The sequence below is a fragment of the Telopea speciosissima genome, chromosome 7 (genome assembly GCF_018873765.1).
Source record: "Telopea speciosissima isolate NSW1024214 ecotype Mountain lineage chromosome 7, Tspe_v1, whole genome shotgun sequence".
NCBI lineage: Eukaryota > Viridiplantae > Streptophyta > Magnoliopsida > Proteales > Proteaceae > Telopea > Telopea speciosissima.
This window is the reverse complement of record NC_057922.1, coordinates 14,292,011-14,345,789: the sequence shown is the minus strand read 5'-3', so window position 1 is coordinate 14,345,789 and position 53,779 is coordinate 14,292,011. Positions and strand designations below refer to the sequence as shown.

The window sequence follows — 53,779 nt, the reverse complement described above, 5'->3', positions numbered from 1 at the left end:
TGGCAGAAAGTTTTGGCGATAACAGCCATAGTGGGAGTAAGGCGAAAGGGGGGCAGGCACAAAGGACGGAGTACCAAAGCTGCCATGGAGGGAAGTGGAGCAGGGCGGAAGGGATGTGGGTGTAGAAGGCAGTGGAGTAAGGCAGAATGGAAGGACGGGAAGTGAAAATTTTCAATCCTTTAAAAAAAAAACTTCTGTAATAATTACCCCATGTGATTGTATAAACTACTTAAATTTCATATCATATTTAGTAATGATATATTTTACATGTAATTTTTATTTTATTTTATTTTTTAAACCAAAGGGAATTGGATGCACAGTAAAGTGAAATTTAATATGTCACGCCCCCATCCCAACAAAGGATAAAATACATTATAAGGGGTGACTAGGACGACGCTTGTCATCCTACTAAGCTGCCAGGATCACTGACACAGTGTCCCAACGCACAGTCATAACTAATATTAAAACAATATAATATCAGAGTGCCGAAAGGGAAATATTACATTCCAAATGATCACTAGTTTTGCGGAAGCGTATAAAATTAATAGTTACAAGATGATCAAAGCCTAGATGATAAATACTGTAGTTAATCCATTTTTCATTACCATCTAATAATGATCAACAAGGGTATAACAGTAAATGTTTATACATGGGCCTACGCCCTAAAATAAACAAAAGGGGAACAAGTCCCTAGAATTCTCACGGCCCGTAGGCACAATTGTCACAAGGACACCCGTTGCCATGTTCCTCTAACACGCTTCCGGCTCCTCCGTACACTGCATCATAATCTAAAAATTGTGTACACGAGGGGGTTAGCTCTCCACCGAGCCGTGAGGGGATGGGGATGCACAAACACACAATTCACATAGTCCAATGATGCATGCATATGTTAAGTAAATTTTCCACCTAACATCACAACTAAGTCAATGGCATATGCTACGTGACAACTCTGGAGACACGTGGGTCACTTAACTTATCGCCACAATGAAACCTCAATTGTCACCTGGGACCTACGCCGATCGAAGCCTCCAAGACCACTCGGTGGCGCACTCGATAACCAATACTACCATGGTGGCCTCTCCCACCTCCACGTAATCCGTGTCGATTACCCAACACCTAAACCCCTGTTGGTAAGGGTCGTAGCATAAGGGTGTAAAATCCTAGCCACAGCCTACATGCAAGTCCTATCGTCCCGAGAGGTAATCCGGCGCATCAACTTTTCATCCGGTTTAGTGCCCTACACAGACGGCACGGCGCATACGCTTCAACATGACATTCAACATAATTTCTTCATAAATGTATATAGTGTTCGGGGTTCCGGCACCGGCACCCACCGGCACCGAGACCCATCAAAGTAAAGCATCTCCAATTAACATCATAACATTCATATATAAAAGTATGCAATATGCGTAAGCATGCTTAATAATTTATAATGATGACATATATACAATGCCATAATAATATCAAGCCCAAACAACCAAACCCACTCACAATATGTGTTATGCCCCGATGTTATGAGTTGTCGCCGAAATCAAGTAACACGTCACAAGATGAAAACTTTAAACCTAAATAAAGAGTGAAAATAGGGTTAATTAAGTAAAGGGACGGATCCCCAAAAGGTCTCCCATAAATCATTTAAGTATAAGGTTTCAGAAGTAGAGTGGTTGCAGGAGTGGTTTCATGCCCAAATTCTGCAACCACATGTAAATCCTAGGAAACCAGGGCTCAGAAGGCGCTTCATCAAGGTCGGTTGCGAGATGTGGTTTCGTAAAACCGAAACGAGTGTAAATCCTAGGAAACCAGGGGTTCGTGACAGCTTCACCAAGGTCGGTTAGAGATGTGGTTTGAAAACTGAAACCGAGTGTAAATCCGACCTTCACAGGGGCTCAGGACAATTTTAGTCAAGGTCGGATGCAGATGTGGTTTCAGAAAACTGAAACCGAGTGTAAATCCGACCTTCACAGGGGCCTTCTCGGGAAGGTAATTTCAGGGTGGTTTCTTGCAGGTCTAAAACCACATGTAAGTCCTAGCTAACCAGGGGCTTAGGAAGGTCTCTGCCAAGGGTGGTTGCAGGTGTGGTTTCTCAGGTCTGAAACCACATGTAAAACCACATACCTGCAGAATCGAAAATTGAAGGGTTTCTTGCTAGGGATTCATTTTCCAAGGGGTTTAAAGGTAGGGAGGCTTCAAGAAAGCTTCCTCCTAGGTACATTAGGGTTCTAAGACCTCATTAGGTCCATGTAATCCCATGGATTTAAGAGGGAAAACAAAGAGAACCTAAATTAAGACATAATAGGGTAGAAACCTTAAATTTCTTAAATGGAAAGAGATTACTTAGGCTTAGGGCTTGTAATGGAGTGAAATAACTCCACTATAGTCTAGGTTTAGAGGTTCCATCGATTCCTTGGTCGAATCTCTCCCATTTCCCAAACCTCAAAACTCAAAATAGATGAAGAGATGTGGGTTTCAATGGCTTACCTTCCCCAATGTAGAAAAGCTCCACGTAGAGGGCTCCACAAGGTGAGATTCCAAGCCTTCAACCAAGCTTTTCCATTCCTCTTTCTCCTTTTCTCCTTCCTTCTTTCTTCTTTCCTTCTTTCTTCTTTCTTCTTTCTCCTTTCTCTCCTCTTTCTCTCCTCCACGATTTAGGTTAGATGGGAGAAGAAATGAAAATGAATGCTTCTCCCCCCCCCCCCTTTGTCTTATTTATAGAAAATGGGCTTGGGTCCTTTAAGTTAAATGGGTCAAGTAGTTAAATGGGTGGATCCAAGATAAATGGGTCATTAGGCCAAATGGGTAGTTTAAGTTAAATGGGTCAAGAGGGCTTAATGGGTTGACCCATGGTCTTATTTAGGGTACAGGAATGGGTTAACCCATCTTTGGGTCAAATAGAGTCAAATGGGCCCTCAAGTTGAATTGCCACTTAAGCCCAATGGGCCTCTTAAGCTAATGGGCCTGCCCACTAGTTATAATTAGGAAAGAACCTAATTAAAAGATGAGCCCACATGATATGGGTATAATTGCTCTTCACGTGTTTCCCCAGGGCAAGTGGGACCCACAAATAGAATATTCTCAACTCAACTAAAATAGCCCGGGCGGTCCAAATCTTGACCCGCACTTCGAGGACATCGAGGGAAAGGGTAAATAAATAAACTTAAGGGCTAGAACTTACTATTTCCTTGTCATGGTTTGTCCCCCATGACCCCGAATAGTTTCCTCCACAGGTAAACCCGCACTGTGGTCAATAATTTTGTAGCTGGGTTTGACCACTAGTGAGAACACCTCACTAGCACGTGGCAGTGATAACCACACGTCACGGGGAAGAAATAATAATTAATTATGATCCGGGGTGCGGGTATAACATAATAACCAAATATGAAATGATTTAGAACAAGTGATATACTCAGATGGAATAATGATTACAAAAACTTCCTATTTAAGTTTAAAATTTTCACTTCTCATCCCTTTAATTCTCCTTGCAACCAAACAGAGCCGCAGAAAAACCAAATCAATGCTATTGAAAGAGTTGGGTGTTATTGAAGTGAGGAATATTGTAGTCTCCGCAATTGCAATTTATAGTCTCATCGATTGCAATTTAGGCATTGAAACAGATACATTTGATGCAAAAAGTCGTTAAGAATAAGAACAAATTAGGGTCTCTACTCTCATATTAATTACTCTACGTCTTAATTATACCGTGAAAACAACTGTCAATCACTGTATGAAATACGACTACTTGCCCCTCTGAGCATCTTATGCAGATTGAAGTCCTCGAGAATTGAAAACGATCGTCACTGTATGAAGAAATATGACTAATTTCAAGGATCTGTATCACCTCACGTTTTCTGCTCCTTAATTTTCTCAATTCCAAGGGATGGAAATGATCATTCTATCCTCTGCCCAAACACACTGCTTGGAGTGAGACTCACCTCACTTCCCTTTGTTAGAGGGAATTGAGAAAATTGACGAGCAGACAAATTGAGGTGATATTTTTCCCTAATGTGACAGGCAACTTATGAGTCAATTGATAGAGAAACTCTAACATGAAAATCATTGGCTTCCCGTCACAACAACAGTCAATCCTGCTACTACTAGGTGAACCCACTTCTATTAATCTACGAAGAGGAAAACAAATTGACGCTAGAGGGTCATCACCGTATGAAATGGGATTACTTTTTATCAAAAGTTGAATCAATTGGATCTCATGTGGACCCCACTTAGGTAGGAATGCTCGGACAGTGGGTATGACGGTCATTTCACCCTTGCTTGTGTGAGATACCTTGTTTCTAAGTACTTTGGACCTGTAGTTTTATGTACTGCACCCATTATTTTAAAAAATTAGACTCAGTTCAGTCGAATCAAGCTATTTGGGTTGGAATTGACTGTGATAAATCAGGATTTAGATGTTTCACCACGACCAATTCTAGGGTTTTTGGGATTAATATCAATTCTTTGTTGATCCCTTATCGGTGAATTGATATGAACAAGGGTAAAAATATAATAAATTAAAATTTTTTTTTTTAGAGAAAACAAGGGTATAAGCCTGACCGATACGAACCGCTCAAGATCGATATCGAATCATTATTGATAAGACCGATAATGAGATCGATACCAATATTGATAAAGACAAGGTCTCTCTACTCTCGTCTTTACTCTTTTAATCAAAGAGAACAATGGTCAATCCTGCTACTTGGTAATCCACTTCCATTAAAGCCAAAAAAAAGTCCTTAAAGAAGAGAGTCGACTACTTTCTTTGCTAGGCAATTGAGTCAATTGATAGGGGAAATGTGACATAAAAATCTTAAGTCTCTGTTTGATTGATTGGATTTGGAATTTTCTTTTGATTCAATGAACCCATCATGTCCCATCTTTTTCTTTTTCTGTAACTAGGGAAGCACCCTTTAATTTCTTTCCCAAATTTTAGTTATGTACCATTACCAAAAAAAAAAATTTTAGTTATGTACCACCCACTGTTTCAAAATCTTGGAATTGATCCAAGTGCAACATTGTAAATGGATCCATAACTGTTTACAATTTTATCAAAAAAATTATTTTGATAAAAGTAATTATTTATTTACTTATTAGTGTGCTTAATTAATTTAGAAGATTTTGAAATAGCTTTTCAATTCTTAGATTCCCTTTGTGGGACATATGACCATGGTTCCTAATCTCGGATCGGATTGATCGATTTTAGTCAGATCGGATCAATATTGATCGAGACTTGTAAGGACAAGGATAAAAAAATAAAAATAAAAAATAGTTTTTTATAATTAACAAACAACGACAAATGTGTCATATTTGGCACAGGTATCAATAGCTGGCGATGCCAATAAATATCATCCGTATCAGACTGATACGGGATTAAAACATCATTTTTTTTCTCACAAAAACATGGATATTTGTATTGGATTGACCGATTCGTATCAGTCAAGTATCACTATCAATCAATGCCAATACCAATACAAATCGGCATGGTATGGCCGATCCAATAGTGATACCTAAGACCGTGAACAGGAATTCAGGCATACACATATGCACGAGTAAACAGACTGTGGTACTCTTGTGTCCTCCTTTGCGTGAGAAGTGGAATGCGATTTTCATTGAGGTGACATCGACTACTTTCAATGAGGTTCCATTCGGTGGTAAGAGAAATAAAGAGAATACAAGTTAAATCAAATCAACAATAAACTAGAAAATTTTTGTAATCATTATTTTACATAATGGTATAATTAAATTCAAATTATTCTAAATAAAGTTAGGAAAAAAAATCTCTACTGTAATTTGAAATTCAATTCTTTTGATTTGAAAAATAATATAAATTTTGAGAAATGTTGCAGAGATAGAGGGGTAGATTTTGGGTACATTTGGGAGGATTTCGTTTATAATCTTTAAAGACTTTTTAACTCGTTTATGATAAATTGTCGGATTTTGTTGAAAATAAATTCAAGCTGGTATGTAAAATGTAATGTGCTTCAAGAATGTACAACAATGCAATTCATTAGATTGGAGTATTTTACCAAATTTGAATGGTTTTTGTGATCCTGATTAAGAGTCTTACTCTTCTATTCAACAAAAAAAACAAATCCTAAATGGTGGGATTTTTATTTTTTTTTTGGAAAATTTGACAGGGATTACGTTAGAAGGGTCTTTGGTCCCAAATCTTTTTGCTAGAAACTAAAAATCTTCCACTTTAAATGAGTTTTGAGTACTACTATGAAGTACTAATTTTTATCCTCTCAATTACACTGTCCGTACTTGACCTCAAGTACATCTAATAGAGGGAGGTGGATTCCACGTGGACCCCACCTCGAGCAATGTGTTCAGGCAAGGGGTAGGGTAGTAATTTCTGCCTCCTCTGTTAGATGTACTTGAGGTCAAGTACGGACAGAGTAATTGAGAGGATAAAGATCCACGAAGTACTAATCAAGGGAAAGCTTACGGAGCCCTAACTGTTGGCAATACTATTACATACTTGGTTCTTCACCTGAATGAAGAGTGATCTATACAATCATCTTGTATGTCTATCCTTAAATAGGGGAGTCTTCCTCTTTTCCCTTTAGTTTTTTTCTTTATTCTTGCTTTTTTTCTTTGTTTTTTTTTTGGATTAAGAGCTTGTATAATAAAGGGAGGGGGGGGAGGAGAATTAGGGGATGGGGATAGGCCCCACGGTGGTTTGAACTCATGACCTCTTATTTGAGGAGTTGGTCTTGTGCCTTCTTGCTTTTGTCTTTCACATTTCTCTTCTGAGGGTGCATAAGCAAGGTGTGTGCGATCCTACCGTTCTAGGTAGTAGTTATACACACGTACACCTTTAATGGCGTGCAATCCTATCTCCATAGATAGAGGTTTTGTGCTTATACTGTGTGTGATCCTACTTCTCTAGGTAGCGGTCACATCCTATTGTTACTATTTTATATCAAATATGCTTGTGCATAAGATTATTTTTTTATTTTTTTTAATTTTTTGGTATTCTCTACAGGATAGTCATCTTTTCCTTAGTGATTTTTTTATGTGTGTGTGTTTGCTTTCCTTTTCCATCTCTCCATGAAAATGGTGGGATGCTAATATTTTCTTTTAAACTTTCCATTGTGATATACATGCCATGATATTTTATAGAATGGATACTGATCTCTATTGACGAGATGGTCATTGCTTAGTATAGGCTCTATGTTTTATGTTGACATCCTAGTTAATACATTGATTCAATTCCTTGGATCACGATGACTCTTATTCCGATGTCTCCTTTGATGTTTGCGGTGGTAGTTCATGTTTCATATTCCGTCAATTTAGCAAAGTAATAGGAAGATTAATTTGACCGGATAGACTGGGGTGCTTAACACCTTCTCCGTATTATAAAATAACTCGTATTCAAACCAATGGTTCGACCCTGTTACAAAAAACAATGCCCAGAATGGCGGTTTATAGAAGAAAAACGAAAATAGAGAGAGCATACAACACACAACACAGAGATTTATGTGGTTCAGCTCCAAGATGGAAGCTACGTCCACAGCCGAGCAGTAGAACAGGTTTCACTATTTTCTCTGAAATATTACAAAACCCTCATCTTCTATCTCAAAGAGATAAGAACAATATATAGGAAAACCCTAACCCTAGAAAGTACACAAATGCTCCTAGCCCAAAAATACCCAAAACACCTGAGCAGGACCAAAATACAACACATGGCTCAAAATCAAGCTTCACCAACAACAGACCCATTTTTCGACGTTCTAAGATCGTTTCGAGGCCAAAACGGCCCTCCGAAGGTCTCAACCGCACTTTCTGGACCAAATCAAGCTTCACCAACAACAGACCCATCGTGTGTGTGTGTTATATATATAGCACATGTCAAAGGTAAAAAGTTAAAAAAAAAAAAAATGATTGAAGCATAAATGTCCGGAAAATGCAGCCACAAATATGTGTGTTTGTGTGGCATGAATCCTAGTAGAGCAATGGGTCAACCCATGAGAGCATCCATAAATTGGGAATGGACCACCATTACCCAACGGCGCGCACATGCAGGATCCATGCATGCCTTGAGCATATTGGGAAATCGTCAGTATATATAGAGAGAGACAATTAGAGTTTGTGGAGATGGTAATCGCTCTGTTTTCTCCAAGAACAAGCTTCTTCATTGCCTTCTGAAAACAGACACACAGAGAGAGAGAGAGATCATGGGCAGGGAAGAGAGCAAGAGCTGCAAGATACTAGTGATTGGGGCAACTGGGTATCTGGGTAAATACATGGTTAAGGCTAGTGTATCCATGGGTCATCCAACCTTTGTGTATGTACGGCCATTATCACCCACTTCAAGCCGTTCCAAGCAAGAGATGCACCAAGAGTTTCAATCCATGGGAGTTACCATCTTCCAAGTATTCCTCTCTCTCTCTCTCATGCGCAATGTGTTGTCTATTGCTAAGGGGGGTAAGTTTGGTCATGTCGGCCTGAGCCCATCCTGGCCCACCCTGAGTCCGAATAAGGCCTGGGCAAGATTTTTCAACCTTGAAGGCGGGTTAGGGTTGAAATTTTCAAGCCCGGGTTCAGAGTCGGGTTGGACCAGGGTTGAGGCCTTGGGCTAAGCCCAGCCTGGCCCGGCCCTGTCTTAGGTTATGCTTTTCAATTTATTGATTATATTTTACAATTTTTGTTTAGTATATTATCTATTGGTTTATCAAAAATTGAAAAAAAAAAAAAGAAAAAAAAAGACTAATTATCTATTGAACAAAAGTATTTAAAATTTTAAGATGTTAGGCTAAGTTTTTTAACCCAAAGAAAAATCTAATGGTCAATTGAGAATGAAACAAACTAATATCCAATCATATGAGACCGGTCATTCAGGGCCAACCCGGCCCTAACAAAAATCAGGGTTAATCAGGGCCGGCCTGGGCTGGGTTGGGCTGAGATATCTCAGCCTGATCTAGGACCGGGTTGGGCTTGGGTTGAGCTAAAGGACTCAAGGTTGGGCTAGGGTTTTAAAAAACCCGGCCCTGTTTCACCCCTATCTATTGCTAAATATGCTTTTCCAATTATTTTAGAGGATTACTAGTAAATATGTGTATGAACTTGCTTAAACCTCTTACAGTTTCGGTGCTAAACGAGTTTAGTAGTAAATCATCAGTCAATTTGAGAATGTTGGTGGATGCAATGGTTTTAAAAATCCGATCCAGACACCGAACTGTTTGGGGATCCACTTCTGGGTTTTGTAGAGTAATTACATGTTTTTATTATGGGAGTATCTGAAATTGACACCTTCATCGTCTTATTCTCAAAAGAATTAAATATAGCTTTTTTAATAAGGGTAAATTTGTTATTTTACATAAGAACGGCATTAAATGACTTTCAACTTATTCAAAGAAGTTGAATAATGTAGGGTGAATTGGATGATCATGAGAAGCTGGTATCCATTTTTAAGCAAGTAGATGTCGTGATCTCTACACTTGCAGTTCCTCAACACCTTGACCAACTCAAACTCATCAACGCCATGAAGGAAGCTGGTAACATAAAGGTAGTGATATTTATTCTTTACTTGTTTTTTACACTCAATTCAATATAAAAACTGATCGTATGTTATGTACAATAGTCCCACATCGGTCCTGTAAGGATTTGGATGTGGGAATATATTATATTGGATTCTCTTCCCTTGAAGATTGGTTTTTTAGGGTGAGTTCTTCTAATCGTAACCTTTGTGCTTTCATTAACCCGTCCTTCCAGTTGACTACTTGGGAGGGGCGACCTAGCCCTAGATAGGGTTGCAACAGGGTCAGGTTGGGTCGGGCCTTTTAAAACCCCAGCCCAACTTTTTGAACCCCTTTAGCCGGGCCCAAGCCCGACTCGGCCCTGACTCAAGACCAGAAAAATCCAACCCTAACCCACCATTAGGGTCGGGCCAGGCTGACCCTGATTGGCCCTAGCCATGGGGAGAAATGGAGATGAATGGGCTGGTTAGGCTGGGAAAGGAAGATCCATGGGCTTGCTAGGCTGGGAAGAAGAAGAAAGAACAAGAACAAAAACCCAGGCCCTATTCGGGCTCAGGGTGGGTTCTGGCGTCAAGGCCAAACTTGCACCCCTAGTGCCAGAGTGCGAGCCCCTAGGAATCCTGGAGCAAGGTGGAGCCACCTAGAAAGGGCTACCTGATCCGGAGTGTGCCTCCTCGTCCATTAAAGGGTGGGGTAATGTTATGTACAATAGTCCCACATCAGTCCCGTCCAATTTATGAGGGTGAGTTCTTCCAATCATAACATCGTTTATCTATTTTAATTTGTCCATTCAGAGGTTTCTTCCCTCAGAATTTGGCAATGAAGCAGACAGGGTGGGAACAACACTTCCACCATTCCAAAAGCTCTTGGATAACAAGAAGAAGATAAGAAGAGCCACAGAAGAAGCTGGGATTCCATACACCTATGTGGCAGCAAACTCACTTGCTGCATACTTCATAGATTTGATAGTCCATCCTCATGATGAGCTCAAAGAGGAAGTTACTGTATTTGGCAATGGTGAAGCTAAGGGTACTTCTTCAAAAACATTAAATCTTATATAGATATATATATTTTGATGCTTTAATTTCCCTTCAATTTACTTGATCTAATCTAGTACTGCAATGCACAGTGGTACTGAATTTCGAAGAAGATGTTTCGAATTACACAATCAAAGCCTCAATCGACCCAAGAACATTAAATAAAGTCATCATTCTTAGGCCACCAGGGAATATCATATCTCAATTGGATTTAATTTCCTTGTGGGAGATTAAATCAACAAGAAAGGTGATAAAGGTTCATTTCCCTGAGGAAGAAATTGTGAAGCTCTCTCAAAGTAAGAAATGTTCGATCCCTCACAAACAATAGCAATTAAAAGCTAATTAATTGTAAATTATACCAATTCTTACATTAATTTCTAATCTTTTCTACTTAATTATAATGTTATTGCTATTGCAGTTCTACCTCATCCAGACAATGTACGCTTATCCATTGTTCATAATATCTTCGTAAAGGGTGAGCAGATGAGATATGACCTTGGGGAGGATGATTTGGAAGCTTCCAAGTTATACCCAGATTATGAATACATGTCGATTGATCGTCTTCTTGATATATGTGTGGTTGATGCCCTTATTCCCAAGCTCTCTGTATTTTGAATATCTGATGGATCACCCCACCCCAGCATCTTGATTCTTCTTCAGATTCTACTGAATTGAATCAAAATAATAAGCAATATGTAATCATTAATGTAACTTCATTTTATAATCAAACATAAATTTGGAATTTCATTTATGTCTGAAAATCATTATGGGTCTAGATTTCTATCCAGTCATACACATACATTCTCTTTCCTTGATATTCCTCAATAGCGTAGTGGATTTTGTATTGAGCGACTCTCTCGTTTACGATAAGAGACCATGAATCTTAGTCCACTAATATATATTCCAAGATATATCACCCATTGGTGCGCCAAAGTCCATGATATGTAATCGTAACGACAAAGACCTCTCAGATCAAAGGACCAATAGAATTCTATTAACGAGAATCTTGTTCAATGCACACACCGTATGTGCACTCATACTTGCATCTTGGAATCGTCATTCCTAAGAATATATATTTGATGACCGTATGAACGTACAAGATGTCTAGTTCTATCCCTAATCATGAACGATTTTAGGTGAAAATCTACGGACAATCATAACTCACTCAATTATCTATCATGCATAATTAATAAATTTAATATTAAATATATAAAAAAAAAATTAAAAATAAAAATTTGATATGAACACACTTCAAACAATATATCTAATGTATTTTGGACTCCAATATGCCTGGACTATTGGTTTTGTCACAAGAGGTTCAAGCTGGATGATTGGTATTTGGTGCTGCTTGGCTTCCAAACAGATTTTTAAAAAAATATTAACTCGGCAAAATGGATGTGGGTCATGTTTGAGGATATCACTTCCACCTCCTCCATTTCTTGCTCTGATCGTGGATAATGTCGTACCAAAAAAAAATAAAAATATGTGTGGAATATGCTTCATCTTTTTCACATGTGAGACGACAAGAAATCACTTTTCATATCTTTTTGATACAATTTTTGAGGACGGTAATGGCTCTTGTTTTCTATAAGAACAAAGCCTCGCTGCTGTTGAGAAAGAAGAAAAAGAAAAATCACTCAGATACGAGAGAGAGAGAGAGAGAGATGATGGACAAGATACTAGTGATTGGAGCAACTGGGTATGTGGGTAAATACATGGTTAAGGCTAGTGTTTCCATGGGTCATCCAACCTTTGTTTATGTACGCTCATCATTATCGCCCACTTCAACCCCCTCCAAGCAAGAGGCGCACCGAGAGTTCCAATCCATGGGAGTTACCATCTTCCAGGTTCTCTCTCTCTCTCTCTCTCTCTCTCTCTCTCTCTCTCTTATATCAATGGCTCTAAGGCCTAATTGCAATGTGTTTTCTAATGCTAAATATTGGGAGAATGTTCTCTCTGCCGCAAGCACATGGGCCTGCCACTCAGGGAGCAAGGTGATCATTGCGCCCACCCCCATGTGCCTGGGCGCAGTGCTGCGGCACAGAGAACAGCGCCTCATATGTTTTTCCACTTATTTTTAAAGATATATGTGTATGAATTTTCTTAGAGAATTAGTACTTACAAGTCTACACATGGGCTACTCAAATCTTAATTAAAAGCTAGTTGTTAAAAGAGGGTGTCCAAGTACCGATAAGTCTTCACATCGGACTATTCACATCGAGTTTAGATTTGCTACCCACATGGGAACGGGTGGGGATAGATCTAACTGAACCCTCCATGGGGGTGTGGGACCCATGCCCCATGAAGGGGTCAGATCTGTCCCCACCCGTCCCCATGTGCGTAGCTGATCCGGACTCATTCACATCCAATGTGTAATTATTACTTCTACCTTTTGCGTGGAACCCCAGCCATTTCAATCCAGATCCTCTACTGCCAAGCTGCCCGGTAGGACTGTGCTGCCCAGACACTCTAAGGCACGCAATGATCGCCTTACCCCCACTCTAACAAGGCGTTTGGGCAGGGTTAAGCCAGGCGGATTACACGCCTTGCCGTGTCTAAGCAGCACAGTACTGCTGGGCAGCTTGGCAGTAGAGGATCCAAATTGAAACACGTATCGAAAAGAAAAAGGTCAAACCTGATTCTTGCGGGTCCAATCAAAGAGGTGGTTGAACCAAAATCTAGTATTGGTAAGTGGATCAGCCAATTTCTGAATGAATTGACTCACTGAGATTTGACGAAGTTAAGTTTTGTTTCATGGGTGGTACAAATTAATCTCTCATCTCTCTTAGATTCTTATTAATAGAGCCTATATATTGATTTCTGGCATTAATTAATGCATAGCTTGGATAATTAATAGGGTGAATTGGATGAGCATGAGAAGCTTGTATCCATTTTTAAGCAAGTAGATGTCGTGATCTCTACACTTGCAGTTCCTCAACACCTTGACCAACTCAAACTCATCAATGCCATGAAGGAATCTGGTAACATTAAGGTAGTGCTGCGCTATATATATATATTTCTTTATTACTACTTGCACTTGCTTGCCTATTTGTTCTCTTTCAGTTCAGCATCTATGAACTTGTTATAATCTAGTACTACACACAAAAACTGATCATTTAGTCTTTATATTATTAATTTGTCCATTCAGAGGTTTCTTCCCTCAAAATTTGGCAATGAAGTGGACAGGGAGGGAACAGCACTTCCACCATTCCAAAACCTCTTGGATAACAAGAAGAAGATAAGAAGAGCCACAGAAGAAGCTGGGATTCGCTACACCTATGTGGCAGCAAACTCACTTGCTGCATATTTCATAGATTTTTTACTCCATCCTCATGATCTGCTCCAAGAGGAAGTTACAGTCTTTGGCAATGGTGAAGCAAAGGGTACCTATTGGAAACATTCTTATATACATATATTTATTGATGCTTTCCCTTCAATTTTCAATTTGTTTGGTCTAATCTATTACTGCAATGCACAGTGGTACTGAATTTTGAGGAAGATGTCTGTACCTACACAATCAAAGCCTCAGTCGATCCAAGAACCTTAAATAAAGTCATCATCCTTAGGCCACCCTGGAATATCATATCTCAGTTGGATTTGATTTCCTTGTGGGAGAATAAGTCCACAAGGAAGCTGAAAAAGGTTCATATCCTTGAGGAAGAAATTGTCAAGCACTCTGAGAGTAAGAAAAAGGGAAAGCTTGTAAATTATACCAATTCTTTCTCCAGCTACCTCAAAATATATGTGAAACTAACCATTCAATATTTCTAATCTTTTTCTACTTATAATGTTATTGCAGTTCTACTCCATCCAGAAAACGTACGCCTATCCATAGTTCACAACATCTTCGTAAAGGGTGAGCAAGTGAGATATGAACTGAGGAAGGATGATTTGGAAGCTTCCAAGTTATACCCAGATTATCAATACATGTCGGTTGATCGTCTTCTTGATATATGTGTGGTCGATGCACCCGTTCCCAAGCTCTCTGTATTCTGAATAGTAGAGATCTCCCGATTCTTCTTCAAATTCTACCCAATTAAATCAAAATAAGCAATATGTAATCAGTGTAACATCATTGTATAATCAAACATATAATGATGCAAAGTCGAATTGTCTCTCTGTTTCTCTCGATTCTATTCCCCAATTTTATTTTATTTTCACTCAAGAACTAATCAAGTACTAGAACCACTTTCTGTTACAATCAAGGGTGAAGCTTTCGGAGCATTCTCAGAACAACGAAGCTCCTCAATCGATCGGAGGAACGGAGAAATCTTTTCTCTTTTCTTTTCTTTTTTTTTGGTAAAAGGGAACGGAGAAATCCGATAAAAAACCATTGCAAAGAACCCCCCCCCCCCCCCCCCCAATTCTTCTTCAGATTCTACTGAATTTAATCAAATCAGAGCATGAGTAGATAGATATTCTAGCTAAGTTAAGAAGACGCAAGGCCATTTCAGGCGAAATCATATTCTATTTCACTCTCTTTGTGCTTCTTCATTTGGATTGGGTCTTCTTCTTATAAGCTTAGGTCAGCACTCTTCTCTACCTTACTCTGTTCCTCCTTTCCTTCTCATGGCATCCCCATCAAATGGCTCCTCTCAAGTGGCATCTCTAATTCTTCTGCTTCTACTTCTAATCCCCCCCCCCCTCCAACCCCCACCCCCCAAAAAAAATTGATCTACCTCTGAATGATTATCTCCACCAACTCAAACCTCCATACTCTCTTCTTCTGCTGGTCGTTCAGAATCTAAGCAATTTAGGGTATATAGTCAAATCTGCAATAAGCATTAGCACTCTGCAATTTATTAACAAAGTTTGGTTTGTACTAGAGATATGTGTCACGGGGCATGGTCCAACAACCCTAAAAGATGCATCTGTTAGGGAGAGGAATCATCCTACTATATATGCCTAAGATCTTCTCCATAAAAGGCCGATGTGGAATTACTGGGAGGGGAGTTGAGGCCGTGATTTATGGCACAAGTTAAAAATGATGTCGGCAACCTTTATTCAATTCAACGTTATTATGAAAATGACAATTATTTATGGCATTGGGGATTCATTATCCATATCACATATTAGAAATATGTAGACACCTTATTTTCTTATCTCTATCACTTCCAAGTGCCCAAGGGAAATGAAAAATTACCAAAATATCCTTTGTATGTTTGGCTAGTCAAACTACCTTGAAATCAGTCCAAGTTGCTTGATTAGGTGGTTTTTATTTATATTAAAAATATTGTATTTAAAATTACTTCAAAAATGACTTCATTTGATTATCATTTTAAGAAAGATTCCATTTTGGCTTACAGGCTGTAGACATATCATTGTGTTACTCTCGAGCAGGCTAGGCAATGATGATCAAGGTGTTCTGAAATGTTATTGAAACCCATTATTTAAAGCTCTGGAGGTTCCTCAGGCCACCACCGGTGTTCCAAATCCTTCGAATGATCTTAGGATTCAAATGGCTAAAATGAGATTTTAGAAATTATGGTAAACATGGCTTTTCCCAAAAAACCAGGCCCTACATTGGTTTAGGGTCATACTTGAACCAAGCCCACAGACATTGCAACAGCCATAGGGCTTTTTCCAAAGCAAATCGTGGTCCTCTCCGGTCCTCTTTCTTATTAAATAATGAAGTAAGTATTATAATAATAGAAACTTTTATGTAAAGTTTTTTTGTTTTTGGTAAAGAACTTTTATGTAAAGTAACAGCAACACACTTTAAGGCAAAAATAAAAGACTTCACTTCCTACGCAAGATTAAATTAAAAAGCTTTTAATGGGCCCAAAACTGGCCTATAAATGGGCCTAAACATAAACTGCAACAAACTTTTAAAAGCTGTACTCGATGGGCCTCTTAAAGCTGGATCTTGATGAGTCCTTTTAATGCTGGGCTGGACTGGGGCTTTGCTGGCTGTCTTCTCCCCACGGGTTTACTATATCGGATCCAGCTCCTCTCCAGGGAGTTTACCACCCAGGGAGTGCCCAGGGGCATCCAAGGGTTGGGCTGTGCCGCACACATCTTGACGCATGCCTAGGAATGTGTGTGGCACAGCCCAACAGCTGGATGCTCCCTGGGCGTGTTGGGCTCCTGGATAGGAGCTCAATCCTATTATATCAGAGTGATAGGAGGAGAGAGATAGAGAGAGGATGCTGGCATAGCCTCCACCATCAGTTCATAGTTACTTTTTCTTATAATTTATAAGGGGAAGTGTTTCATGTTGGGGAGCGCACGCACAAGTATCGTCCTGGATAGGATTTTCGTCTTTTCATGGAGCAACACGGTACTTTCCCACGCTTTTATATCTAGGCGCAGGAGCCATGGGGGCACGCAACCAGACCTAGTGTTGTTTAACCCAAGGTTGTTTGTGACTGCAGAAAATTTTGTGGAGGACACTATTTTATTATAGCTTTTTCTTTCATTCTCTCTTGACAGTTGCCAGATGATGAGATGCCAATAGTGTATGGATTGCAAGCTTCATTCTGTCTTGGCTTTTTGACGGGAAAGGGAATAGAAATAAGAAACTGAGAGAAACAAGTAGATAAAAAATGGCAGGAAAAGCAGACAGATGGGGACGAAGTGAGCAGTGCTTTCTGGGGCATGTGTTAAAAGTGAAGTCACCTCTGTAGCTCAGGGAGGTTAGAAAGGCAAGATGGGCTCCAAGTGATTGATGGTAGTGCTTTTTTGGGTTCAGGATTGAAATGGTTTGTATTATAATTCCCCCCCCCCCCCCCCAATCCTTTTTTTCCATTTCTTCATTTGTATGTTGTAATGTATTATTCACTTGTAATGGTGTTCATATCAATGAATCAAAAGCAATTGGAATCCATCTTCCTCCATTAGCTGGATTGGACTGGTTTAAGTGCTGAGTGAATCATCAGTTGTCAGGAATGAATCACAGGATCATGATATCAAGGAAACACAGACCCTTGAACCTGCAAATCCAAGCTAAATTGATTAGGTGGTCACCCAATTCAAATGTAGATGAGTGCCACATGCATTGTTCCACAGCAGGTGCTGACCCACTAAGTGGCCCAATGAAATATAGGGTTTAGGGGTTTGGGGCTTTGGGGCTTTGGGCCCTCTTTAATTCACATTAGTTGGAAGCCTCAGTTTTTTTCAGGAGGGGATCATTGCAAGGCTGCGTGGCCCCTGCACCAGCATTGGGGGCATCCAGTATGAGAGGGATTTTTCATTTCACGGGGTGTGAGGTGGTCATTTTGCCCTTACTGTATTTGGGCACAGGCGCCAGGCAGCCTGGCAGCTTTTTTTCCTTCATTTTTTTCCATTTTTCCATTGAAACAAATGAAGGCAAAAGAAATGTAGTAGAAGGAACCTGGGTGAGTGTCTGTTATAGTTGTATGTGGGCAGGATTTTTCTTCCCAACCTGGTTACTGAATGGGTCCAATTTGGGTTGATTGCTTAATTCCCATTCCTTTCCCAACACACCAGTTTTCCATTCTCTGTGTGGGTTTCTTCCACAAATTCCTCATTAAATCAAGCTCTGTCATTCTCAACATAGAGATCTAATAAAAGATTTAGCAACACAATGGAATTGGAGCTTCTGTTTTGTTTGCAAGATGATTTGATTAGTTTGTGAATGTGAGGCCTCTTTAGTCGGATTTCGGTTCCAATCAGATCTTTATAGGTCTGATAGCCTACAATTTTGCAGATTCCATGATTTTACAACTAAATACATTGTTATCAATTTTCACATTTTATTTGGTTCAGGTGCAGATACGGAGTTTGCAATACTCATTGATGAATATAATTTGGTAGGAGTTTAGACTTTATTATAAATGTGTGAAACACTTCATAGTTCACACTCTTAGCATTTGTTGACTAAGCCTTTTTGTTTGTCTACTTTCAATGCTATCATGATTACTGCTGCTAATTTTCAACAATTATGTAGGTTGGGTTAAACCCATGTACTCAATTTGATCACATTCATCATCAAAGCCAAACAATGCTGAGGTCAAGGAATTAGCTTTATAGTTAACACTTATTAACTAGATAGATAGGTATAATCTTCATATTAACTATGGAAAATATTCTTCTTTCATAGCCCAATTTTATTAGGCACATTCTGTTGTCTAGAAACATAAAAAAATTTCTGATGTATAACACTAAAAATGTGAATCTGTTATGGAAAACTGATTGCAAATCTCATTTTTCCATACTCTAAATTTGCTGGCAAACAAACATGGACATGGACCGAGTTTTTCTCCCACGATTGATTCTGATGTTTGGATGGGGCTCCTGGAATAGTGGAAAGAACATTGCAGACCTTCATCAGTAGGGGGTGGGAGTCACAATCTCTTGTTTATGTTGGGGTCTTTCATTGTTTAATTGAGTTTTACATCAGCTTAGCAATTGCAGTAATATGCACATTAGTGGAGATTCTGAGAGTTAGATAAAGAGATTATTATTCTCCAATTCCAAACCAAGCAAAGTACTTACTAAGAGACCCTTTGATGTACTTTGCATTAAACGTTATGATAGTTATATTGCTGATGTAGGGATCCTGAGGGATGCCCTGATTATGATTTTGGATACTGTGGTACAAAATGCCATGATCTGGTGGAAAAATAATGCGGAGGTGGGGCTATTCCCAATACTCCCCTCACGTGTAGCCGGAATGAGAGGACTGAGAGATGGCTTTGATGCTCTATTAAATTCCAATCCAATAGCTTTAACTTGTAAGTTGATGGTATATGAAGACACCCAAGGTCCCAAACTTAACAGATGTGGGATTTTTTTTCCAACAAACCCAGCTCTAGTAACCTTAACATCAACACAAGGACAGTTCATTCTGCAAACATCCTGAGAAGTGGTGAGGCAAGATATAACGATGAGAAGCTTGATGAACTAAGTGAAACTTGTGGAGATAGAGGCTACAAATGCTTTAGGTCCATAATAACAATAATACTATGGAATGACCAGAATCCAAAACAGAAAGAAGGGGAGGGGAGACTGGTAATATATGGTTCCCCAAATGAGAACAAAAACCAACCTGAAACCTGTTGGTGCTCTGTTCAATCAGGATATCTTCAGGTTCAGACAAGTCAATACTGTAGAGGCCTGTGCAAAGGCTCCAAAAAAAAATAAAAAAAGATAAAGGGTCTAATATAAACATAGATAAAACAATGAGCAAGAAGTCAATAACTTGGATGAGGATTTAGACTACATCCAACCAGAATGATGGTTTCATGTAATTACAGAAGCAGCTATGGTGGAACAAAACCTTGATCATGAGGAGGCCAGTGTATCTCCTCCCTTGGGCAAGGGAGAGGTGTTGGTTTGGCAATGAAGGTGGGACATTGTTGGCCAGGCATCAACACCGAGAAGTCTGATGAATAAGACGCTGACATCTGTAACCAAACCAAACCATACTAGTTAAGATAATCAGTTCAGAATATCAGGGAATGATATCAGAAAGAAATCAATAAATGGAACTTCAGGAAACAAATAAACTGGTGGATGAGATGGGAAAGAAGAAATACATACCGATTGTGAAGTTCCGAGTTTCTCAGTTACATGCATTGGATCCTGCATGGAACCTGATTCCAAGGACCCATCAGCCATATCTTGAGATGATGAGAAAGGGGGTTTTGGCCTCAACAAATGTTCGAAGATGGCCATGATAAGAAACATTGAGATTAAGATCGCTGTAGCAACAAAACCGAAAGAGATGGCATTTAATGTACTCCCATAGTTCTTCAATGAGTTATCCTTATCTGCTCCTCTCTGAGATTGGCTTGGATCAGAGCTAGCATAGATGTTCCATTCTTTCGATCTCACCGGACTAAATTCATTCATGGTTTTGAGGACAAACTTGTCTTGTGAAGTCTTTGTTTTTAAAAGAAAACAGCTACAGAGTTAACAGAAGCCTCGAAAAATGAGAGACATTGCACAGGAACAATGCTATAAACTGAAATGGAATCTTGATGGATAGCTTCTTAATTTTGTAATGTCTGAAAGTTCTGGTTCATCTGCAGATTCCTGGTTAGCCACTACCTACAACCCAATCAAGAAAGCAAGAAAGTTAACAATAAATTCACATTTTAGTATCATTAATTCAGAAATGTTGCATTTTCATCAGTCATGACAAACCTTTTATGAACATTGTCAGACTATAGGGATAGAGAAACTGAAACTGAATCCTAATGCAATTCCTTAAAAACCTAAACATAATTCTGCAATATTTAAAGAAGTGCAGTGCAGTGAAAAAGAAGGGAAGATGGAGATGACAATGAAGTCAGTGAGGTTCCAATATAAATTCCAACCGTAAGAATGCAGGATACAATCCAAGGACAGGGTATAAGAATAACAATCTCATAGTTCAAGAAAGGGAAAACATTATACAAAGGATAACTTAAAAGGAACCAATTACGGCTGCAATATTGCATTATATTCCAAGATGAGTTTAAACTAGTAATTCAGCTGGATAGTTTTCTTTTTCAACCTCAGAAAAAAAAAAAAAAAAAAATTTGTTTTTTTTTTTTTTTTGATAGATCTTCAAAGCTGCTGTATAGACAAATTTTCCTGATTTGCAACTATGGAACTTCTACCTTCTGTTTTAGTCTTTTCTTCAGTATCTAGGAGTTACTGAAGGAACAAGACAAAAATTGAGTTACTGATGAAAATAGAAAATCAAGACTCTCAGTTCACTACCAAGTTGAAGGAAGTGGTGTACCTGTAACTTAATAACTTTATAGCATCTAGTCCTTGAAAACTAAGATGCTAAGGAGTAAAATTCCACTGTCCTAAAATGCTTCAAAGGATGATTGATATGTAACATCACAGTCAAAAACTCGATCTCCACTTAGAATTTTGAGGCAATAGCATCATCAGATTTGAGTGCTCATATAAATCTGGACCTCCAAGTCAGCCATCATTGGAAAGCATCCCAAGTTTACCACAACAATAGACATTCTAACAAACCCAGAAACCCAAGAAAGTAAAATCAAGGACTCCATAATGTCCTTTCCTGTTTGTTAAATTTTCAGACTAACTCTTAAGCCAAAACTCTCTGCTTCATTTGTTAAATAAACAATCGAAACAAGACCGAAAATCTCGTAAATTAAAAAAACATGAATTAACCTGTCCTTGAAGAGAGACAATTAAGTTGTTTGGTTTTTGGTCTCTGATGTTGGGAAGCATGGACCCAGTTTTGATTCAGTGCTTCTTTCTTTTTAACTTAACCACCACGGAAGGAATAGACACTACTCTCATCATCCACATTTCCCCAAGTAATACTTTATATAGTAGCCTTACTACTACCTAACATTACTCTAATGTTTGTTATGTTGATCTTGTATAAGACAAGGCCACATTTGGTGAAAGCTGAAAAGAAAGATATTTGGAAATCTCAATGTAAACTCTTTTTTTTTGGGTTAACTTGTTTGTAATCTTTGTCTAACTTAAAGAATCACATTCCTTGTCTGAAGTAGAAAAAAGAGAAAGGAACCCAAAAGAACAGGACATCTTGGTAATCTCAACTATCCATTTCAAATTCTATTCAAAGTAAGATCTTCAAGACCATCTAGGTATTGTGGAAAAGATAGTACTATCCTACATGATCTCCCACTACATGAAAAAGGGAAGAAAGTTTCCAAAGAAGTATTAAAATAAAGCTGCAGCAAGTTGATATGTACATTTCTAAATATAGTTCAAATGGGGTGAGAATTTAACTAATATTCAACCAAAAAACACAACTGGATGACATAACAAGTTAAAAAAAGATAATGAAGGTGAGTATCTTACAGATATGCATTGCCAGAGCTATCATGATTCATGTAAACAAAGCAGTGGGGTAGAGGAGAAGAACCACCAGAGGAGCACAGAAGGGGGTTAAGAGGACCAACCAGAACATGAACTCATTAAAAATTGCTAGCTCAGAATTTTTCCATGATTAAACTGTCTATTTAATAAAACCCACATTTCTTTATGTGATATTGACTAGTACTAGTGTGATAATACCTATGCTATGAAATGCAAGAATAATCAAAATCTAATTTGGCAAAAGTTCTCTCTCTCTCTCTCTCTCTCTCTCTCTCTCTCTCTCTCTCTCTCTACAACCCCCAACCATTAAGTAAAAACCCATTGCTTCAAAGATCCAATCATGGAAGAAGCAATTATTGCAAGATAAAATGACAAAAAGTTTGATGATAAAAGAGGAAAAGGGGAAAAGAAAGGTAAGAAGAAGCTTTTTTTTTCCTTGCATGCCTTGAGGAGTTTTGTCAACTTGACAATCACTTTGTCTGAGAAAGAAAAGAGATTCCTACCTAGACCTAATCAATAATATTGTGAGCTTGATCAATTACAAATAAGTACCTTGCCTAAGAAAAAAATAATTTTGAAATCTTTCAATTAGGTTACCATGTATAACAGGAACCCCCTTTGTCACTGAATTAACTACTGAAGTCCATTATGATGAATTAACTTTTGTAAAGCTAAGACATTAGATCTCTGTAAAAACCAATTCTTTTTGTTAACAAGAAGTACATATCGATTGTCTATCTCGAGTTTCATTAGAAGGACAAAAAAAAGTTAACAATTGATGTCAAATTTGAATTATAGGGCCTAAACACAAAAAACCGCCTTGCCCCCATGGGATTTCCGCTTTTTCATGGGGGCAAGGCGGTCATTTCTAAGTGGCAGGGTGGTTTCTGTGCCTAAGCATGGGAGATGTACTTGGCACGCAACCGATTAACATTCTCTCATCCATAATAATAATAGGTTCCTTTTAGGGTTGATATGCATAGTGAAATATAACGATTCACTATTTGTCACTTGGCACTATATGGGTTGGTCCATGTGATCGAGGACCCCACATACATCTCAATGGCCAAATTTTAGTCCAAAATAAGCAAGAAAAGCTGCTCAATCTATTATTCAAAGTTTTAGTAAAATTACCAAAATGCCATCAAATGAATATAAATATAAAATTTTGATATATTTTGTAATTTTAGTTATTTCCTCTACTTAGTTTAAACTGAAATTGTACCAATGAGATGTTTGTTTGGTCCTCTATCAAATGGACCAACCCATAAACAACCAGTTAGTGTTCTTCTACCCGACGGGATATCTAAATTTTGATACATAGATGATGAATTATTATCATTATCACAAACGTCTTTTGTTTTTTGTAAAATTTAAAAAAAAAACATAAGGTTATATTTTATTTGAACATGGAGTGTCCATCAAAATGTTTTCTTATGGCGCATTAAAAATGTTTCCTTGATCAACTACAACGAAACGAAACGTAAAACAAAAAGAACCCAAGTTGTTTTTAAAAAAAAATCTTAATTAATAAATTTAAAAATAATTTAAAAAAGAAACCTTCATCTTTTTTTTTTTGGTGGGAAAAGAAACCTTCATCACATTTATAGGCTCATAGCTTTCTCTTTTGCCTTCTTTTGTTTTTTCTTTTTGCCCTTTCTCCTTTTTCGTCTCTCTCTCTAAGTGTCTACCATGCCTGTCTGCAGCCAAATATAGAAATGAAAATTAAATATTTCTCATAAACAATTATAAAACAAAAAGTAAAAGTAATAGGAAAAAATAAAAGAATTGGTTTGCTCTATTCCTAAGGCCACGTGACCGGAATAGTCCAATGTCGGAAATTTAACTATGCACACCGGATTCCACCAAGTGAGACCCACCACCACGGCACCACCCAACACTTTCTGGTTAAGGGAGGGGTGTGGTAGGGCTGGTTAGACCGGGTTTGAAAACCCAGACTAGTTCGGCTGGTCTGACCTAAGGGTGTTAAATGGTTCGATTTCATTAAATGGTTCGGTTCGGTTCAGTTTTGATTGCTTAAGGGTAGAAACGGATTTTTATCCACTGTTGTACTCATCATGCGGCGCTGCAGGTGCCATGTGTGCCATGTGGGGTCCGTTGTGCATACATGGCACCTGCAGTGCCGCACGATGAGTACAGTAGCACTGCAGTTACAGCAGTGGATAATGATCCGGGTAGAAACCGTAATCAGACCATTTAGTACTCATAATCAAAACCTTGGCCGTTTGGTAAACGGCTTTAAAACGGTTTCAATTAAATAGTTTTTCAACGGTTTTACACGGTTTTAGTTAGACGGTTACTAGATGGTTTCATAAACCATTTACTAAGTCTAATTTACACCAGTTACCTGTTGCATTTTTTAATAGAAAATAGGGGCCTTTGGCAGTGTATATAACTATTAAGACACATAAAAAAATTAAGAATGAAATAAGAACAACGGAAACCATGGTTAGAGCTTCAAAATGCAAAGACCCATAAGCACATTACAGTACGAATCAATAGCTCCCCTGAAACTAAGGTTTTTAAACGGTTAGACGATTTGGTTATAATCGGTTTTAATTGGATTACACAGTTTGAAACCGTTGGATTAATCGGTCTAAATCGAATCGAATCGATTAAATAAATGGTGTCATTTCTAAAACCATAACCGGACCATTTAACTAAACGGCCTACCGGTTTTGGTTTAAACAGTTCAGTTCGGTTTCGATTTGGTTTTGACACCCCTTAGTCTGACCTCAGTTTCAAGCCAGGGATTCCCAACCCAGCCCACAAGAAAATTTAAAAGGAAAGAATTTTTTATCCGAGAATGTGGCCCTTTATGCTAGTGCAGGAGCCAATGGGAATGCACATGAAAGCATCAACAAGAACAACATTTATGCCTTTCATGGGAGACAAGGCGGTCATTTCTGTCTTTCATCTACATACTCCTTTGTCGTTGGTTTATCTTCTCCCCATGTTGCTTTCAATTTTTTGGGGAATTTAAGAATTGAATGACGGAAGAACCCTAAGTAGTGGCTCCATAGGTAAGGACCATGCCTCAAGAAATATAGATCCTAAGTTTGACTCTTTTCACCCCGTGGGGGCCGTGTTCATAAGGTTCCAATTTCTCATGGGTCCGGGGTTTGTACGGTCCACCCAAAAGAAAAAATAAAAACAAAAAGGGAAAAAGAACTCTGTCCAGGAGTGTAGCCTATGTCAGCACTCCCATGAGTCTATCTCTCTCCTTCCCATATGAAAAGACAGTTCTGCCCTTTTGTTTCAAGGAGAGAGAAAGACACACACACATGGGAGTGCTGGTTTAGGCCACACTCCCGGACAGAAAACTGCTTCCCAAAGAAAAAATATAAGCTTGCACAATAATGTTACACTTCTCTACTGGTGTGGTCATACGAATCAACACTACTTGGATTGATTTCAAAGTTCATTCCTGATCGTGGAATTTTTTTGCTTCCCCTTGGGGTTCTTTTTGTTTATTGCTCGAACCCCTTTTTAGAATTTGATGATGAATCGCTATCTAGATTAAGATTTAGAATCCACAAAAATATAATTGGATTATATTCTAAACCGTTACGATCAATAGATCAGTTTGGGTAAAACTGGGGACCTACAAGGTGTTAGAGCACCTTGTCCATTGGTTGAGCCGGTTTTCCAATACCTGCTTGATACTTTATTCTAAAATTAAAAATAATTGATGAAAATTCATGTATAAAGTATGTGTACCATATTGGCCGTACTACACAAATAAACCTAAAAACCCTAATTGATACACTCTAAAATTATGCTAATGATTGATGAGAAATGAAAAAAAAAATCCTAAATACCTGATAAAATAATTAGAAAAATAAAGAAACGGATCAAAACCCTAAAACTACTATATATGCCACTATGCATGAAAATCATAAATCTAAGAATAATAAAGCCAATTTTTAAAATAAAGTCATGAAATTTTATAGAAATCAACAAGAAAAACAACAACAACAACATCCATCCAAGTCTTATCCCAACTTAATGGGGTCCGCTACATGAATCCAATAAGAAACCAATGATTAAAATTAACAAAGTGAAAAAAAGGGAAGGGGAAGGGGAGAGGGAGAGACAACATGGATACAACTACATGGGTGTTGATAGATAAAATTAAAGAAGTAAAAAGGGAGAGGGGGAGACATACCACATCAACATAAACTCTAGGGCATCGACCCTTCTTAGCTACGTTTCTTAATTGCCCAACATTCTGCTCTAGGTCCTGAAGAGGTGTGAATACAAAACAGCATCACGACAACAAATACTAGCTAAATGGGGTATGGATCTTTGATCTTCAATCAGCTCTATTTGAGGTCATACTAGAAGTAAGGCCTAAGCCAAGCATGTTTTTCTTCACCACTGCTCCTAAGGTTATCTTAGGCCTGCCTCTGGTTCTTTTGGTTCCCTCAATCGGTATCATGTTGCTCTTCCAAACTGAGGCCTCTAAAGGCCTCCGTTGAATATGACCATACCACCTCAACTGACTCTCTCTAAGTTTTTCGTGTATCGGAACTACTCCCAACTCAACTCTAATGTGATCATTTTTTACTTTATCCTCTCTAGTTTTACCATTCATCCATCTCAACATCCTCATCTCTACAACTCTAAGTGTATTTATATGGCACTTCTTCTACATTAGTATCCTATTTCCTTTCAATTACCACTAGGTAAGGGACCTTCTTTATAGACAAGGAGGTAGTATCTTCTCTCTTGAGACATAAGTTTGCATTTCCAATCAGAGGCCCTATTATTTACTTGGAGAACCAGATGGTTTAGGCATTGCCTTCGAATTCTGAGAGTAAAAAGAGGGGTACCAAGGTATTTGGTAGAGTGATCCATCACAGTTGCCCCAAGCAAATTCATAATCAATTTTTTAGTAGCCTCAGGGATGTAGGGCTAAAGAAGATTCCGCTTTTTTTTTTATAGAAAAAGAATGAATATAAAGGTTTAAAGAAGTCCTATCGAATTCTGAAGATGGGTTAATAGAATTGAAACAACTGCCTTCCAACTTGATGGAAAAGGTACGGATAAAGAATTCGCAAATCAGATCACATTATACCCGGACCTTTATCCTCTGAGAGATTCATTGACCGGTACGGTTGTGCGGTTCTTCTCATAAGTGGGTTGAAATGATCATTCTACCTCCTGATCGAACACATTACTCGGGTGGGGTCCACCCCCTTTTATTAGAGACACTAGGGAACCATATCGGACAGAAACCACAGGTGATAAAAATTCCATTAAACCCCGAAATTCTGAAATTTGTATAAATAAACTCCATTCTAATCTATAATCTTCCTTTCTTTTTCTTCTTAAAATAATGAAAGATTTCATGAGCAATGAATTGTATTGTCCAAATTTTGTCATCCTTTGATAAATGAGGATTGAAAGGGACAGATGTATTTATTCTAAAGTTCACCAGACAAGAATAAATGCATTTAGTGAGTTTATCGGAAAGTTTTCTATCTCCATTTATCCAAACACACATATCTTAGTATTTTATGGGGACCCACCCCTTTTTGCCTATCCCCTTAGGCCCCATTTGTTTAGCGGAATAATTTGCAAGAGATGGAAAAATTGTGGTAAAATATACTGACATTGCATTGCAAAAATCCCACCTCAGGCTGTTTGTTTGCAAAGGGATAGGAATGTTGAGATAATGGAGGGACCGACCGTCAATAATCCCACCCCATAAACCCCTCTAAACAAACAGGGCTTTAGTGTTTCAGACTGTTTGCCAGGATTTTCAAAGGGCGCGTTTGGTTGCGTAAATCTTTTGGATGTGGTCTGATTGTGGATGGTCATCCACTTGAGTTACCATCTGTTGAATCGTAATTCTAAAAAATAAACTGTTTGGTTATCATGATTCTGTTACGTGATTCTTCCTGAAAAACTGTTTGGTTACCCTGAGTCTGTCAGTTGGATTCACCCTGAATCTATTTGAAAAACTGTTTGGTTACCCTGAGTCTGTTAGTTGGATTTACCCTAAATCTACCTGAATAACTGTCTGGTTACCCTAAGTCTGTCAGTTACTAAACCTTACATTTAAAAGTATAAGACACATTAACTAAAAAAAAATACGATTACCATATTAATGTTCGCAAATAATTAATTAAATCCAATTACCACCCAACTTTATATAACCTAAAGTTATTAATATGCCATTGCTATGTGTGAGTGTGAGCTTAGGTGTAGGGGCAGCAAGGGGTAAGGGTGACTGTGTCAGTGTTGTGCTCAGGTGTAGGGGTAGCAAGGGGTGGGGGTGAGTGTGTGCTCAGGTATGACAACGTAGAGGGTATGACTCAGTATGACTCAATAGCTTTCATTTAAGTAAAACAAAAGTTCAAATTCCCCCAAGCCTCACCCTATTCTAATGGGTAAACCAATTCACTTCAAGATAAGAAATTAAATAAGAAGCTACTGCTACATGAGAATCGTGATGGAGTCGAACGATCATCTCCTGGGAACAAACCCAAGTGCTTTTCCTTTTGAGCTAAAGACTCACCTACCTACATAAATCATGTCACAAAAACATATAGCAACTGAACAAAAGTGAAAAAAAAAATAATTGAAGCCAACCCACAGATCCAACATCATTTATTTTCTGTTGTTCTTCCTTATTTTCTAAATGCCCAACCATACTCAATACCATCACCTTCTCCTGATCATTCTTTTTATTTAATTTAATTTTTTATTTGGTTCTGCACTAAGAGGCACCTTCTCCCCCACATTCTCATCTTCCTTGTGAGAGATGATGTAATTGGCCTTGGCCTTGGCCTGGGCCTGCTCTTTGTCCTTAATGAATTAGGCTTTTATCTTAAAAGAAAATCATAATATGCCTCATATCCATCAAGTTTATGAATAAATATAAACAAGAACAACAGCAAAATATCCACAGGGTCCTACATAACCATGCTATAACCATGCTACAATCATGCCAGTGCAAGTTCATCTACTACAACATAACAATCACCAATGGATAGCGAGCGGTGTGAACTGATTTGTGAGCAATTTGACTTGCCATCAAATAGAGCTTGCTGGAGTATGTAAAAATCCAAAGAACATATTACTTTGCAACCCAAAAGTGAGCAAATGGAATCAAAAGCACCTTAGGAGATCCAAGAACATCAATATACACATCTTATGAATCAGGAACCACTGAAAGTTGATAGTTGAGAGGCAGATCAATAAAAATAGAACACTACAGATCAATACCAATACATCATATTAGATCCCTTGGCATTGCAAACCCCATAAAATACAGACATAAGGGATCCAAACTTTTTGCTACTATAACAGATTTTTCTTGTGTTTGACGTATAAATTAGCGAGAGGGATGATTTAAAGTGAGATGATTATAGTATTGGAAAAGTGAAAGGGAAGCCTATTCATAGTTTCAAGTCATCAATAAGATTGGAAATAATATACCAGTCACATTCTCTTACTTGAGAACACAAAGAAGAAAGGGAAGCCTATTTTAGGCATGCCTGATGGGCTAATATAACTCCCCAACCTAGCCGTAGCACATCATAATGAGGAAAAGAATGTAACTTTTCAAGTAGTCTAACAAGGATAATAAGAGATTCAAACTTTTTGCTACTACAACAGATTTTTTTTAACACCCAAAAAAAAAAAAAAAAAAAAAAACACAAGACCATTCTACAGAAATTTCTGTATAAACAAGAGCCATTAAAACATTCACTAAAAACTTCACAAAAGTAAATAACTACCCATAGCTCCAAATTAAATTCAAGTTAATGTCCTACCACCCCAAATGTAGTACATGAGCTTGAAAAGCAGGCTAACATTCAAGAACTGGTTGTGAATCAACAGGACCTGACAGCAATTGGCATAATGTTGAGTGGATCAAATCAAAAAAATAAAAATAATAATAACAAGAACGACAACAAAGACAACAGTAGCCACACAGTTAAATCAACTTCAACTTCGAGCTAATTAAGAAGACTTGCACCAATACAGCAGTTGTGGTAAACTATAAAAGAAAACAATGGGGGAGAAATATGTAAAAGAAGTAACAACACTTAACTAATTGATCTGAATATCTTGGAGACAGATAGGGTCATTCCGTGTTCATGTCTCAGACTATCAATTTATAAACATAAATGAAGAAGAAAATTAAATCTAATGCAAACAATATGATTGCAAAATGTAGGCAAGCAATTAATCACGCACCAAATGAAAAATTTTAGAAAATTTTTGGGAGGTGTTGGGTAGGCAGGATGTTTTATTGGACATAAGAGGATATGGTTTGGTGTTTGTGTGATCTTTTTTGCAAACAAAGAAACAAAGCAGTTATAGAATGGATTCCTAACTACATATCAATAGTAGATGAATTCCAATTTCTATGATTAAACATCTTCAGTAGTTGTAGCCAAATTAAATGTATTATTGGGATGGTTGCAGCACTCAGATGAAAAATAAGAATTTACCTATTCATTTATTTGTTGAAATAATCTTACTAAATAGAAAAAAAAATCCCGCATGTAATGGAAATGTTTGAAACAAAGACACCTGCTAGGGGTAGGTAGAGCTATAAAACAAATCTTTGCCAATTTTTATGCAGCACCAGTACTTCAATTAATTTATATTATCCCCATAGTCCATGCAATCCCCAAAATTTCACAAAAACAGGTTTCTAGGCCTACAAACTGACTTGTTTCCAGGTCCTGCATACAACTTTTCATTCTCCAACTGGTTTGAACTTCTAAACTTCTTCATTTCTCTTCAATACCCATTAGATATTGCTAAATTTCAATAGAAAATCATAACTAATTTAATACTAAGTCCATCAAGCTATTGCGGAGGAAAAACAAAATGAAAAATGTAGAGCACTAGTCACCCATATGCAAAGAAAAAAGTGAAGAATTCGAGCAGACATGAAACAGACTCAAACTAGATGTATTGATTCTCTTAGAAAATTAAAAAAAATAAACTGTTGTTCAATCCAATTACATTTTTGAACTTCCATATAACCAATCTCATAAATAAAATAAAATGAGTTTCACCCCCTTATAGTATAAAAACAACTAACACAAAAATCAGGTATCCAATGAATGAATTAGGCCTGCTTCCTCAGCTTGAGCCCACAACATCTTATCCTAATTAAACTTTAAAAAAGCTCTGGTATCGTGCCTAAGTAACTCCAAAGAAGAGACACAGAAACAACACATGTTATAACCGAAAACCAAAAAAAAACTCTTAATGAGGCCTAATGTGTACAAGACCAAGTGCAGAGGTCGATTACTTGATTTATTGGGGGGAGGGGTAAAAATTATCACTTGGGGCTGGAGATGCACAACAAATAAAAGAAAATGGGATAGTGACAATTGGTTAAATCATAAACTAAGAGAAAACTTTAAGCACAGCAATGGAAATGCTTATGTGAGCATTTTAGCAGCATTAAGCCATTGACATCTGGTTCTTAGTCAAAAACTGTAGGTAGGCATCTGGTTCTCAGTTTCTTGATTGCTACATGGAGTGTGCACCACAATAGGCAGTAAAGTATGGGCAAAAGAGTAACAAAGATGAAAGTTAAAGCAGGGGCTTGGTAAGCCTGGTACGAATCAGTGCCGAAGCTATCCTCTGAGTCAAGAAGACATACCTCCTCGAACGTCTAATCCTAACAATCAACTGCATTTGATGTTTGGATTGCTGTTCAAGTACTGATGGAAGCATTTTGTTTTTGAAATAAAGGGATTGTGATTTGGTTCAGGGTACTTTTAGTTTCATTATGATCGTAGCTCTAACCTTCGTTCACCTACCTTACCCAAATCAATTACCTCTATCGGAATCCCAGTTATGAAATGGTTTTCGTTCAGATCAGTCTGCCGATCTCTTTACTTTCGAATATTATGAGAGGCTGAGAGCCGAGTGGAGTTCTCCAAAGTTGTGGATAAGGACACGCCACACACACGGACACGCTCCCTCTCGGCCTCTACCACAACCCATCTCCCCAAAATTCTCTTTTAATATTTTCGATTATATGTTTCAAAATCAAATTTATCTTTTCTTTCCGTAGCAGCGCAGTTCTCCTGAACTCTCTCAAATCTTAACATTCAACCGTTATTCCTAAACATATCTGAAAATCCTCCATTAACAATGTTTTAGATAGAATCTAGGTTTTCATCTTATTCAAGTAGAATAAGTGCGTGTGTAATCAATTAAGACAAGGAAAGAACATAAATAGAACATCACCTGAACAGGAACCCTAGCAGGCCTTTTTTCAGCAGCTCTTTTCAGCAAGAGTCGCCCAAGCTTCCTTAGTCTGCAAGTTCTCAAAGCTTTTCGTTTTCACTTGAGTTTGTGAAAGAGAGCAGAGAAGAAGCGAGAGAGTCCGAGAGAGAGAGAATGCAGGTTCAAGCCATGGATGAACAACCGTTGTTTCCCTAGGTCGTGAGAGAGTCGAGAGAGAGAGCACACAGGTCGCAATTCATGATTTGTTTTTTGATTCAGGGCAAGAAGCTATCATTCACTTTTGGATGATGGTATTTATACTAACCCTAGAATTTGTAATTCAAATATGAATTCACCTAAAGAGGTAAACTCAGATATGGATCATATTTAGTGTAAAAATCAAAATCATGCAATTCTTGTAATCCATTGGAATTAGGCAACCAAACAGTTTTATTAACTTAGAATTATGGTCTGACAGAACACCATTCTATTGATTTACGCAACCAAACACGCCCGAATGTATCTAATTGGATTCCTAGACTTAGGAAGAAGTTTTGGGAAGGTCAAGAAGCCAAAATAAACTAAAAAGAACCAATTTTCAATCCAATTCTTCCTTGTATATAACAAACTCGAGCTCATGTTTGCTCCGTACCAGGCCGGGGCTGAGTTGATTTTGGGTCTAAATGAGTTTCAGTGGGCTCAATATTTCATAAAAGGGGCAGGGAAGGGTATGCTGAATTTAGCTCATTTCCAGGGAGCCCCGACTTTGAAATGACTCCCTTAACCCCTCAAAAGTGTGTGTGCTAGCTTACAGTATACCAGTAGCAATCCAGCCGTTTCCCCTTTAAAAAATCATCACTTCTGATAGGAAAGTCCAACTTCTAAGATCTTTGCTTATAAAAAAAACCAAGGAGATTGGCCAAAATGGTATAGAAATCCTTCCAAAAGCAGTACCCACTAGACCAAGAATAAAATATGTTTTTTAAAATAATAACTAAATCAAATAACTTCAAAATTTTTGTAACACAGCCAAAACCTGGTAAGCAAAATGAGAATTCTGCGGCAACGCAACTGCCAACAATTGTGCAAAAACAGTATTCTGCGGCAAAAGAAAAACAGACACAAACTCTAGAAAAACATCAGTGTAGTTTTTAAGCCTTGAGACGACCATAGAATTTTGCCTTCTCCTGTGTAGTCTGGAATCGTCCGTGGCCAAACTTGGACGAAGTGTCTATGAACTTCAGTTTAATCTCCTCCATGGCAAGCCTAGATGTTTGCTTCACGAGTGACTGTCTCAGTGTCACAACACGCTTCTTTGGGCCAACACAGCAACCCTTTAACAGCACGTAATCATCTTTCACAATTCCATAATGGGGGAAGCCTCCTATTGGAGTTATGTCCTTTTCAGTCCTAGTTACCAAAAAAATGAAATTTGAGAAAATCAATTTAACAAGTTGTAAATCCAAAGCATAAGAATAACTCTTCCCCAACCTGTCAATCTAGCATAAGACCCAATGCATCAAAATAACTCAGAAGTGCAGAAAAGGATCTAACCTGTCAAACTCAGTAATGGCAGTGTGAGATTCTTCCCCCACCTTTCCAAGCTTGTAAATCTTCTTGTTCATCTCTGTACGATGATGGTACCCATTTTGCCCCGCCCTGGCAACAGTGAATGAGACCCTAGCTGGATGCCAGGCACCAATACAAGCCACTTTGCGCAGGCCTCGATGTGTCTTGCGAGGGAGGCGGGTAACACCCCATCGAGTCACAACACCCTCATATCCTTTACCTTTGGTCACTCCAATGACATCAATCATCTCATCCTCTTGGAATACAGCATCAACAGGGATCTGCTTCTCAAAGAAGCTGTATGCAAAATCAACCTTTTGGGCAGCATCCCCACCATTCACCTGGATCTCCATAAGGTGAGCTTTCTTCTGCTTCAGCCCCTTCATTTTTCTAATCTATAAACGATAAACCACAATAATCACACAACTGTCATGCATAAATGTGTTCAAAGATAAGGCCATATAAAGAATATACCTGGGTATGAGCTAAAACTCGAATGACAGAACAATATTTCTTCATTTTCTCCAACTGAGCCTGGATATCCTTCTTCCCATCTTCAGTTTCATACTTCTTTGAGTACTTGGTGAATGCCTTCTTCTTTGACTTGCACCAGTTTTTATAGAATCGCCTCTTCACCTCCTCATTAAGATGCTGAGCCCAAACAGTGTTCAGAGAACGAAGACCTCGAGGTGTCTTAACATAACCAACAACTCCGACGACAATCATTGGGGGTGTTTCTATCACTGTTACAGCTTCACATGTTTCCTTCTTGTGGAGCTCTGGAATAAAAAAACAACACTCAACACATCTAAATAAAAGAGATCCACATTACAAATGACAATGTAATTCAATAATTGGATTGATCGCCAAATTACTTGTATGGCACAACATTAATTAAACTAGTGCTACCGCCCAAAACAAGGCCAACTCATGGGGGCATTAATTCCCATAAAACAAGATCAACATTAATTAAATACAGCGGATAGTAAACATAGAAGATGAGAAGATACTTGATCCAGGTTTATCAACATCTCTGACAATATGCGTCATCCCGGCTTTGTATCCCAGAAAAGCTGTGAATTTGCAAGGCTTTATTGGATCATCCCTCGGAAAAGACTTCACTGCATGGACCCAAATGAAGAATAGAAGTTATAAAACAATGGGTGGGAACTTATTCAAGGAAAGCTAACCACCATCACACAACTTCTATCCACTTTTCAATCCCCTCCAACAGAATCAGCAACAACCTAGCCTTGGGACCAAAAGTTTTGACTACAATCAAGCACAAACAGCTCACTTCCCAAATCAAACTTGGGAAATAAGAAAAGTATATGATTTCACTTTAAAATATAAACTACCCAAATTTCTCTTCCCCCCCCCCCCCCTTCCAAGGCTTTGGGCCAGCCTTGGCCTGCCCAGAGGCCAAATGGGTTAAGTTTTGGGCTTTGAGACAGCATAAGGTTAAGCCAAGATGGGCTTAAATTAAGGATGAATAATTCTTGTTTTTGGCTATATTGGGTTTTCAAGGTATCAATATTCAGTATATAATTATCACAGGAAAAACATTATTAATTGCCCCCAAGTCAACAAAAATTATGCCATAAAAAAGATGTACAAGCGGCAATAACATTCTCAGAACAGTCATAAAACCAGGAATGTGAAGTCCATTCACTACATTAGACTACTGGATTTCATCTTGAAGCAAAAGAAATCAAGTCCGGGGAGAGAATACGAAGTAGTAAACCTTTTCCTCTATGACGAGAGGCCCTTTTTCTAGGAAGAAACCCTAAAGAGCCATGCCTTGGGTGCTCAAACTTGCGATGAGACATTCTTCTTTCCTCTTCTAATCAAACACTGCAAATCTCAACAATTCTTAGTTTCTCTCTCTTCCTTTTTTTTGGTGAAAAGCTATCCAAACCACAAAAGCAACTCTTGGTTAGATGCAAGCAATAAACATATCATGATGACAGTAAAGTATACAACTTTCTTTGTGGAGAAGGAAAGATTTTACTGAACAAAGCCACAAAAAAAAAAAAAGTAACATTGAAAATACAGCAAAACCTGAAATTTCAAAAGCCATTAGACATACTTTTCTATTTGTTTCTGAATAAAATAATACAGAAGAGGAATTGATTCAAGGGTATATGAATGGTTACATTAAGTTTGAGAAATTGCAGAAAATAATTAAAATGTACGAATTCCAGCACAGGATGAATGGTTGGATCATTTAACAAATATATCCCTGAAGAGAAAACATGACTTGCATTCAATAAGTTTAAACACTATAGTCCACCTTTACTACTTGATCAAGCCAGACAGGGAAGGGAAAAAAAAACAGTATATCAAAGTCCTGCCCAATTCACAAATACATTAGACAATAAAAACTGTTAAACTGGGGGTTGGGGCAGGAATAGTACAGAAATACCCAATAGATAACCTAAAAATAGGAATTCAATTTAAGTAAAAAAAGAAGAATAAAATACCTACCAACATATAATACACAAAAGAAGGCAAACGCAAAAAACCTTGATGGGTTAAACAGATAAAATATTCAAAAACTCTTCCTTTAGGGGGGCGGGGGGATGGGTAAACAGATAAAATATCAAAAAAACTCTTGCATTAGGGGGGAGGGGAAAATGGGAAAAAACGTAACATTGACTAGAAAACATTAGAATGTAACCACCAGCTCCAACAGACGATGAGAAATGTTCCCTGACCAAAGGCCTATGGCATATAATATGCCAATTCTCGGGCTCATAGGTTTTCCTTTCCAAAACCCAAAATAGGATTTTGACAAAAGAGCCCTTTTGAGACTCCAGCCTTGATTTCTACTATGTTGTTTTGGGGTGTCATTCCAACTATCATCGTCAGAGAAGGTGTAGATTCAATGTTTACATGGTCAATGGCACTTTCTGCATAAACTCTTCATAAAATCACAAATTCAATTCAATAGATCCACCAACTAAGTAACTAACTGATAAAGCTATGGAAAAAATAGGAAATTAAAATAATAATAAAAAAATAGTATGATTTTTTCCTAATTAACTGTAAACTAAGGATTTTCCCCTCAAAATAACAAACGGATTTAAATACCAATACAACAAAATACTCCATGGAATTCCTTTTTAATTAAATCATACAATTAAACTATCCATCCCGCGAGAAAATATTGAATATAAAATCAAAATCAAATGCCGATTTTTACTGCCTTTAGAAAGCAAACATCATTCAGCATTTAAGAAAGATTTAAAAAAAAAGGATAAATGAATTAAATCAAATCAAATCTAATCTACTGAGATATTTTAGCGTGCCATAGAAATTCAGAGATGCGAAGGGAAGAAGATAGAAAGGCCGTTCCCATTTCCCAAGTACTAACAGTTTATAGCAATTAGTGGCATTAGTATGTAAATCCAATAAGTGCATCTTCGTCATGCAAGGGCAATGATTCTATTTACCCGATATTAAAATTTAGAACCTTGATAGTCATAATTATTGATGAACGAGAAAGAATGCATTTCACCAAAAAAATAAAACCCTCATAAATTTTCACAAATACAATATTTACCCAGCTAAAATTTCTGAAAATTGGCTTAGAAATTCGAAGTTGTGCAAAGCAATCTAAACCTTCTGTGCAAGAAAGAAAGCAAAAAGGAATCTCAAGCTTCTAAACAAGCCAAAAGGGTCAAATGGGTCCTATGCTCCTCCCCAAATAAGAAGGTTCAAAGTGATCTGAAACTCCTCTGTAAGTAAGAAAGCTCAAATACCGAATTTTCACCTTCGAAACCATCACCTCTCCAGAATCGCATCGCCGGAAATTAAAGCAGAAAAACCTTTCTGGAGATCCGATAAAAATGTAAAGTCAAGGGAGGAAATGAAAAATATTACCTCGAACGCAAATCGCAGAATAATGAATTTGTACGAGCAAAGCTCTCCGCAGCAGCCAGCCCGAGACACTTCCTTCTATCCTAACAAAGGCCCTGAGCATCGTCTACCTTTTAAAAGGGAATGAACGGCCACGATTAAATTTCAATGAAAGGACAACGGCTGCTTACTTCGACGCTTTGGGGAACCCTAGACTCGTAGAGGGTAAGATCGTAAGAGTACCAAACCGCACGGTCCGGCCGGTTTCGATCAGTCTTAATTCGGTCTTGGAGCTTTTTTAGATTTAGGACCAAAACCGACCGATAACATAGATCAGTCCTCAAAGCCAAGATTGAGACCATTAAAATAATTGATCTAATAGGTTTTAGCTAATCGTTCCTTAATTAGTATGTTAAGCCCCCTTTTTTGTCTATTTTGATCAACGGTGTTTGAATAGGTTAAATACTATAGGGGAGTCAATACTGAGCCCGCACTGATTAGCTCAATCAAGCCCAACTGAGAAAACGTAAGACTGGCCTGGACCATTTATTAAATGTATCGGGCTCAAGCCCGAACCAAAAAATATTCAGTCATTCTAGGTGCGAGAGTCCGGTCGTCCAACCAAGATTGACCGCCTAGGAACCATGGACATAGGTATTTTTGTTGAAACCATGTATGTCTTTGCGTTATCCTTGCGTTGTGTTTGTTTGATTGTTTTTTCTTTAGATCAATGGTCCTAACATAGAAGCTATTGGTGAAGTTCTTGTGACCTATTTCTAGAATCTATAGGACCAAATAAGGCCCTAGGATTATATGGAAGAGTGCTTATATGAACATTAAGGTGGACTTGTCTAAAGCATATGATTGGACGGAATGGAGCTTCTTTGGAGGGAAATTTTTTTTTTTTTTTTTTTTGGTAGAACTTTGGAGGAATTATTGAGTTCCTAAGGTTTGAAGAGAAATGTTATGACCTAGTTTCCCTCTATGTGCCAATTGTCACCTTCCAAGTGAATGTTAATGGCTTTGCATTTAGATACTTGACCCTCTAAATCCCTTCCTTTTTATTATTGCTACGGAGGGCCTTACAAGGTTATTAAAAATGTCTGTTTCATAACATGCTTCTGAAATTTCAGTTTTTCTTTTGTTCCCTTGGATCAATATTAGAACAATAACATCGGTTTCATTCGTTTTTATGTTCTTTTGAAATGAACCCTTGATAGATTCAAAGACACAATTGTACTTAGTTTGACCAAACATGCCATAGTAATGTGGTTGATGCATAATCTGAGTAATGGCTTCTCAGATGTAATGTGGTTGACTTATGGGCTTGCTTGGATGGAACCCAATACAGGAAATGATCTCCCAAATGGGTTATGGGCTTATTAGCAATTGAGTTTTATTATGGGAGAGGCCCAGTTGTTCTTTGTATCAGGATTTGTCTTTATTCTCTCAGTCTATAAATTGGTAGCATTACTCGTCATAGAAAAGAAAACAGACAAGACAAAACAAAAAGAATCAGAGAGAAAGAGGATCATCTTCTACTAACGATATGGAATCAAGTATAAATGTTCTTTTTGAATAAATTGTTTATGGTTTCATGTTCAATGATTCATCATGTTTATTGCGTAAATAATTCTATCATTGCATTATCAAGATAATCTTTTTAAAAGTTCTCAAGAAGTGACAGAAGTAGTTCTATTATTGTTCATTGTCATTGGATGTCCGTATACGCTTAGTGCTTGAAAAAATGAATATGTTGTCATCAGCAAGGAAGTTAATATAAAATGGGGATTGGGATCATGTCAGGATTCTCCTAATAATCTTAATTAGAAAAAGAAAAAAAAGATGATACGGATTTTAAACATTTAAATGTGAAAAATATTCAACCAAAAACAGGCATAAATTGCATAACCGAATCATGTTGTATTAATTAACAGGTGCATTTGTTTGTAATCAATAATTTTTTTTTTCTTCTTGTAAACATAATCAAGAAAGTTACAAACAAAATTTGTAACCAATTTTTTTGGCCAGTATAAGATGACATGGCATTAGGATAGAACGTTTAATATTGTAATTTTGTGACGTAATCCTACCTCTCCTCTCTCTCGCTTCCCCAGCTCTGGCTTTGGCCCAGGCACTAGCTTTGGCTCTCGCTCCCTCTCTCCTTTCTTTGCCCAATTCACCCTGCGCCTGGCCTCTTGTGAGTTCGGTTCCTTTGCATGTACATGCAGGTGCATATACATTTGAGAGTCAACCACTTGTCTAATTTTTGCCATTTACAAGGAGAGGAGGGGCATTTATAGAAACAAAATAAACATGTGATTGACTCAGAAATGTACGTTCACCTGCATGTATGTGCAAATCCATTGTCAACTCTTTGAACCCAACGATGTTGATTTTGGATCCAATGAGCTTACCCAATGCTGTTGAGTCTGGACTCTGGATTGTCCAAAGTTCAAACCCTTTAATTGCTGGTATTTTGATTTCCAAATTAGTTTATGAGTTATTGAGTATAATTTTTTAATTTATTGACCATCCAAATTAATTATAACAAAAATCTTTTTGTAATCTTACTCTTTTTTTTCTCTTTTTAATATAAAAATATTTGTTTAATCGTCTCAACAAAAACGTTAAGAAGAGTGGCGATCTTTTAAAACAGTAGTTTAGAATGATTTCGATATTTTTCAGCTAATTAAATTAAGGAAAAAGAAAATCCATGCAGCCTATGTGGAGTTTCCTGTCACGTTCTCTCTCCTACATTCTCAAATTCTCTATTTTGCAATTCATGCTCTCGTTCCCCCTATTGGTTGCGGGATTTTTATCCGCTGTTATAACTGCAGCACTGCTGTACTCATCGTGCGGCGCTGTAGGTGCCATGTGTGTCATGTGGGGTCCGCTGTACACACATGGCACCTGCAGCGCCACACAATGAGTACAACAGCGGATTAAAGTCCATTGGTTGCGCTTGGGAGATTTCTCTCCAAGCAGCCACATGGAAATCCCCTCCCTTCGATTAATCCTCTCTTATTTTTTTTCAGTAAGGAATTAAAAAAGGATATGGGCTGGGGAAACGTTCTATGTGGGGGAACGTAGCCCCTACACATGTGATGGCCAATGAGAGCACGCACGGAAAGAACATGAGGGCAGGGTGATCATTTAATCTCCCACTGTATCTAGGCCTGGGTAATACATTCTCTCATAGAATAGCTTTCTCCAAAGAATATATATTATGCAATCAAGTATATATCAAACTATCAATAAATTGGTGAACTACAAAATGAAGTAAATTTTTTGGAGGAGGGTTTCTTACAAGGACAATATTATATCAATGAAGGGTTAGAATATAAAAAAAAAAGTGTTAGTGTGAGTCCCATTATTTATTATGTGAAAGAGTATAAAAGAATCTGTACAAAAGTGACGCATGTTTTCTTTTTCCTTAAATATACATGTGTGTGTACAAAGCAGTCAACATTATCCCCCTCCCCTCTTTTGATACACTAAATCTTGTGGGGTATGAAGACTAAAACAAATGTAATTGACCAAATAATGAAGGATTTGCTATTTAAGGAGTTTAAGGATTAATATTGTAAAATACAAAAGAGTACTTTAATGTAGATGTCCCACTTGCATAAACTTTCAACAAGAATATGACAATAGATTTGAGTAAGTTTGTTTACTTTTTAGTTTTCTATGCATTTTATTTCTTTTGGTGCAAAGGATTACTCGTAGATGATGGATATGTAATAATTTAGGTAACAAAGTGAATATATGCTCTATTGAGTGGATACGAAATGTTGGGTCATGAGTGCCTATGATAGTTAGAGACAGAGTGATACATGCATATGAGTATGACTTGGATTTCCACTGCTAGCTAGAGATCAAAACCTTTAAAAGTAAGTCAATTCATAATGTCAAAGGGGCACACTCGTTTACCCAAAAAAAAATAAAATTTGGGGGGCCGGGGGGCATTCTCTACATGAGAGTGACAGGACGTTCGGCGTATATCGGACGGTCAGGAGCACCCGAGCATGCATCCCAACACACGGGCATTGGATAGAGTTGCATGCATGCCCAGGTGCTCCTGGTCGTCCAATGTGCACTGAATGCCACCTTGCAACACCACAAAGGAGCCCCATCCAATTTTGTACATACACATATGTTCTCTTTCTTCCATCGTATTGGATAAGAATTAGGGAATTTTTTTTCTCTTCTTAGCTTTCTTCTTTTTTTTCTTTTTTCCTTTTTTGTAAATTAAGGTTTTGAATCCTAGAGTATAACAAAGTTGTTCCATTGCTATTGTTCTCGTACATGCATTATTCAAGGGAACCCATTCGTTAGCAAGGAGACACGTATATAAGTGTTGTATTCCTTTGGAGGTATTGTGCTTGTGGTACAAAAAAATAACCCTAAACCCCTCTTTTGTTTAGTTTGAATACCCTAATGTGTATAAGAAACGATCATTGAATAAAAATTTTGATTTGACATCATCTCCGCCAACAACCTCTAAAAGTAGGTCAATTCATAATGTCAAAGGAGGCATACTTTACATGAGGACGTAGATCTCTCTCTCTCATATCGTATTATAGAAGAATTATTATCGTCTAGTTCAATGATATTATAATAAATTTACATGATTTTACATTACAGATGAAATGAAATCAAAATAATTCAAGAAAAATAAATTTTACTTCAAGGCCTCCTTAAGAATCACGATTTTACATTTAGTTTGAATACATGTCTAGATTCGAAACTTATCCGGAATTGGGTGAAAGACAGGGTGAATATATTGTGTCTTCTACGCCTAAAATGGTGATTCACTTTTCTTTTTCTTGAATCATTTCTTAATAATTGTTTTCTCATTTTATTGAAAAGATATTAGTGAATGTGAATATTTAAATGGATGCATAACTTCTCTTTCTTTTATGATGATGAATAAAATTTAGCAGAAAAGAACACTGTTTGGTCACGTACGTGGATCCTGTGTCCAGACACAAATGTGCGAAATTACGGCCCCTCGATCCCCCTATGAAATAAAAAATATCATCCATGTTGATGCTCCTGTGAATGTTCTCATTAGCCCCCACACTGATGTAGGAACTATGCAATCAGACAGTGTTCTTCTTCCCTTAATATTTCTATGAATTGTATACCTAAAAAAAAAGAAAAAAATCTTTCTTTGAATTGTAGTCACTAGTATGAACTCCAATAGAACCCTAAGTAACTAATAAGTGTGGCCTTTGTGAGGCTGAAGTGAACTTTTCTTTTAAAGACCAATCCTCTAGGACCACTGATGGCCCTCTGAAATTTTCATTAATAACAGAAGAAAAAATAAAATAACTATTTTTTTAACATACATTTCATCCCAAAAAATTCTTGATCTCATCCCAAAAAATTCTAGATCCCATCCCAAAAAATACATTACACATGAACATTATAATAAAATGAAGGGGACTACCCCAAAAATATATATATATATATATATATATATATTATTAAGGGTAGTATAGGGCACCCCTTTTAAGCCACTCCATAGCAATCTCTAATATACACAAAAACATTATTCACTGCATGAAAATTTTAAGAGATGAGTAGAGACAAATCTCTACAGCTTTCACTAATTTCCATGGGATTTGTAGTCACTGCATGAAAATTTAAAGAGATGACCAGAGACAAATCTCTACAGCTTTCACTAATTTCCATGGGATTTGTCTTATTTCCAATCATGTGTAGATTTGGGACTTTTGAGAAGTGATAAGTGTTTGGGTAAAGGTTTATGTGTACCCCCAAAAACCTTAATATTCAAACAAATGAATTGAAAAGAAGAAAAAAGGGAAATCAAATGGTAAGTAGTGGGTCTATAAGCTTTATTTTGTTTGAGAGGGCTGGCCTACTAAGTCATGCCATCATACTAGGAAGGTGTGCATTCATTTTGCTTCATAATTGTTTAAGATTCACATTACCAAAAGAAAGGAAGAGAATAGTTTATAATTACTTTATTTGCAATCTGCAAGTGCTTTTTTTTTTTCTAATCACTCACTACAAGAGCAGCAAGCAGGGTGGACCATTGGCACCTTCCATAGATACTTCCTTGTCCCATAAGCCATCCAGACAACCAAGCTAGCTAGCCACCTTGAAACAAAGCTCTTTGGGCAGCCCCAAAGGTATTTAAAGGATGTGTGGCTAGATGCTTATTTTTTGCTTTCTTTCTTTTGCTCTTTCTTCTTCTTCTTCTTCTTTCTTTAAATTGTGCCTGGCTCTTTAACACTGTTCTCTTTATCTCTTTTTGTCTTTTCCTTTTCTCCATTCTTTCTTTCTTTATTTATTTCATGATCTAATGGAAGATAGATAAAGCAATAGTGGCTCTCAAAGTAGAGGGTAAGAGAGATGTAATAAAGGGGACCCAGAGTAAGAAATACAGTATAAACGGGTATAAAGAAATAAAGGGTTTCTTGCCAGCATATGTGTGGCTTTGGTAACTCCAACTGACCAAGAAAGCAAAAAAAATAGAAAAGAAAGGAGAGCATGCATAGCCAACTCAATGTCTTTAAAGGTAATGCCGTAATGGTTGGTCATTATCTCATCTACTTGGTCAGCTTTGCTGATTTTGAGAAAATGTGACAAGACTAGACCCGGAGGAGATCCTTAATAAAGGGGATTTGGATCCTTTATTATGGGAAAAAAACTTTCATACAAGCCTCTCATTTATAGAGCCTTATTCAAACTGTAATAAAATCTATATCTTCGGTTCAAATTAAATTTTGTGAACATATTATCCACATCATCTTTAATCAAATAAGATTTTGTAATACTCATAAAAAAAATTTAATTATCCAATAGTATCATGTGAGAAGACAATTGTTTGCTTAGTTGATTGATGATGTGTTAGTAGAGTGCAGATTTTCGATCAGGAGGTCAATTAGAATATTTTTGTTCCGCAAGTGGTTTGTGATGATTTATTTACAAGCCAGGTTTTCATGCATGGATGTAATAATTTTTTTCATCTACAATGAATCACAACTACAAACTTATGCCCTGTATGGAATTGAATCCGGTGGCTCAATTGACGGCAAGATGGAAATAACATTTAATATATTACGCATTGGCTATTTCCATCATTTTTATGTGGCATGTTTCAAGTCAATACATTGTTTATCCTTTTTCATTTTTTTATTTTTATGCAACTTTTTCACTTAAAACATGGGGAAAAGATTAGCATTGCCCTAGTAACGTGGCTCCTGCACTCAGGCACATAGAAACGCACAAAATTATCGTCATATCCCTATGAAATAAAAAAGCTCATCCTTGTTGATGCCTCTATATGCACTTTTATTGACCCTCGCACTGGTGTAGGGACTATATGACTAGAGATTCATACTTTTTCACCACCCCATGTGAAATGACTCATATGAGCAAAGGAGAGAGACAGAGAGAAGAAGGAGCGCTTCTCCCACATAGAACACTCCTTTATAAAATCATGGGAGAGGGTTCTCTGAGCAAGAAGCATAGAGGAGTGCACAAATGAGGTGCGACAAAACGTTATCGTACATTGGAGGGCAGCGAGATCATTTCATGTGAAGATAAAAAAGATAGACACAAAGATGCCAGTGTACCCTATCCCAGTGGCTCAAAGAACCTTTTCTTTAAAATAACACACCTATCTGATCAAGTCCTAATGGAAATACCCATCCCTAGTTCATTTGACAAGTGAAAACCAAGGGAAAGTCCCAACTCCCAAGTTTGGCTGCCCATACGTTATGTAGTTCTCAAACCATATTATATTTTTTGAGGATACATGATTGAATTTAAATAAGGAATTTGGCAAGTGACTAATGACCATTCTCTATATATTCCAATGGTTAGAAGTGTCACATATGTTACCAAAAAAAATAAAAAAGAATTGCCACATACCCATCTACATGGTACAACTAGGAGGATCATCCATAGATATTCTATAGACGAACCAGACATAAAACATTTTACCTTCTTTAACCTATCTAATACTTTCTCAAAACCTCATTCTAACTCATCTGTTAAAGGTAAAGTCTATCTGAGCTGCCTGTGTGAGCTACGCTAATCGCTCCTATGTCTATCTTTCTCCTCTCTCCTCCCCACCCCTATTTGATCAACTATCAAAGCATCCCCTGATTGGTGGGCTCTCCTATACCACTTGCACTCAGAGAGCTGTCCCCCTATTTTGAAGACAACAACTCTCCTAATAGTGATATAGGCAAGAGATCGCTGCCTGGTTGTGTAGCCTCTACACCAGTGTGGGAACCAATGAGAGTGCATTTAAGGGCATATACATGGATGAGATTTTTTATTTTAAGGGGTGGTAATTACACACACTTATGTGTCTGAGCGGGCACAGGGGCTATGCAACCAAGCAGTATTTTTTTTCCATAGTGATATATGTGATTTATATGAATATGAAATTTTCATCTTCCCATGTATGAAATGATTTGTAATGTATCTTAGGAAATTTTTAATTTCAGTGACATGCTTGACCAATTTGGTCAAACCATGCCTTAAACAAATAATTTCATCATCTACCCTACTGTGTTGGTTGGAGAGGCACATAAACAATAAAATTTTCATTGGCACCAATTCTTTTTAATTGATACACTGAAAACCCTTGAGCAAAAAACATAGATTTGACAATAAAGTTCAATTAAAGAAATTAACTCTTTCTCTTTCTGTGGCTTCATCAACTTCTTGTTGCCTCTGGGACCCAAAGTAGAAGACACTGCCTTTGCTAAAGGCCTTCTTTATCCTTCTTTGAACCCACAAAGCAACCTAGCTTGCTGTTACACAGCTCTCTCTCTCTCTACATAGATATATGCTTTGGACTTTCCTTTTAACCCTTATGGATTACTTATATTCTTATATCCAACCAAATCTATATATATCACAGATCATGATCTGTGAGTAAGTACTTCTGAAAACATATTATCATAAAAAGAGGTGGGAACACATAAATAGGGTTTCAAAAACACCTAACAAAGACAGGCCAACAAGCAAGATGGTAACCCCTCAAAGGGGTCTTTACCTGCCCTTCATAAAAACAGATAGAGACTTCATTGATGGAAATTAAATCTTTTCCATTAAAGGATCCACCATCCTCAGTGGCCCCTAAAGCATCAGTTACAGAGACAAAAGCCACTTTGAAGTATTGTAGGGGTAGAAGAGTTCCAACTAATTTTATTTGATCAATTTCAAGGTAATGTAGTCCAAGAGCACTCTTTTTCATGTGATGAGGAAGTGTTTTAATGTATTTTTGCTTCTTCTTTTGAAGTGGAGCGTCTAAGCCTTTACTTTAGAGCCCTCTCTTTAAGACCATACCATCTTCCCTACCAAAGAAAAAGGGAGAGTTGGTCCCATTCCTGTAGGGTAAGGAAGGAGAAGGAATAAAGCAGAAAAAAAAAAGCTTCAATTCACTGGTTCTTCCTTGCATTAAACATACCCATTCTTACCCAAAAAAAGACGGGTTTGGATCTCTAGGTTGTATTGATGGGTCGGGTTGAATGTATGACATCTCTTATTCTAAGAACTGCCCATCTCTGACATAATACATGGACCCCTTGTATGCATTATGCAGGTGTTTTCATTTTCAATAAAGAAAGTTATGTTAGCTCAGAAAAATTAAAAGGCAAAACTTCTAGAAAAATTAAAGGACTTGAAACTCAAAATTTTATAAGACTGACTTCTAATATGACATAAATACCCTTGTCTAGGATATATGTGCTACTAATGTAGTTTATTTAAGTTATTAATCACATTATGATCCCCTCCCCTGTGATTATTTACCTATTTGTCATTGAGATGGAGGATATTTCAATCAACTATATGAGAATGAAAAGGGTATGTTTGTCAGGTCATCCAAAGTGAAGGGGTGGCCTTTATGGTTAAAGGGTATATCTGTCATTGGGTTAAAGAGAGAGAGAATCACTTTAATTGCTTTTTCAGCCTATTCATAAACTTTAAAATTTTGTAATCCAACGGTTTTTTTTATAGAAATTTAAAAATCTTATTTGCCTTTTTTTGACTGCTTTTCCTCAAGCTTAGCTTAAAGGAGCCCAAAATGAGCAGAGATAATAGCAAGACCACTTATAGCAGAACTTCTGCAAACTTCTCTTCTACTTCTACTTACTCCCCTCACCATTTCTAGAAAAATTAAAAAAGTGAAGCTCTTCTTCTTCCTTGAATGTGAAGTATCCCCTTTGAAGATGCTTGATCTTCTCAACCTATACACACCTAAAGTTTCTAAGATTCCCTTTCCTGTTCCTTCCTGTTCTGATAAATTCTTACTGAGTAGAGCAGTGACACACCTCATCTTTTCAAACTCCTCGGTACCCAAGAGTTGAAAACCTGTTATTCACCTGGGTTTTTTCTCAAAAGAATGCCTCCCTTGATTGCTTTGACTCTGTTGTTCATTTTGGTTACCTCTGCTTCTGCTACTTCTCTCATCAGTGATGCTCTGATTTTAGCTTCACTAAAGCAAGGATTTGAGTTCCCCAATCCAGCATTAAGCAATTGGGATGTCTCGAATCTGAGCTCGGTATGCCGGTGGGCAGGAATCAGATGTTCTGAGGATCGAGTTGTTGCTGTTGATGTAACAGACTTGAATCTCTCTGGGTCTGTTTCGCCATTAATTTCTGGTCTTGATCGGTTGGTTAACCTCTCTCTTGCTGGTAACAACTTCACAGGCAGCATTGAGATTGCGAATTTAACAAGTCTCCAGTGGCTCAACGTCTCAATCAATCAGTTCAGTGGTGGCCTGGACTGGAACTATTCAGGCCTTGCAAACTTGGAGGTGTTTGATGCTTATAACAACAACTTCACTGCTCCTCTGCCACTTGGGATTCTGAGTTTAAAGAAAATCAAGTATTTGGACTTCGGTGGAAACTTCTTCTTTGGGGAAATTCCACCTGCATATGGTAATTTGATTGAATTAGAGTACTTGTCACTTGCTGGAAACGATCTCCGTGGGAGGATTCCAGGTGAGTTGGGCAATCTTACAAACTTGAAACAGCTTTACTTGGGGTATTACAATGAATTCGAAGGCGGGATTCCGGTGGAACTCAGCAATTTGGTTAACTTAGTCCATTTGGATCTCTCAAGCTGCGAATTGGATGGGATTATTCCTCACCAGTTGGGGAATTTAAAATCACTTGACACACTCTTTCTTCATATCAATCTCTTATCAGGTTCGATTCCGAAACAGTTGGGCAACTTGACAAGTTTAGTAAATCTTGATCTTTCAACCAATGGCCTTACAGGTGAGATCCCATTTGAGCTTGCGAATCTGAGAGAGCTGACACTTCTAAACCTGTTCATGAACAGATTACATGGATCTATCCCAGATTTTGTAGCTGACTTGCCAAATTTGGAGACTCTGGGGCTATGGATGAACAATTTCACAGGTGTGATCCCTGAGAAACTCGGCCAAAATGGTAAGCTTCAAGTGCTCGATCTGTCCTCGAATAAGCTAACTGGCATGATCCCTGAAGGCCTATGTTCTTCTAATCAGCTCAAGATATTGATTCTCCTGAAGAATTTTCTCTTTGGGCCAATCCCAGAGGGTCTGGGGAGGTGCTGGAGCCTTGTGAGAGTAAGATTGGGGCAGAATTACTTGAATGGTAGCATTCCTGAAGGCTTCATTTACTTGCCTGAGCTCAACTTAGTAGAGCTCCACAACAACTATCTGTCTGGAAGTGTAACAGAGAACAGCAACAGCAGCTCAGAGCCGGCGAAATTGGGTGAGTTGAACCTATCAAACAATCTCCTTTCAGGGTCTTTACCCTTTTCCATTTCAAATTTCTCTTCCCTCCAAATCCTTCTTCTCAGTGGAAACCAATTCTCTGGCCTAATCCCACCTTCAATTGGGGAACTCCATCATGTTCTTAAGCTTGATCTCAGCCGAAACTTGCTTTCCAATGGAATCCCTCCGGAGATCGGAAATTGTTCCCAACTTACCTACCTAGACCTCAGCCAAAACAACCTCTCTGGAATCATCCCACCTGAGATATCGAATATCAGAATTCTGAATTATTTGAATTTATCAAGGAACCACCTTAATCAGACAATACCAAAGTCAATTGGAAACATGAAGAGCCTAACTGCTGCTGATTTCTCCTTCAATGATCTCTCTGGTAAGCTACCAGAATCTGGTCAATTCACATTCTTCAATGCCTCATCTTTCGCGGGCAATCCCCGGCTCTGTGGTTCTGTCTTGAACAATCCCTGCAATTTCACCACTTTTATGATCAAACCTGGAAAAGCTCCTGGGAATTTCAAGTTGATCTTCGTTCTTGGGTTACTAATCTGCTCCCTTGTCTTCGCTACTGCGGCAATTATAAAGGCTAAATCATTCAGGAGACGCGGTTCACATACATGGAAGATGACTGCATTCCAGAAGCTCGAATTCACTGTCTCCGACGTACTGGAATGCACGAAGGACTGTAATTTGATCGGAAGAGGAGGAGCTGGGATCGTTTATCTTGGAAAAATGCCCAATGGGGAGGAAATTGCTGTAAAGAAGCTGCTTGGATTTGGTAATACCAACCATGATCATGGGTTTAGAGCTGAGATTCGAACACTAGGCAATATTCGACATCGGAACATTGTGAGATTGTTGGCTTTCTGTTCAAATTCTGAGACTAACTTGTTGGTTTATGAGTATATGAGGAATGGAAGCTTGGGAGAAGCTCTACATGGCAAGAAAGGTGGATTCTTAGGGTGGGATTTGAGATACAAGATAGCCATTGAAGCTGCAAAGGGACTGTGTTATCTACACCATGACTGTTCTCCTCTGATTGTTCACAGAGATGTTAAGTCCAACAACATTCTCTTAAATTCAAGCTTTGAAGCTCATGTTGCAGATTTTGGGCTTGCCAAGTTCTTGGTGGATGGTGGTGCCTCAGAATGCATGTCAGCTATTGCAGGCTCCTATGGCTACATTGCTCCTGGTATATACATTACTCTCTAGTCTCTACCCTTCACTTGTTTTTTTGGTAACATAGTCTCTACTCTCTACCCTTCACTCTGTTCTTTGTGTTTTCCTCATGATGGACCATTAGACCACCTGGTCGGACCATTCAGAGGGTTGACCTTTGCCGTGTTGCTTATTTGGTCAATGGTCTGTCTGGTCCAGGTCTTACATAGGTAGACCCGACCCGAGTTCCAATTTAGAGTTTAGAATTGCACCCGTGATCTTTCTTATAGAATATGAGACAAGAGAAATTCCATGCCAAAATCGGTGGTGGGGTCACTCAGAACCAATTTCCGTGTCTGTGGTCTGAGTCATATCTGACACACCGATTCTGACACCGATGCATTAGCGTGACCCGTTAACAACTTGACCTTGTACACTGTGTGACTCTGTCGTGTTTCGTGAAAGCAATCAATCCATCACGCATATCTATTTCTATTACTGTGAGCTCCCTTTCGGTGCCCACTAAATTAGTACTTAGAGTACTTCTACTACACACATAAAGGCATTGACCCATAGTCTTAGGATCATGATTTGAGGAATTGGTATCGGATCGGTTGATTTGTATCGGAATTGGTATAGACCAATATTGATTCCTGATCAATCCTGTATCGGTGGTTCAGTTCGAATCAACGATAAAAATGTAAAAAAAAAAAAATTTAAAGAAAACAAGGGTAAAGTTGTCCGACTGAGACTGATACGGGCTGATCCGGATCAATATCAGAATGGTATCAGTCGAGACCGATACGGATCTTGATACTGATTTCTAAAACCCTACTTAGGATCATTGCCAGATTGTGTGGCCCTAGCCCAAGTGCGAGGGTCAATGACAATGTGTAGGAATATCAATGGAGGTGAGATTTTTTCAATTTACTATTATATTGCATAATCTTGTGCTTGAGCATACGTATGCACGCAGCCTGACAAGGATCTTTTACCCTTTTGTTATGTCATTTGAAACTCATATTGGACTAAAACTTGATAGGTAAATAGATGACCAAAATTTCAGCTTTACCTAAATCACCACGAGATATTATACTTTCGGATAAGGGAATATGGAACCCTCATTTATTTTAAGTGCTAAGTATATTTTTAGGCCTTTGTGCAGATTTTCTAGGAAATGATATCTTAATTTATTTTGTTTGTCAATTATCCCTTGATGTGGTCCTCCACATTGGATTAATCCCTGAATGCAATCTTTATAAATTTGTGTACCACCACTTTGTGGTCCTGCAATTAATCACTATTTTATGCTAAATCTCTAGTCTCTAGGGCACTAATGGTGAGATTATCACTAACATTAATTTATTCTTGCTTGACAATGCAGAATATGCATACACCCTTAGGGTGGATGAGAAGAGTGATGTATATAGCTTTGGAGTAGTCCTCTTGGAACTCATTACCGGTCGTCGCCCGGTTGGTGATTTCGGAGATGGTGTGGATATCGTCCAATGGGCCAAGAGATCAACTAATTATTGCAAAGAAGAAGTTATTCGAATCATCGATTCAAGATTAATCGATGTTCCCCAAGACGAATCAATGCACGTCTTCTTCGTTGCCATGCTTTGTATCCAAGAGAACAGTGTCGAACGCCCGACAATGAGAGAGGTGGTTCAAATGTTATCGGAGTTCCCACGCCATAACCCAAATCAGTCTTCTTCTTCCATCCCTCAGTTGCAACAACCAAAGAAAATTGAACAGGAGAAAGAATTCTCTAAAGTTCCACCAGTTCTCTTGATATAAGGAATTCTGATCACAAGGTCTCAAAGATTAAATACATCAGTTATAGTGCCCTAAAGAGCGGCTTTATTTTGTTATATATAGCCTTGCAATGGGCAGTTATCCTTTTTCTTCTTGCTAAAAGGTCTAACAATAGGAGATTTGTGAGGTTAGAGAGAGGTAGGAACAATAGGGGCACTTCTTGTTAAGGGGTACACTTAAAGGTGGAGATCTTGCAAGTTTTATGGGTTCACGCTTTCTCTTTGTATTATAACTTATTTATTTTATACACATTATTTCTGTTTTTTTATATTATTATTTGAAGCTTAGTTTGTATTTTGGGAATCAAAAACTGAAGGGTTGGCCTTATTTTTATGTAGAGGAAGGTGAACATGAATTGGTTAAATTATAATTTTTGTCCATCTATATCCAAGATCCAACAGTTATAACCTTCTTTTGTTTGTACTCAACTCCTATAGTTGATAAGACAAGGAACATCTCTCAGCTCACATTATTGAGACGAAGAAGAAAAGGGGAGAAAAAAAAGTGGCAAAAGTTTTCCTTTACCAATGGGAGAGGAACAAGCCCCTCGCCACATGTGACCGTGTGATGGGACTCTTGTTCCATCATTAACTCCCAACCCCTATAGTTTGGGGTAGAAAGTTAAAACCACCCCTCTTTTTAGCAATCCAATGGTATTGATACCCATGATGGATGAAAGGAAATTCTGTCCAAAGTTTTTCTAGTTGAGCATACTAAGAGAGGAATCTCTTGATCCTCAGCATGGCTTATTAGAGTAAAAGGGCTAGTATGGCAAATCCTCCTATTCAATAGACATAAGTGGTGGTACCAAACAACCTCATGAAAGTGAGCATTATAATATGAAAGTCGAGGGAGACAATTTTTCTTCATCATAGGTGAAGAGAAACCCACCATTGCCATCCCATAATGACTCTCTTTCTTATATGACGAATGTCCAAAGAGCCTTGTCACCGCTCCTAACATTCCATCAAAGCGCTAGAACTCATGGATGAAGAGATTCTCTCTTCAAAAAGGTGTGTTGAACTCAAAAAGCTACTAAGAGGGGGTGAATCAATGTCACACAAAATTCTTTC

At 37.9% G+C, this 53,779-nt stretch overlaps 5 protein-coding genes across 7 annotated transcripts; 3 read left to right on the top strand and 2 right to left on the bottom strand.

Annotated features, from left to right (window-relative positions):
* Positions 1–8,149: 8,149 nt before the first annotated feature.
* Positions 8,150–11,141, top strand: LOC122667114 (isoeugenol synthase 1-like). Its single transcript, XM_043863312.1, has 5 exons — positions 8,150–8,369; positions 9,368–9,502; positions 10,268–10,502; positions 10,603–10,806; positions 10,929–11,141. Exons 1-5 carry the CDS (start codon positions 8,172–8,174, stop codon positions 11,123–11,125), a joined length of 969 nt encoding a protein of 322 aa, XP_043719247.1. The 5' UTR covers positions 8,150–8,171; the 3' UTR covers positions 11,126–11,141.
* Positions 11,142–12,177: 1,036 nt separating this feature from the next.
* Positions 12,178–14,506, top strand: LOC122668261 (isoeugenol synthase 1-like). Its single transcript, XM_043864850.1, has 5 exons — positions 12,178–12,357; positions 13,368–13,502; positions 13,659–13,893; positions 13,989–14,192; positions 14,310–14,506. The coding sequence occupies exons 1-5, from the start codon at positions 12,178–12,180 to the stop codon at positions 14,504–14,506; spliced, it is 951 nt and encodes a 316-aa protein (XP_043720785.1).
* Positions 14,507–19,607: 5,101 nt separating this feature from the next.
* LOC122667080 lies at positions 19,608–21,242 on the bottom strand. Of its 3 annotated transcripts, none has more exons than XM_043863267.1 (3): positions 21,204–21,242; positions 20,015–20,524; positions 19,608–19,878 (listed from the first exon to the last, which is right to left on the bottom strand). In XM_043863267.1, the coding sequence occupies exons 2-3, from the start codon at positions 20,324–20,326 to the stop codon at positions 19,735–19,737; spliced, it is 456 nt and encodes a 151-aa protein (XP_043719202.1). In that variant the 5' UTR covers positions 20,327–20,524; positions 21,204–21,242; the 3' UTR covers positions 19,608–19,734. The 3 variants fall into 3 exon arrangements, with proteins under 3 accessions (XP_043719202.1, XP_043719203.1, XP_043719201.1); XM_043863268.1 differs by lacking the exon at positions 21,204–21,242 and adding an exon at positions 20,621–20,916; XM_043863266.1 differs by lacking the exon at positions 21,204–21,242 and having other exon boundaries at positions 20,015–20,916.
* Positions 21,243–33,639: 12,397 nt separating this feature from the next.
* LOC122670096 (60S ribosomal protein L3-2) lies at positions 33,640–35,950 on the bottom strand. Its single transcript, XM_043867062.1, has 5 exons — positions 35,841–35,950; positions 35,107–35,217; positions 34,571–34,875; positions 34,082–34,491; positions 33,640–33,937 (listed from the first exon to the last, which is right to left on the bottom strand). The coding sequence occupies exons 1-5, from the start codon at positions 35,923–35,925 to the stop codon at positions 33,679–33,681; spliced, it is 1,170 nt and encodes a 389-aa protein (XP_043722997.1). The 5' UTR covers positions 35,926–35,950; the 3' UTR covers positions 33,640–33,678.
* Positions 35,951–48,101: 12,151 nt separating this feature from the next.
* On the top strand, positions 48,102–52,993 carry LOC122669974 (leucine-rich repeat receptor-like serine/threonine-protein kinase BAM3). The gene is made up of 2 exons (XM_043866895.1): positions 48,102–50,922; positions 52,273–52,993. Exons 1-2 carry the CDS (start codon positions 48,354–48,356, stop codon positions 52,686–52,688), a joined length of 2,985 nt encoding a protein of 994 aa, XP_043722830.1. The 5' UTR covers positions 48,102–48,353; the 3' UTR covers positions 52,689–52,993.
* The last annotated feature ends 786 nt before the right edge of the window (positions 52,994–53,779 follow it).

Coding starts and splice junctions, on each gene's coding strand:
- LOC122667114 (XM_043863312.1), top strand. CDS start 8,172: ATGGGCAGGGAAGAGAGCAAGAGCTGCAAGATACTAGTGATTGGGGCA. Junction 9,503..10,267: donor AGGAAGCTGGTAACATAAAG/GTAGTGATATTT, acceptor TTGTCCATTCAG/AGGTTTCTTCCCTCAGAATT. Junction 10,503..10,602: donor TGGCAATGGTGAAGCTAAGG/GTACTTCTTCAA, acceptor TGCAATGCACAG/TGGTACTGAATTTCGAAGAA.
- LOC122668261 (XM_043864850.1), top strand. CDS start 12,178: ATGGACAAGATACTAGTGATTGGAGCAACTGGGTATGTGGGTAAATAC. Junction 12,358..13,367: donor TGGGAGTTACCATCTTCCAG/GTTCTCTCTCTC, acceptor GATAATTAATAG/GGTGAATTGGATGAGCATGA. Junction 13,894..13,988: donor TGGCAATGGTGAAGCAAAGG/GTACCTATTGGA, acceptor TGCAATGCACAG/TGGTACTGAATTTTGAGGAA.
- LOC122667080 (XM_043863267.1), bottom strand. CDS start 20,326: ATGAATGAATTTAGTCCGGTGAGATCGAAAGAATGGAACATCTATGCT. Junction 19,879..20,014: donor AACTCGGAACTTCACAATCG/GTATGTATTTCT, acceptor GTTTGGTTACAG/ATGTCAGCGTCTTATTCATC.
- LOC122670096 (XM_043867062.1), bottom strand. CDS start 35,925: ATGTCTCATCGCAAGTTTGAGCACCCAAGGCATGGCTCTTTAGGGTTT. Junction 35,218..35,840: donor CTCTCGTCATAGAGGAAAAG/GTTTACTACTTC, acceptor GGGTCCATGCAG/TGAAGTCTTTTCCGAGGGAT. Junction 34,876..35,106: donor TGTTGATAAACCTGGATCAA/GTATCTTCTCAT, acceptor TTTTTATTCCAG/AGCTCCACAAGAAGGAAACA.
- LOC122669974 (XM_043866895.1), top strand. CDS start 48,354: ATGCCTCCCTTGATTGCTTTGACTCTGTTGTTCATTTTGGTTACCTCT. Junction 50,923..52,272: donor CTATGGCTACATTGCTCCTG/GTATATACATTA, acceptor TTGACAATGCAG/AATATGCATACACCCTTAGG.